The following is a 70426-nucleotide window of genomic DNA, read 5'->3' on the forward strand; positions in this document are numbered from 1 at the left end:
TCTGCTCTTCTAACATTTGGAGCTGAAGTCTGGCAGATTCCTGCTGCATCTGGTGAGCCTTCTCCTCAGCAGCTAGCCATTCTATATGCCTTAAATGAGCCTCTTTTGCCATCTTATCAATCCTTTCTTTAGCCTCCTTTTCCATATCAGCTATCTTTTGCTTCTCCAGTAAACAAAGATCCGTATGCTTCTGTTCAAATTCAAGTTGTTGTTTGTTTCTTATTGCAAGCATTCTCACTGGGTCTGCTTCCTGATCATTTGCCATTAGCAGAATTTTAGTTCTTGATCTGGGTTTTTTCCTTCAAAGACAACCCTCTCTGTAAGCACAAATCTTCAAGGCTTTTTCTATCAAGTTCTTCATATGATTGTTGCACACTCATTGTAGCTGATTTATAACCCTTAAACTCTCCAATATCAAAATTAATTTTTTGACAAGCATTTGGTTCTGATCCAAAAACCCAATTAACCTGTGGTAATGTGTATCCTGCCGACTATACTACTGTGACTGGGGTCCTAGTGGGGAGCCAGCTATGGTCACTCAATTAGGGTGAACTGCAAAGAATGGGGCAGCCAAACCCCAAAAAGCTGATGGATATTCCAATTCTTAGATTCACTAAACCAGCATAAAACAGCTTCTTTATTACCTTACTGGCTACTCAGAAATCCAAACAACACAGTTCCGTTAAAGTGATCCAGCCTCAGGCCTCCATCCAGGTACCCAAGTCAAATAAGATGAAAATTTCAGTAAATCTTTTTCCATCATATAAAAGAAAAGGTTCTACCAATCCCAAAGGATTGGACGCATTACCTCCCAGGTTAATGAATGTTTCAGGTCTTACCCAAATACACGCTTCAGCCAGTTCTTATTAACTAAACTAAAATTTATTAAAAAACGAAAGAGAGAGAGTATGGTTAAAAGATCAATATACATACAGAAATGAGTTCAATTCATTGAGGTGAAGATTCATAGCAGAGCTGGTGAACTTTGTAATTGCAAGGAGTTCTTTTAGAAATAGTTCATAGGTTATAGTCCAATGTCCAAATCTCATATTCAGGGCATACCAGCACAACTGGGACCTTAGTCTTGCGACTCAAACTTCCCCTGATGAAGCCTTAGCATATCTGAGATGACAGAATCAGGACTCAAGGATCTTTTATACAATTTCATGTCTTTTGACAAGTTGGAATTCCTCAGGGAACAAAAGGTAATTAGGATGACTTTGAAGGAGATCCATCACTGGTACTTAGCTAGACGAATTAACATAAGGCCATTTTCTTGTTCCTCCAAAGAGAGATGAATACTGAGATATCCCGTGTTTACAATTAATTTACATGATAGGATGTTCTTTTGACCTCTGAATTATCAGAATACAGCATAGACAGGGACTGTTGATTACATTGTCCACCCTCCCCCCATGTCTTCTGTGGGTTAATTATTTTGCAGGATGTTTAACCCTTTCTAGCCTGATTTGCTGTGGTGTCACTGAGACACAAGAACTGTGAATAGCAGTAAGGCTACAGAGATAGACTTTGGAGCAGAATCTTCACATTGAGGAGACAGGGAAATTTTGTTTCTCATAGATTTTTACACAATAATAGAATGCTAAACCCAGCCCTGAATCTGGATAGCTACACTGTTCCTAAGAAGCACTAACCTATCAACCTGCGCTTAGTTTTTTTAATGCTTTGAAATGGCTGCTGTTGATAAGGTTTTTACCAACTTTTGTCCTATTATCTAGATGTTTTTCATCACATTCTTTTGAATTATTATTTTGGTAGTTTGTTTCCATCTTAGGTATCTCACCTCATAATCACTAGCTTTAGAGCTAAATGTATAATGGTGTACTACAGTGGAGGGTGAAGGCCTAGTTTTCAAAGCTTTCAAATATGTAGGCTCCCAGAAACCCTAGGTTTGCATGCTGGCAATGTGCACTCAGCCATTCATCTTTCTGAGGTAGGCAAACAGCTCATGCAGTCACTACAGTGACAAATCCTAAAAAAGGGGGAAATGTCATCTGGTCTTGGTGGACACTAAAGATCCCTTGTTTCTCTTTGGTGACTTTGGCTAAAATTTGCTCTTCCCCTGACTTGTGCAGTGAAGCGTGTGCTCTGTGGCTGTTGGTGACTTCTGAAATCAAGTGGGCTAAACTGAAATGTAAAGATGTTCTCTGGGTCAGGTTACAGCAGCAGCCAAAAATCCTACTGTATCTGTATCCTACCATTTTGTAATGGTGAGTAATGTCTACCTACTGCTTACCCTGAGGAGCCTCCAATGCCTCTTTCATCTCAGAGACAGTTGCATTTCAGTAATGCTTTATGTAAATTCCAGTGTATAAAGTGCTTTGGGATCCTTTGGGGTGAGAGTTGGTAATAAAAATGTAAGGCACCCCTGTCCTGTTATTAAAACCCAATACTGACTTATGGAAACTAAAATGCTCTTTACAAATGGTCTTGGGGAAAGCTTCTTTCTCAGTCTCTATTTCAGTGTCATCTTGTTCCCACAAAAGAAATAAGATGTTCTGCAGAGTTATTTTCCTTCTGAAGTAGGGTAGCTAGAAGGAGGACAGACTTTAGTGTAACACTTGGAGACCTGATAGCTTTTGCTAGTGCTCCCTAGACTTGTATGGTTCGAGACTGCAGGTAGAACTTCCCCAGTGGAGGGTCCTCCGCTCCAGAACTCACTCCCCCCATTGACCTTCGGGTTATGGCGTAAGGCCCATATCTCATGCTTTTGCCTGAGTGATGTTAGTATTGAGTTAATTCTGTGGAATAGTCTTTGAGGACAGTCTATTATTAGTCCTGATTGTTCAATACAGTGTGTTGTGTACGAATTGTATGTGTACCCCGAGACTGTTTTGTGTTGATTACATTTTATAAAGTAGTTCACACATTTCATCAGCTAATCATATTTCAGAGAGAAATATTATATACAGCCATCTGTTGTCCACCTTGGGAAAATTTTGGTTCATCATGATTAACAATAAAATTCTTCTGGGCTGCAGGTACTTTCTCACAGAAAATGTGGCCCCTGGGTGTCTGCTCACTCCCCTGGGTGGTCTGTGTGCAGAAGAGAAAGGAACCAGCTCACTGTTTAGGTCTTCAACAAAGATCAGTTCTTGAGTAATTTTGAGATCACTGTATGAGTAAGAGACACCCATGCAGGCTTCTACCTGTCCTCCCTAGCATGAAGTTGTTACCCACCAGTTTGCGAGCTGTGTGCGGTAACAAGTTGAACAATGCTGGAATTCAGGCCTCAAGCCTTAATGCCCTACAGTGGAATATTAGACTCAAACTGCTGTTTATCTAAAGGGTGCATGTCTGGACTTGTGTTAACTAACAATAATGAGATAACACATTCTGTGAACTTACACCCACTGCTTTTCTTTATTCAGTGTCCTTATGAGCCTGTTTTTGTGATTGGCTTATAAATTATCTGTAAACGTTAATTCTGCACTAAAATGTGATTACAACTATATTGTGTAAGACATTTAGAAACCTGAAAACACATCTCTCTTGCCTCATTATCTACTTCAGTATTTTCCATTTGCAGCCATCAGTTTTCTCCCCATTCCATGCCTTTAAATGTATGTGTTAGTCCAATATTTATTGCATTTGGTATCTCTTGATCAAATATCAAACTTCACAATCAGCTGAGTTCAAGGGAGTTAGGTGCCCAACTTCCATTGAATTTCCACATAAGTTTCCTTTAGGCTTCTTTCAAAATTCCTGCCTATATATTTTAACACTTATAGTAACTGATTTTTCTATCTTTGAAGAACAAAAATTACATTGTGGGGGGTGGGAGGGGGGGAATCCATTACTTCCCATCTATTCTCCCCAGTGGTCGGTGCAGGATTGTTCCCTGAGTAAAGTTCCTGCTGCTTTGTCAGGTTCAAATACCTTTGAAGTGTCTTTACCTTCTTTGCCAGATAGAGTAAAACAATGTTGTAAAGATAAAAGAATTACCTGCTTGTTCCTTTTCCTCCGCGTGTGTGTGAGCATGACAGTTTGATCTGTACAAATGTACAGCAGTTAGTGATTAAGACTTCCCATCTTGTGACTCACACTTGGATTGTTGTCTGGGACAGCAGCAGGAAAGCTAAGGCATTGCTGCTCCTTTGTTGTTTTTTATATTGTCAGTGTGCAAAGACTGATTTTAATTTCCTCAGTCATCTAGAAAAAGGCAAGTTTTTCTATACAGAAAAGGATAGTACTTAAAAAAACCAGCTGTCCTCTCTGATTCAAATTCTATTAGCTGATATTTGTTTGTTTGATCAAAGCCTAAATAAGTGGCTGTATCATGGCCAAAAAAAATTAAAATTAGTGCCTAAAGTTAGTCTAAGCCTATATTCAGGCACCAAAATATAGGACCTAAATTTCAGAAGTGATGAGCACCTTGAAGCTTCAGTAGCTGTCATGCTTTTTGGGCAGAGGATGGGGGGGCTCATTCACAGCATCTCTTAACTATTAGGTCATTAATTTAGTTGCCTAAAATTAGATTTAGAAGCCTAACTTTAGGCAGCCACTTTGGATAATTTTGGCCCACATCTTTAGAGGGCACTCTAAGCCCAAAATATGGATTTTGTGTTAAAAAAACCCACAACTCTTATAAAGCCCAACATAAATTATTTCAAGACCTTTACAATAATGCATGGGCAAGAATATCTTGTCCTTTAAGGTGTCCAGCAGTTCAGTATCCCTACAATTATTTGCAGCGTTGATCCCAGGATATGAGAGAGACAAGGTGCGTGAGGAAATATCTTTTATTAAAGTCAGTCCAGTAAAAGATATTACCTCCCTCACCTTGTCTCTCTCATATCCCTGTACCTATTTGTGAAGAGAAACTTCATAGCACATACTGAACTCTCTGAAATCTTGAATATTAGAGCCTCTACTCCTCACCTCCTCCACTTACCACCTACAGAATGCCTGTCTCTTCCCTGATTCATATAATTTTGCAGCTGCTTGCCCTGAGTCACCAGATGGGTGTTTTTCTACCATAGTGAATTTTATGGAATCAGCACTGCAATCCTGTTGAACTTTCACTGCTCTGCATTTCCCTGAGGGCAGGTGTTGCGCCAGCTCAATGTTTAACTACTGTCTCACAAGCAGGATAAGGGAAGGGAAAGGCAGGACAGGAAAGAGACGTCACAGAGGAGGAAGGTCCTGGAGAAATCAGTCTTCTTTAAAAACCTTGCGCGGAGGGACAGTTGGCAACTGCTTCAACGCTTTGCAGTACACGCTCAACCTTCTTTACTTGGCAGCCAGGATGCAGGATGTGAGTGGAATATTGAAGGAGGGATTCCTTGTTAAAAGGGTAAGAGCTCAAGACAGGAATTGGCTTTCTTTTGAAACTGACATATTTAGACTGCCTTAACTCTTATAACTGACTGTTGCATCTGAAGTGAGGGTCTGCTGGAGCCAGGCCTAGTGCAAGTGTTTGAAAGTAGTTATGGGTTCTACTGCTATTCCCCATTCTTCAAAGAGAATTTCTTTCAAATATGTAAAAAGAACAGGAGTACTTGTGGCACCTTAGAGACTAACAAATTTATAATGACACGGCTACTACTTTGAAACCTCTCAAATATGTAAAATCTTTCAAATTGGTGGATGCATTTTAAGTGCAACCACAGAACTTCTGTCTAAGGTGCATGTATTTATAGAGTTAACCTCCCCGGCTCTGGTTCCCTGTACCAATGTTTTCATAGAAGATGAAAGAGCCATTGGTTATCAAAAAAACAACATTATACACTCACCAGAACATTCCTCAGCAAATTGCAGGTAGAGGAACCTAGCAGAAGGCTGGTGGTAGAAGCGGGATAGAGGTGAGGAGTGAAGCTTTCGGTCTCTGCTCTTGGAAGAGGCTTAGAGCCCCTTCTCTCTGGGGCTAACTAGATTGGCATATTGCGTTCCATAACCACGGTGAAAGCAACTGAAAGAAGATCTGTGTTGCAGGTCTTCCCTCCCACTTGCAGGGCTGGATCACAACCAGAAGCGGAGAGGGGAACTTATTTCTGGGCAGCAGCAGCAGCAGAAGCTTGTTGTTATTATGGGTCTGTCTTACTTGTTAATCGCTTTTATTTTAATACAGAAAGGGCAATGCTGACCAGGGGCTTGTGAGGTTTAAGCCACCTTGGGAAATGCTTCTGTGCACGACACAGCAGCATCACTGGTGCTAATGTGAAGGGTGTGTACCAAGCAGGGCTCCCAAGGCAGCTCAGGTAGTAAGAGCTCCCCACTGTCTGCCAGCCAGCCATTCTCATTCAGGGAAGATGATGACTGCTGCTCCTCACCGAGAACACCCAGGAGCAGAGCTTTTGCTGCTTTTTTCCTTCCCTTTCTGTTGGAAAATTTTAAATTAAATATTTCATTTAGGGTGGGTTTGACCTGAACTGGAATATTTTGGATTGTAAAATGGCCCCAAAACCTTTTGTTTTGAGTCATTTCAACATAAAAATGAATTTCCTGAGTATGGTGCATTGCCTGATAGGAGTTGTACTTCAGACCCCCATTCTCTCCTATGAGCTGGGGTCCCTGGCCAGTCTACCTCTCTCCTCAGGCACTGAAGTCTTCCCTCTGAGCCGTATGGTGTTTCATGGGAGTGATGTGACTGCTGGTGCATAATGGGGTTTGTCCAGCCAGGGAGCCTTGCCCAGAGGGGAGGATGGAGGTCTCAGGTGAACTGAACAACAACTCCCAATGTGCCATGATAGGGAAATACATTTGAAAGCTGAACTGGTCAGTTCAAGAAACTGAAGCTAAACACTTTGATTTTGGGACTGTTGAAAAGTTTTGTTTCAATTGAAAAGGCTGAAGTGAAATGTTTTGTTTCCTAATCACATTTTTTTTTAACTTTTCATTCTGCAAAAAAACTTGATATTTCACCTTTTTGTCCTATGTGGGACAAAAACATTGAAATAGCAGAATTTCCCCTTGAATGGAAATTCCAATTCTCACTCAGCTCTACCCAGGAGGCATAAATGCACTAGAGCAGCTGTGAGGTTGCCCTGGTCGCAGTGCTTAATTTGTGCCGGGGCTTGCCAGGGCCGAACCCCAGCACCCCTAGGCTTGGCAGTTCATAGCCCTGGCATCTCTGGGCTTGCTACATCAGTTATGAGTGTAAAAAAATTACTTGAACCCCCGTCACCTTATTGCTTGACCACCAGCACCTCTTTCATTGTAAATTAAGCACTGCCTGGATGGGTGCAGCAGTGATTTTGGTCTTAGCAGGAGAGTGGATGGAGACCCTCTTGGTCCAACTGTAGCAGTGGAAGTGAGGGGGGCAGGAAGATCTAAGGGCACCAGCTGGAGAGGTGGCAGGAAGGGGTGAAAAGGAGGAAGGAATACAGAGTAGGAGAGAGAGGAACGGAGAGAAGAGATTGAGGAATTGAGTGAGAGAAATGGAGTGGAAAGAAGAGGTAGAGGTTCATTAAGGTGAAGAGAGGAAAACCAGAGTGAAGGACTACAAATAAACACAAGGCAAGGCCATGTAAAAGATGGGGAAAAATAAATGAAGGAGAGAGACTGACTCACTAAAGGGGGAAAAAAGAAAACAGCTAAAACAGACAATGTTAACGGGAAGAAAAGTAGCTGAGGGAATTCACAGGCACTGGAAAAAGACAGAGAGAAGGAAAGAAAAAATGGAGTGAAGGAAGAGAAGGAACAAAACCAAAGGCTGATCCAGCCAGTTAACTTTTGCTTAGCAAGGGCAAGATGTCTTCAGACTTAGTCAGGTTTGAGAGAACCACATTACACCAGTTTTCATAGAAATCGTTAATGTTCCCTCCCAATCCCAAACACATTAATGATCCACGATTCCTGCAGTGACTGGACCTTGCACGTTCCCCAGTCTCTGCCTTACCCACCTTTTTTAACATGATGAAGCCTCCACTACCTTGGTGCCTCACTGACTGACTGTAAAGCTCCATCTCCTGTGAAATATGTAAAGTCAGCTCGACTGCACCATAAAGCCAGAACTGCCGCCAAAAGACAGGACCAGGCATGTCTGTGCCACTCCCCTGGGCAAGCTCTTCTTTAAAACCAGCCTTAGAGCTCCAGTTAATCACACTACTGGATCACAGAGGTTTTCGCTTGTATCCCAGCGCTATAGCACAAGAGGCATGTGGCGGTTTAGCAGCCTTCACTTGGTTGGGATGAAAGGAACGCACAGGAAACGGCAGCATAGTGAAGCAGTTTAGTCACAGGAGATGGGCAGCAGGTCTGATATGACTAAGCACCAATTCGCATTAGGGGAATGTAAGAAAAAACCCAGCTGCTCAGTCAAGAGTTTTCAAGGCTGCCTGGAACCATGGAACCTACCAACGTGCAAAACTGATATAGAATTAAACTGAAATTTATTCATCAAACAGCAGCCATGCTACTGCTGTCAGCAGGCTGGATCCTTGGAGGTGCTGAGCACTCTGAACTCCCACTGACTCCAACTCAGAGTTACAATACAGTAAATCCTGTGCAAAACCCAGCTCCCTGTTCTCAGTGTTTGCAGATTGGTATTTCCTCTGAGTCACTCATCTGCTTTGAGCTTTTGCCAGAAAAATTCTTGCCATCAGAGATGAGGCCCATGTTTGGGAAAGAATAAAAATTGCATCTTCTTTGTCCAATGATTTTATAAAGACAGATGAGATATATTAACAGAGGAAACTTGCCATGTTGAAGCTCAACTTGTGAGTTTCCAGTGGTGGTAAATTGATAAATTTGCAGTTTCTTTCCTCTTGGTGGGAGAAAGAGCTGCACACAAGGCAAACAATGAATCTGACAAAAAGGGATAGGGGGAGCCCTCTTGATTTGAGATCACTTTGGGATTTATACTTTCTTAGTCCACGGGGAAACTACCCCAGCTGCCACTAGCAATCCTTTCCAGACTTGTCTTTTAATCAGAACAATCTAACTCATAAGAAATATGACCTTGCACGTTCTCAAAAGATATCAGCAAGAGTCAGTCTAGAAATCAATGTTCCAGCATGCATCAAGGTCTCCTTAGCATGACTTTGGTTAAATAATTTTGGGCATTTATCAAAATTCCAGGGTAATGGTCCACATGAAGGAAGTCCATTGCAGTCTCTCTCCAGATTTGTTGGTTGTATTATCACAATATACATAACAACCATTCCAATGAGACTTCTAAAAATAGGTCTGCATATAAGGATAATTAGAGTGTTACCATGTCACCTACCCAAAAGAAAGGTAGGTGGAAAGAGAAATACTCCTCTAAGCTTGTCTTTAAAGTAACCAAGGAAATTTCTTTTGGCATAGGGACATATTGTCCATAACTGGAAAGCAAGATGGTTTGTTCTGCTGCAGGACAAGCTGCTGTATTATAAACTTGACGGAGGCAGGAAGGAGCCTTCTCCTAAGGGCAGGATCATTTTGGATGGTTGCACTATCACTTGTCCGTGCCTGGACTATGAGAACAGACCGGTATGTCTTGAAACATTATCACCATTCTTTTCTTTGCAATGACTTTTTTATTCTCTGGTTTCTCCCCTTCATTCCCTTGACTTCCTCAATTTCTTCCTCTATTGCCCCTGCATGCCTCTCTAGAACTGGGAGCAGTTGATGCTGATCAGCCTTTCAGCAGAGAAGGCCAGATCAAGGTGTTACTCCTGGATTTCCTTATCCTGTCTCTGAGGATTTCTACTCTGGTTGTTTTTCTCTGAACACTCCAGCTCGGAGATGCAATCATATACTAAAAAAAAAAAGGCTGTGGAGGGGAGAATTGGATATAGATGAAAATTCATCTGCCCTGCAGTCACACCGAGAAGGACATGAACAGCATAGTAAATAGGGAGGGTGAGAAAGAGGAAGGAATATGTTTTCCTCATCTTCCCCAATGGTGCACCTATGCTTGAGTTGTATTCTTTGCCTTCCCTGAACTGTGCATCTGGGCTAGCAGCCAGCTCAGCGAGAATTTGCTGCTGTTGAAAGTTTCTGGAGTGTGAAGTCCTCTCTATGTCTAGCCACAGGTGAGCGGCAGCAATGCAACCTTCCCCTGACTGGTACGAATCCGTGTAACTATATATTGCTGAGTCTGTATTTCAGCAAATCTGTTGTTAGAATGAGTATAGCAATGTCTTTCAGCTGTTACCAATGTAGGGCAGATTTGAACCATTAATGTAGATGTGAAAGCTCCATTTCCAAGTTGTAGATCCCTGTGTTATCCGGATAATCTCTGGCCAATCCGCTTTCTTGAGTATACTGGGCTCTGGGCATACAGCTATTACTTGGAGCTAATTGACCCCCAGACTTGAGCTGTGACTGGTGTCCTTCTGGCAATGAACTGATCAGGATTCCCTGCAGTGGTTGACGGAGCTTCTGTTGCGTGAGACAGGGCATCAGGGGAGCATTCCATGCGTGTTAGATAAATGCTTTTATTGCTTTTGTACTTTTCTGTCCATAGCTGGTCATTAAGCTGAAGACAAAAACCAACACAGAATATTTCCTTGAATCTTGCTCCAGAGAAGAGCGGGACTCTTGGGCTTTGGACATTACTGGAGCCATTCATGCTGGCCACCCAGTGCAGGTTCAGCAGCTTCACAGAATGAAAAATTCCTTCAAACTGCCCTCAAACATCAGCCTCAAGTAAGTGTAAACATTTCCCACCCAGTCCTAGGATACTTTGAAATGGAAGGTATTCAGTGACACATCTAGTCTATTGCTCTGCATCTTGGGACCTCAGGTGGGATGATTAGTCCATTTCCCCTACACGCTGTTTAGCAGGAAATTTCAGTAGGTGTCTGTTGCCCTGCATTGTGGCACAACTCATTTACTTATCCTTAAAACAGCTCTGATCAATTGTGGCTTTAGGTCATATAACATTCCCTGCTTGTCTGTCTGTCCATCCATATAACACTGCTCTCTTTTGCTCTTTTACAGCCACATAGTGGACAAAATGCATGATAACAGTAATGGAATTAAACTGACTCACAACATGGAACAAGGCAATACATACAAAGAAAGCTTTACAGGTACATAAGCTCTGGATAACCAGCCTCCCAATGCCTGATACTTTGCTGCAAAGAAAAGGGAGCCACTGTGGAGTTTTTATACAAGAACAGATTATTTTTATACAAGAAGAGATTATGGCAAACAGAATGTACTGGCCCATTTATGCCCTGCCTCAAAAAGTTTCTCAATTATAAATTTATCCCCTCTCTTTAGAAATATAGAAGCAAATGTAGAACCCAGTGCCTTTGGCAAATCTTGCCTATGCTTGACATTAATATGTCATTGCCATTATGATAAAGCTGGGATAGGCCAGCTGGCAGGGATTGTCTGTCTGTGTGTCTCTGTGATGAGCAAGCGTTTTGTGTCTCTGTCTGAGAGCTGCCTTTCTCTTTGTAGGTTCTGCACTGGTGGACTGGCTGATCTCCAGTAATTTTGTTGCCTCTCGATTTGAGGCTGTGACATTGGCCTCCATGCTGATGGAAGAAAACTTCACCAAGCCTGTTGGAGTCCGGAGCACTGAAGCCATGCGCAATGGTGATCTGGCTGAGCAGTTTCTAGATGACTCCACAGCACTGTACATGTTTGTAAGTAATGTGGCTTCTAGCAGTAGGATCTCCCCATCCCTCCTGACTCAGATTTGCTTTTAGCTAGTAAAGAGGTTGTGGAGGTGAGGGGAACACACTGCATGTACCAAATGGCAAAATATATAAAAGGCGAAAAAAATATGAAGGACAAATTAAAAATGAGAAGCTTTGGGCTTTTTAATACTTTCCAAGGCTTTTACTTCCCTCAGAAGTGAATGACTAAATTTCGGTTATGGAGGCACCTACAAATAGGAGAGTTACGCATCTAACTGGTTACAGCTGTAGTCCCTAGAGCTAGCTCTGTTTGCATTAGTGGTGGTCAGGCTGAAGCTCTGCTAAAAATCAGGGCTATTGTAAGTGTGTGTGTGTTGTTTTGTGGTTATTCATTTGTCCATTGCACTCTGACAACTGAGGAGATATGCAATAGGCATATGGAATTGGATATATATCTTTGGGAAAAAATAATGTGTTAATGACAGGTTTGTGGAAGACTATGAGGTCAGTACAAAGCTATTCTGTATATTTTTTAATTAGCATTCATCAGATTAACCAAAACTTTTCCAGTTACCATTTTTTTCCATTTGCAGGCTGAAAGCTACAAGAGGAAACTCAGCTCCAGGGAAGAACTGCATCTCCACATCCTTGAATTAAGTGGAACAATTGTAAAACAAGGATATTTAGTAAAACAGGTAAATATGACATTTGAACATCTCCTCTCATTAAGAATTGAGAAAACCAACTCTAGTTGTTCTCTGAGCTGTATGGAGGGTAAAGCTGAATGCCAAGAGCAAGGCTGGATAATTACATTCACTTTCAGGGAGGCACTATTCTTCCTCATTACCTGTCCTAACCTGTCAGGTGGTCAGCAGAATTAGCTTTCATGTTAGCAATACTGCAGAGTAAACAGCAAGGTTGGAAATGAGAAGAGAGTCTATTTGTTGATATAAATAAGTGAGTGGTTGAACTCACTGCTGAGGGATGTTACTGAGGATTATAAAATAATTTCCAGAAGAGCACAGGGGTCCTGCCCAAAATCCAAATTCTATCCTGAGTATCTACATTCACTTTCAAGGGGATGCACTATTCTTCCTCATTACCTACCCTAACCTGTCATGTGGTGCTGTTAAGGAGCGGTTGTGTCCCCTCACTGAGATACTTTACTCAGCATTGAAATGCATCTAACTCATGTATGAGTAGAACCTACTTGTGCAAGCAGTTATTCATGCCATATAGTTGCTCCCATTGATTTCAAATGTGAGTAATTATGTGTGAATGAATAACTGTTTGCAGGCTCATGTCCTTAGTTTGTAAAACATAGTTTATGATACTTGCTAGGAACAAGTTTGCTGTTAATCCTCAGGTTTGATGACATAAACTGATTACTCATTGGCTTGGGTGCAGGGAATCCCACTACATGTGTTCCTGTTAGATGTCTTTCTGGAGTTGTATGTGAAGCGTTGGCCAGTGTGGGTGATGGGGTACTAGATGCACCTTCCTTTCTCCAGGGTTGAAGTGTTTTTACTGACACTGTAAAAGACGGGGTGAAGCAATCCAAAAGGGCCTGGGATCCCGTGAATTCTCAGAGCACTCAGAGTGAATAGATATGTTTGAGGGCTCCAAGATAAGGGAGAGGAGTCAAGTAATTTCACCTAGATTCTTCCCTTCTTTTCCTTTAAAATTATTCTGTAGTAGTGTCGACCCTGACAGAAAAAGAAATCTGTGCATATCCCTATAGGTGTAAAATTGCTAAATACAGGTGGATGTGTGCTGTGTGTACTGCCCCAGGGAAGGAAGTTCATACTGTGGTTCAACAGAGAGGCAAGATTTCAGGGAAGATCTCTATCCTAGGTCTGTTACCACCATTGTCTTTGACTGTACTTGAAAGCCACAGCTTAGGCTCTTCATGGGAAGTGTCATAGTTACACGGGGAGGTGCCTCCAATACAGGGCAACCACACTGACAATGAGAGAGTTGATTGTTCGTCTCTCTCACTTCTCAGGGACACAAGAGGAAAAACTGGAAGGTGAGGCGCTTTGTTCTGAGGGCTGATCCTGCTTTCCTGCACTACTACGACCCAACAAAGGTAAGTGAGCAGTGAACTGCTGACCTCAGACACTACATCTATGTACATATCTCTTACAAACTGTAATAGTAATACAGTCAATTACACAGGAAATTGGGCTCTAGGACTGCCCTCTCCACTTCTTCTCCAGGGCCAGGTGCCCCCTGAATTCCTCCACTCTTTCCCCTTGGGACCGCTTGGGGATTTCCTGGGGCCACATCCCTTGTGTGGTTTTTTGTTTTTTTTTCACTCCCACATTCTCCCTCATGCCTTAGCTCTTTTGGGATTCCTCTGTCTGCCCCTAGAGCCATCTCCCATCTGGGATTCCTCTCTCTCACACACCCCACTCTGGGGGTATGCCTCTTCTGGGATTCTTTTTGCTCTGGGGCTGTGTCCTCTCTGGGCTGACTCTTTCCCATCCTGAGGCTGCATCACCTCTGTGATTTTTCTGCTCTCTTGTCCTCCTTATTGTAACCTTGAATGGGGCCTGATCACAGAGTGCTAATGGGAATTTCTGCTACTCAGTTCTAAATGTGTATAATGAATAGCAGAGCTTATGTATGTGGATATACAATGCTGCCACTGAGTTACGATGCAGTGAAGCCCAGTACAATACAAAATGGCATGTGGCTAGAAATGTTTTAGTGACATTTAAAGAGACCAGACAATGAACTTTATTTTACTGAAATCTTCCCCACAAGTGCTGTAAACCCAAATTGCACAGCCCTGGGATAACACAAGAGAGCCTGGAAGCAAAACTGATCAAGTCTCACTGTCCTGGCTGAGTGAAGAGTATAAAGTGAACAAATAGCATCAACAGGGGAAAGTTAAATGGATTTTTAAAAGTTGTCGGATGTTGTTGGTAAAACAGAGAATAGGTTTTAAATATGATTGTTATCCTAGCGCTGTCCCTTTAAATAACTAACCTCCCACAACTTATTATGGAAAACAGCTCTGGCTGAGAAAGTGATGCAATTGAATCAATGTGCTGGGAGGGATTTCCCGAGACATGGACGCACTTGTTTTAGATCCAGAATGTTCAGTGTGATCTCGTGTCCTCACCGCTATCCAGTATGTCTGCCTCAGGGAAGGGTTCTAATTCTTACCTCTTCCAACTGGGCCCCATTTTCCTTTCTCACTGCAGGAAGAAAACAGACCAGTTGGTGGGTTTTCTCTCCGTGGCTGCCTTGTCTCAGCTCTGGAGGATAATGGAGTCCCAACTGGTAAGCATGAAACTTTAGGCTGCCTGCTTTGGTTACCGAGGGCTGGTCTACTCCCAAATTTGCCGTGAAATAATTGAATCAGTTTAATTCACGCCTTTGTTATTGTGGTGCAAATCTGTGGGTAGACCAGTCCTGAGTCTCCTGTGAGAAAAGAGGTAGGGGACTGAAGATGACATACCTGCCCCAATACCATTGAGCTGGGTCAGGGGGACTGTTTAGATCTACTTTTGGATACACCAAGAGTTGCCTCTTTCCCCTTTGCTTTTTGCTTGGGCTTGTCAGTCAGGTCTCCACATGAATCACGGGAAGGGAATAGAGCATTGGCTGATACTCCGGAAAATTAATAGTAAAGGGGGCAATTCCTTTTTGCTGGGATACAGTTAAGCTCTTTATTCAGAGGCATCCCTCACCCCGCATCCCCTCTTTTCCATGCTCCCTACTGACACCATCTTTTTCCTCTGTACCTGCCATATGTGAGTGGACACTAAATCTAGTGGACACTAAATATAACAGTGGAAGAAGCTGTAATTGAAGGGTGAATTTGTTTAGCTTAAACAACATTGTCTGGAATCTCAGCTTTGTGATTCAATGTTCCTGCTGTCAAAATAATTTATAGTATGAAAGCAAATGAGCACAAGATTAGTGTGGGACAGCAAATGTGGGTCTCAAATGGGGAGACCCTTCCTGATGAGACACACTTGAGAGGTTCCTTCCCTCCCTCCTTTCCCCATCCTGAATAATAAGTAAGACTAAATTTTAGTCATGGGTATTTTTAGTAAAAGTCATGGACAGGTCACGGGCAATAAACAAAAATTCATGGCTGTGACCTGTCCAAGACCTTTACAATAAATATCCCTGACTAAATCTTAGCTCCCCCCGCCTCCCTGGGGCCAGCCACTGCTGTGGGGGGCTCCCCGAAGCCAACCGCACCAGCCACTGCTCAGGCAGTCTCCAGGGCCAGCTGCTTGGGCAGCCCTGGGATCAACCACACTGGCTGCTGCAGAAGTCACAGAGGTTGCAGAAGGTCATGGAATCCATGACTTCAGCAACCTTAATGGCAGACACGCGGCCTTAATAATAAGTAATGCAATGAGAAAGCCTTTAAAAGAAAACTGTGAGGGTGGGAATGGGGAATATAACCCCATGTAAAGGAAGCTTGATGATGGCCAGGAGCAGACAGGAGATTAAATCTAATTTATTGTAGGGTTTTCTAAGAAACCCACCACCATAGTATCTAAAACCAATAATAATAATATTCACTATTTAGATAGTGCTTTTTGTCTTCACAGTGTGTAACATTGCCTGGTTATTCCACAAAACACCCCTGTGAGGTAGATTTGTATTATTATTCCCAAGAGAAACTGAGGCACAGAAGAATTAAAGGACTTGTCTGGAATCACACAGCAAGATCTACTACTAACTTTAGTTATGCTAAACTCAAATTCCACCCTCATTGAGACATACATCTGCCACAAACCAGTTCTCTACATGCTCCACTAACCTATTGCACTCTTCCTCTGCAGGGGTGAAGGGGAATGTACAAGGCAACCTCTTCAAAATCATCACTAAAAACGACATTCATTACTACATCCAGGCCAGCTCCAAGGCAGAGCGAGCACAGTGGATTGAGGCCATCAAGCGGCTGACATGAGCAAAATGGACTCTGTACCCAAATCAGGGATCAGGGTGAATAACTGACATTCATGAGCAAGCTTGCTGCTGTCTTTGCTGGGTGTATTATCTCTGGGATGGCTGATTATGAGATGGAAGAGCAAATCTATACATCCAGGTGTCCAATCTACCTCTGACAGATCCATATCATGCTTCACCCTTTAGCAGAAAAGCCTTACTGGTCCCCCTTTGCTATGAGACTCGTACATTCCAGTAGCCCATGTCTACTGCAGTCACAGTGACTGAACCAAGGACTGTGGGTTGGGCCAGCATAAGCACCGGTTTCTGAGGCCACCTCCCTTGACATAACACCACAGAGTCTTTTGCTTAGTTGCACTCTGATTGCCTCAGGGAATACCACACTGAGACAAAACAGCGGTCTGTCCATCCACCTACTCCAGGATCCAGCCTCCTGCTATGCTGGAAAAACCCATGGTACTGTAGGAACACAGGATTTGTCATACCTGATCATACCCATGGCCCATCTACTCCAGTATCTGATCTCTGACAGTGGCCAATGCTGTATATATCAGAAGAAGAAGAGAACCCCACAATCCACCTGGGCAGCTGTGTAACAATACATGGTAAGGGGGAGCTTTTCTCCATGAACCCAGCTGGAGCTCAGTTTGAGTTGCACCAAAGGACTGATAACTAATCATTTAATCCTAGTTACTGTTGTTTCTACTTCAAACCAATAAATTTTGCACTTTTCTAGTAAACTTGACCCCCTAATCATATTAAATCTAGTAATGGGGTACTTGAAACAGATTTACCCTTTTCACGTGATCTTTCCCAGAGGTCAGATCGAGAGGTGAGGAAATAATGGTACTTCACCCAAGGAACAAATTAAAATTTTACCCAAATTTCACCCACAATCCCAAACATCTCCCACTGTGCCAGAATAGCATTGTTATGGAATAATTTTCACAACATAATTCACAAAAGCCTTCACATGGAAAGATTCAGTTAAAGTAAAAAAGCTGGCTTGTTGATTTACAGGGAGGTTTTCAAAGGCACAAATAGAAAATAGGCTTCTGCGTCCTAATGACAAGTGCCCAACAGCCATTTTGTGCCTTCTGAACATTTCCCCCTCAGGGCATACCAGCACCTCATTTTCCCTACTGGGACCACCCCATCACCCAGGTGCTGAGAACCCCAAATTTAGGAGCATGCTTAATACTTGAAGCGTATTTTCAAAGAACATAGACTGCTCACATTATTTTAGAAAATTCTCCTTGTTTTCTGAACACCAGTAACTGGCAGCCATATTTTCTGCAGTGCCCAAAAGAAGCCCTTTGAAAATACTGTAGTATATGCCTTCCACTAACTCTCAGAGGAAGTGTGATGGCAGAGCCAGAAATGGAGCCCATGTCTCTTAAGTTTCATTGCAGTACTTTACCCACAGGCCCATCCCTCCTTGAGTTGAAGTTTTCTGTCCACCAAGCTATATACTGAAAAAACGCTCTCTCTTCAGAGAGGATTTCCCCTTTTCCCTCTGTTACAACCATTAGTGGCCCTAGCCATTTTGCAGGGAGAAAAATGGTTTTTGTCCCGTCCCCGTCCCCCCACCACCACCTCTAACCCCATGTGCCCAAGTGTGTGGGGAGTGTGGAAAGCTGGCCAATCAGGGGCAGAGAGAGAGGGGAGAAAACAAACAAAAACCGAGCAGCACAGCAGTTTGCAATCCCTGAAAGTTGGGGCGTAGGGCAACTGCCTTGCTTACCCACACCTAGAACCAGCCCCGATTACAGCCATTCATAAATTACCTGAACTTTATATAGATGCACATTTTGGGACTGCAGTACACAACAGGGCCCGCAGAGAGGCGCAGGCCTTGGTTGGTAATGTGCATGAGGATGTGTGGATGGAATGGGAACAGGAGCCAGGGAAGAAGACCCAAGGCAGGAGCAGCGTCAGCACCATCACCACCAATCGTGTGCTGAGGTGTCTTGTGTCCTGCTACTTGTGTCTTTGGGCCACTAGCTTTAGGAGTTACTCCAGATTCAAACCACGGTAATTCAGATCAGAATCTGACCCATTGTCTTTAAGGGAGAGTTTCACAGGAAAAGGACGGAAGCCTGAGACATGTAGATTGAAACTCATTGGAAAGGAATGTATTTTTTTCACTGTTTGCAAAACATCAAGTACACAGTATAGTGTATATATGTTTAATAATAACAACCGCTTCTCTAAACCTACCAGGGCAAATGATCAGCACAACATTAAGATGGATCAAATGTTTATTTCTTAAAGCAGGTAAAGAGGTTTGCTGGTAAATGGGCAGATATGGCTGGATATAGGAACAGATGATGCAGATTTAGGTACAGATGTTGCTGCACAGGGCCAGTTAAGACAAGACTGCCAAACCTGCAGCTCTACAGAGCTTCCAGTTCTTGAGGGCTCCACCCACTACAGACAGTTGGAAATGCTAGTGGGCCATTCACTGCTTCACGGTGTGAAGCACGAAGTGCTTTGTGCTGACTGCTGAGCATTGTGATCATAGCTTGGGGTAATAGGGTGTCTCGTCCTCTAACATGGACCTTGCTGGGGTACACCACAGGTTTCCTCACCTATTTAACAGATTGCCTTCCACTACATGCTAAATCCCACTCTCTACTTCTAGATATGTGACCTAATAACCCCACCCATCCTCAGGTGACTGAGCCCCTTCAGGTGGCATGGCAGAACATTTTAGAGCCAATGAGGGTAGAGAAGGCTGCACACTGTCTGAATCACAGGCTTTGCAGTCTGGAAGGCCCAACAGAATGGCTTTGCAAAGAGCCTCATGTGCTTGAACCAACCCTGTCATTGCAGCTCTTCAGGCTGTGTGAGAAAAAGCAGACATTTCAAACTTGTTAGCAAACAAACCCAAACAAAGTCCACATTTAAAATCTCAAGAAGTACCAAGAAGGAAAAAGAAAACACTTTTATGTACATGGGAAAGTACATTTGCCTTAGTTCATTGGTGATGTGGGGTCCATTTTTCAAGCCACCTTGGTAAGTCTGATGTCCCCTGAGATTTGTAAAGCTGTTACCAAGTGCAGGGGCTGAACGCGGTGAGTGAAATAACAGAGCTGCCGTCCATCGAGCAGGACACGAATCTGCTGGTGCTCACAGAAGAGCTCCATCTGCAAAGAAGCAAGGGCAAAGGGGGAATTAGAGGCCAGCACCACGGGCTGTCTATTTCACTAGCCTGGACTTTGGAACCCCAAATGCTCTATGAAGTGGAGTGTAAGGTCTGTCTAGATTCTCTACGTCTCCTGTAAGTAACATCTTATCTCTGCTGAAAAACTCTTACAGCAAATTATCTTCAATGAATGGGAAAAAGAATTTGCACATAGAGATGGTTCCTCCACGTCAGGAGGTGTTGAGGGAAGCTTGCACTGCCGCTCCCCATGCTGTATTAGTTTGATGGCAAAATAAGACTTAACTCTTCAGGACTGTCAATCTGGCATCTTTCAACTGTATAAAATCCACTGTGTTGTACTCAGCTGGTCCCTTGCTCTACTGTCTCCCCCCTACACCCATGATAACTAACAAGAATACCTTAAACGTGTCCCCTGCTGTGAATGGGAAGTAGGGAATGTTCTTCTCCTCTCTTCCCCATTTTCCAGCAATCTGTGCATTCCGGGTGATGGATTTCTCACTGAAGTTGACTGTAAGTAACAGCCCAATATCCTTGCTTGCATCCATGGGGTCACAGAGCAGAGTCACTGCAAAGCTGTAAGGACCAAGTCAGTGATCATGAACAGGACTTTCAGCAAACTACCAGAACATGGTTGGAGTGACAGATGCACATAAGGACATAGAGCATCCATCCCAAACCACTTAGTGTGGCATATGGCCATGTTTTAATGGTCTGGTGGTTGTAATATCCTGAAATGGTGGTTGAAATACCCCATATTCATCAGCAGTTCTTTGGAATAACTAAAGCAGACCCGCCCTGAAAGAATCCATTTTAGGTTTTTCATTTTGGGAGTGCTTAGCCAGTTTTATGCAGACCTTAAGCCAATCTAGACACATTCAGCAATGCTGGTTACTGTGGTTGTTTACCTTAACACTGAGTCGTAAGGTATTAACTAGTGACTTGTCTTAGGATATGACAGTGATACTGCAGTTATGTCCAATGTAATGGCACCCTATAAATACTTCTACTATGTGATCAATGGAGATTGTTTTTCTGTTTTATTTTGATTTGAGAAGGGAAGAAAGGAGTGAGCTCTTTAGTGTCAGATTGGTACCAGGATCCCTTTCCTTTACATGGATTGCAAATCATATAACAACAAAAGGAATAACTGGAGTGTCTGTACTAGGTAGTTTGTCACAGTTTCAGAGTTAACTGCACCTGTATCCCCCCTAGGTGCTTCCTGGAGGGCACCAACTTAAGGTTTCAGGCTTCCAGCTATTATCTCTCTTGGGATACCCCCATCCCTCTCCCTCCTGCCTGGGGTTTTAAAGCTGCACAGCTCCCTCTCATACACTGTGAAATCCCCAGCAAATCCATCCAATGGCTAGCTCCTGTGCAATGCTTTCTCGCCCAGGGCTATGAACATTACCAGTGGTTACAAGTTACCACACAGCTCAAGCACATTTATTCTTAAGTATTACAGAGAAAACATTTAAAGAAAAGTTTCTACACACATTCACCCATTAGTCTAAGGGGGCCCTAGTAGGCTAAAGTCTTTCTAACCCTTCCACAATGTTTGGACCCCACTCTTAGACAGAAGGACGTGTCCATTTACTGACCTAGAGTCAGTTTAAACCCAGCCTTTTCATATCAAAAGCCCTTTCTTTGTCTGTTGGCCTCTGGAAAACCCAGTTTGAATCAGAATATACAAACCTCCCCAGCGGTTTTGTTAGTCTCTAACAAAACCTAGTCTCTAAGGTGTCACAAGTACTCCTTGTTCTTTTTGCTGATACAGACTAACATGGCTACCACTCTGAAACCTGAAAAATCTATGAATCTGGAGCAGCGGGGAGGGAGGGGGGGGGAAACAGGGCTGTGGCTCCAGGAGGAGGGAGAGGGAGCAAGTTGTTTCATACTTCCCCTTGCCCTGTTCCCAGCTGCGTCCTAGCAGCCCTCAGGATTTTGCTGAATATTTCCCCTCAGCTGGTGGCTGTGGCTGAGCAGACATCTACTGCTAACTCTGTTCAAGGACATACCCCATGGATAAAGCTAAGATTTAGTCATGGGTATTTTTAGTAAAAGTCAAGGACAAGTCATGGCAATAAACAAAAATTCACAGCCCATGACTTTTACTATAAATACCCATTACTATATCTCATCTCCTGAGCCCTGCAGCTTTGGGGGGGGGGCCCTGCTTCAGCGTTGGAGTTTGACTGCCCCTGGTGGCCCGCTGCTCCGGTGGCCCCCGGGACCGCTACTGCTTGGGCAGTCCCCGGTGCCAGCTGCACTGGCCACTATTTTGGGCAGTCCCTGGGCTATATCAGGATCCATAGCTGTAAATGACTATAGCTGCCATCTAAACTGCACACAGCTACAGACCAGAGCTTTTTATGCTTGAAACTACTGGATTCTACCACTTGCGCAAAATTAGATGATGATGCTGTCTTTGTAGGCCTCCAACCACTAGTGGGCATTATAATCCCAGATCCTGGATTGGGTCTGATGCTGTCCAACAGAGGGAAAGACTACACATACACACCAGGTAGTTTATATCACAGAAACAAGAAGAAGAAGGTTTGTTGCTTGCACAATCACTTTACCACATTTTTAGAAAGACTGGGCTATCAGTTGTCTCCCCCACTTCAATCTCACTGCAAAAAGAAAGAGATTAGGTTGTGGCCCATGATTATGAGTCTGTACAGCTTCCCTTCCAAACTCAAAAGAATGCAGGCCCTCAAGGAACCTCTTGTGTTTATGGCCAGCCTAAATGGCAGATACTCTGGTACGTGAAATAACCAACTGAACAACAGCTCCCCACTCTACCTCTTGGGGTTGGAACATATGACCCCAATAATAGTGATTTTCATGGCTGGTTTCAGTCCTCCTTTAATTTCACCAATATATCGCTCCACCTAGTGGGGAAAAAAAACTGTTATTGATCTCTAGATTTGCAGCCTGCATGGTAAACTGCAGAACCATGTGATAAACTGCATTTATTACACACTTCTGTCATCTCACCGGCCTTCTGTTCACTAATCAATTTCCCCTGGGACTTATTCTAACAATGCAAGCCACTAAGTACCTTTAAACCACTGCCATTTTTTAAAAATAACTATAAAAATTCTTTCTTTATCCTGTCTACAAATATACTTGAAAATGAATTAGCTGCAAAACAATTCTACCTTTACTAAACCCAAACAGCTCCCTGATCTGTTTTAGTGGTTAGTGACAATTTTAATAGAATAAGTGGCTAATGCAGAGGATTAGAATTGGGATAGTACTTCTCTATCTCACAGGGATGTTTTGCGAGTTAATGGTTATAAAATATTTTGAAAATATAAAGTGCTATAAATACATAAGTAATATATAGTTGTACTCATTTACCTGTGTAAAAATTTTTGAGAAACCTCAGATAGAAGATGCGATAAAAGAGCTAAGTGTTATGTTATTAGCAATTTTCATCATTTGCTTTATTTTTCAAGCTCAGTGCACAGGTAAAACTAACGACAGAGTCAAAGGACTAAATCTTGCAAGCCTTATCAGTCAAAACTGCAATTAAAGTCACCAGGAGCTCTGCACAAATAAGCATTTAGGATTTAGCAGGCTTTAGTCCAAGGAGAGAGGGCTGAAAAGAGCTAAGGGAGTTGATAATAAAATATAAGAACATAAGAACTGCCATACTGGGTCAGACCAATGTTCTAGCCCAGTATCCTGTCTTCTGACAGTAGTCAGTGCCAGATGCTTCAGAGGGAATGAACAGAACAGGGCAATTAACAAGTGATTCATCCCCTGTTGTCCAGTCCCAGCTTCTGGCAATCAGAGATTTAGGGACACCCAGAGCATGGGATTGTGTCAATCCTTGATCATCCAGGTTAGTAGTAATTGATGGACCTATCTTTCATGAATTTATCAAATTCTTTTTTGAACCCAGTTATTCTTTTGGCCTTCACAACATCCCCTGGCAATGAGTTCTACAGGTTCTAATATTACTGACTTGGTATCTCTACTGACATAGGACTAAGCTTAATAAAAATCAGACCTTTGTGGCAGTTTGCATGATCTTTTGTTCATAATGAAGCAGCTTCCATTCAAATGTAATTTGCTACAGTTGAACTTTAGAGTTATGAACAGCTCAGGAACGGAGGTTGTTTGTAACTCTGAAATGTTCGTAACTCTGAACACAACATTATGGTTGTTCTTTCAAAAGTTTATAACTGAACATTGACTTAATACAGCTTTGAAATTTTACTGTGCAGAAGAAAAATGCTGCTTTCCCTTTATTTTTTTTAGTTTTTGTTTAACACAGTAGTGTACTGTATTTCCTTTTTTTTTCTTTTTGTCTCTGCTGGTGCCTGATTGTGAACTTCACTTTCTGAATGAGGTGTATGCTGATTGGGCAATTTGAAACGCTGGTGTTCATAACTCTGAGATTCTACTGTATATCACATGATTTTTTAAATAGATCTGTTTGGATTTTTTTTTAATAGATCTGGTTGATCTGAAAAATTAGATCTGTTTGATGATTAAACCTTAAAAAAAGAGCAAATCTGCAATTCACCAAATGTTTGCTGATTTTCATGAGCATACAAACTAGAGATAACAGATTTCTCTCACACAGCAATACTCAGACAGAGGATTGTGAGCCACAAGTGGTTCTTTAATGTGTATCCTGCAGTTCTTTGTAGGACATGATATTAAAACACTGTGTGATTTAATTATTAATCTAAGTTGTTAACCAATCAGGATGCTTTTACTATGTTTTTAACCTATTGTAGTTGATATAATAATAATAATACTTGGTCAGTCATTTTGCTGTGAGAATAATCTAGTAAATGAAACAATGAATTCACACTACTGTGGTTCTTTTGGGCAATGCTGAGGTCTGAGTATCACTACTCTAGCACATTCCTGTGGGGCTAGTGGAGGACTGTTGAGAGGAAGGATGGCTCAATGATTAGGATGCTGGCTTAGAATGGGAAAGAGCTGGGTTCAACACTCTGCTATGCCACAGGCTTCTTATGTGTCCTTGGGCAAGTTGCTTAGTTTTTCTGTACCTCATTTGTCCATGTGTAAAAATAGGAATAACAGTACTTCCCTACCTCACAAGGTGGTGGTAAGCCTAAATACATTAAAGATTGTGAGGCACTATGGTGTTGGGGGCGGGATTACTATAAGTACAAAAAAAATTGTTTACTATTACTCCAACGCTTTTTCTAGGTTACTTTGGTTTAAAATGTCCCAAACGACAGCATGTGGACCATTCCCTATGAGTCCCATCCGAAGACTATTCCAGATGCTAATAGATATCATGGTTAGAAAATTTCTCCTAATATTCTGCCTACATTTTCCTTCTTCATTTCAATGTATGTAATTTCCTGTCCTTCTTTCAGTTTCAATATAACAACTAGTTAGATCCCCCCTAAGAGTGGCATTTACAACCAAATACTTTCTAATCCCACAGACAATTATAGAACCCTGCTTATTTTTTTAATAATTTTAAAAAATAGAGAGAAACGACTAGAGAACCTAACACTTTTAGAAAATGTACAATTATTCCTTGGGGGAACGCAACAGAACCCCAAGCAGGAAAATTTAGGATACTCACCAGAGGAAAAATGTCAAAGGGTGAGATGTATTAGACTGTGGAGTACCCCAAGGGAAGTGGCAGACTCCCTTGAGATATTTAAAATTAGACTAGACAAACTAGTGGAGAATATGTCTCCTCCTCCTCACCAACACTCATTGCTTTCTTAAGTGAGAGACAGTAAAATGAAATAATAACACTTTACAATCTGAAAGGTGGGCTGTGAAGATTAACTACTTAATTTTGGAAAGCTCCATACCGTAAATACTATTATATGTATGTATGATACCACATAAAGAATAAATGTAAGTGTACCCCTGGCTTCCATGCGGTTTTTGTACTTACAAATTCTTCCATGGTACCCTGAATACAGGCTGAGGTCTGATCATTCACAGGTGATTCCCTAGCTGAGACGGAACACATGATATGCCTGAAACCTACTCAGGGATCCAGCATGAGGTAGCAGGAAGAGATCCTGAATGGGTCTTAATTTGGTTACAGGAAGACCCATGCACCTCTAGCAGTTGTATCTTTTTAATACATTTATGTATATAAAAACATATTTTCTACTAAAAAAAAAACCCTACCAGTGGAGTTATTCACTTACATTTGTGCCCCTGTCATTTTCTGTCATCTCTCTGCAGCAGCCTCGCAGCAAAGTTTTCTTTTTTCTTTTCTTTTCTTTGTGTGTGTGTGTGTGTAGAAAAAATATACAAAAACCCCGGAATAAAGGGAGGATGTAAGGGGGAGCATTATCTCAGTCAAACACTGGTAAGACACCACCCTCTCAAATAGCTGAGTCACAAGAGCCTACTCTTCATCTTCCATCACACAGTGGCAAAAGGCAATAGAGAAACAGTGAGGAACTTGATAGCTCATAGGTATAAAAACAGCTGGGAACTAGTAATTGTTCTAGTACTAGTCTAGGCCATGATAATGCAATTAACTCCAGGCAAGTGAACCCTGGCACTTATGTGGACCCCATTGACTTTGGTGGGGTTCCATGCAGACACAAGAGTCTACCCATGCAGAACCCAGTGCAGAATCAACCCTAAACTGGCAGTGACTGAAAATCATGATCTAATGGTGGCTAGGTAGCCTAAGGGAAAGGTATTGGTGGTCCCAGTCCAGTTCCTCTTTGGACAAGCGTCCATATCACAAAAATACCATCAAAGATGGCCCTAGCTGGACTCCTTGTTGTAGAAGAAACAAGACCAGATGCCTGTGGACACTAAGGCAATGGAGCCTAAATACCTTTGTGGAACTTGGCCTACACCTCTCACTCTTGTATGCTAAGTGGTCCCTACAGAGCAAAGTTGAGGGGCAGCATGAACTGTCACTGCCCATGCTGTACCTTTTCATAGAATCATAGAATATCAGGGTTGGAAGGGACCTCAGGAGGTCATCTAGTCCAACCCCCTGCTCAAAGCAGGACCAATCCCCAATTTTTGCCCCAGATCTCTAAATGGCCCTGTCATAAATATAAAGGGAAGGGTAAACCCCTTTGAAATCCCTCCTGGCCAGGGGAAAGCTCCTCTCACCTGTAAAGGGTTAAGAAGCTAAAGGTAACCTCGCTGGCACCTGACCAAAATGACCAATGAGGAGACAAGATACTTTCAAAAGCTGGGAGGAGGGAGAGAAACAAAGGGTCTGTGTCTGTCTGTAGTCGTCTTGGCCAGGGACAGAACAGGAATGGAGTCTTAGAACTTTTAGTAAGTAATCTAGCTAGGTATGTGTTAGATTATGATTTCTTTAATTGGCTGAGAAAAGAATTGTGCTGAATAGAATAACTATTTCTGTCTGTGTATCTTTTTTGTAACTTAAGGTTTTGCCTAGAGGGGTTCTCTATGTTTTTGAATCTAATTACCCTGTAAGATATCTACCATCCTGATTTTACAGGGGGGATTTCTTTATTTCTATTTACTTCTATTGTTTATTAAAAGTCTTCTTGTAAAACACTGAATGCTTTTTCATTGTTCTCAGATCCAAGGGTTTGGGTCTGTGGTCACCTATGCAAATTGGTGAGGCTTTTTATCCAACACTTCCCAGGAAAGGGGGGGTGCAAGTGTTGGGAGGATTGTTCATTGTTCTTGAGATCCAAGGGTCTGGGTCTGTAGTCACCTAGGCAAATTGGTGAGGCTTTTTACCAAACCTTGTCCAGGAAGTGGGGTGCAAGGTTTTGGGAAGTATTTTGGGGGGAAGGACGCGTCCAAACAGCTCTTCCCCAGTAACCAGTATTAGTTTGGTGGTGGTAGCGGCCAGTCCAAGGATAACGGGTGTAATATTTTGTACCTTGGGGAAGTTTTGACCTAAGCTGGTAAAGATAAGCTTAGGAGGTTTTTCATGCAGGTCCCCACATCTGTACCCTAGAGTTCAGAGTCGGGGAGGAACCGTGACAGGCCCCCTCAAGGATTGAACTCAAAACCCTGGGTTTAGCAGGCCAATGCTCAAACCACTGAGCTATCCCTCAATATGCAAAAGATTTAATTCCCCAGGGCTTTCAATATAATGCCTCTGACAAAGCACTGAATTAACATATTTTTAAAAACTGTAAGACCAGCTATATTGGGTCAAACTAATGGTCCATGTAGCCCAACATCCTGTCTTGCTGCAGTGGCCAATGCCAGGTGCTTCAGAAGCAATGAACAGAACAGGCAATCACAGAGTGAACGATCTCATCGTCCACTCCCAGCTTCTGGCAATCAGAGGCTAGGGACACCCAAAGCAAAGGATTTAGGGTGACCAGATAAGTGTGAAAAATCGGGACGGGGGTGGGGGGTAATAGGAGCCCATATAAAAAAAAGCCCCAAATATTGGGACTGTCCCTATGAAATCAGGACATCTGGTCACCCTAATGGGGTTGCATCCCAGACTATCGTGGCTAATGACCATTGATGGACCTACCCTCCTTGAATTTACCTAATTTTTTTGTAACCCTGCTATAGTTTTGGCCTTCACAACATCCCCTGGCAATGAGTTCCACAGGTTGACTGTGCGTTGTGTGAAGAAATACTTGCTTTTGTTTGTTTTAAACCTGCTGTCTATTACTTTCATTGGGTGACCCTGGTGTTTGTATTATGTGAAGCAGTAAATAACACTTCTTTATTCACTTTCTCAACACCATTCACAATTCTATAGATCTCTATCATATACCCTCTCTCAGTCGTCTCTTTTCGAAGCTGGAAAGTCCCAGTCTTTTTAATTTTTCCTCATACGGAATCTGTTCCATACCCTTAATCATTTTTGTTGCCCTTCTATTTACTTTTTCCAATTCTACTATATCTTTTTTGCGATCGGGTGACCAAAACTGCATGCAGTATTCAACGTGTGGGCATACCATGGATTTATATCATAGCATTATGATCTTTTCTGTCTTATCTATCCCTTTCCTAATGGTTCCTGACATTCTGTTAGCTTTTTTTGGCTGCTGCTGCTCATTCAGTGGATGTTTTCAGAGAACTATCCACAATGACTCCAAGTTCTCTTTCTAGTATGGTAACAACTAATTTAGACTCCATCATTTTGTATGTATAGTTAGGATTATGTTTTCCAACCTGCATTGCTTTGCATTTATCAATATTGAATTTCATCTGCCATTTTGTTGCCCAGTCACCCAGTTTTGTGAGATCCCTTTGTAACTCTTTGGATTTTGCTTTGGACTCAACTATTTCAAATAATTTTGTATCATCTGCAAATTTTGCCACCTCACTGCTCCCCTTTTTTCAGATCATTTATGAATATGGTGAACAGCACTGGTCCCAGTACAGATCCCTAGGAGACACCACTATTTACCTCTCTCCATTCTGAAAACTGACCATTTATTCCTACCCTTTGTTTCCTGTCTTTTAACCAGTTATTGATCCATGAAACGACCTTCACTCTTATCCCATGACTGCTTACTTTGGTTAAGAGCCTTTGGTGAGGGACCTTTTAAAAGGCTTTCTGAAAGTCCAAGTACATTATATCCACTGGATCATCCTAGTCCTTCGCTGACGCCCGCCCCCTCCAAGAATTCTGTTTGATGAGGCATGATTTGCCTTTACAAAAGCCATGTTGACTCTTCCCCAACAAATCGTTTTCATCTATGTATCTGATAAATTCTGTTCTTTACTATAGTTTCAGCCAATTTCCCTGGGGTTGAAGTCAGGTTTACCAGCCTCTAATTGCCAGGATTGCCTCTGGAGCCTTTTTTAAAAATTGGTCACATTAGCTATCCTCGTCTAGTCATCTGGTACAGAAGCTGACTGAAGTGATAGCTTACATACTGTAGTAAGTTGAGGCCCTGAAACATAAACCTTTTGGTATCAGAGGCCTGGTATGAGACCTAAGGCCTGAACTAAAGTAATGGTCAAGACTTTGCTAACATAAAGCAAAGTTAAGCTGCGAGCCAGAGGCAGGCCCTGCTCACAGAAGCTGGCAAGGAAAGGGCTGATGTTGCATAAAGATATGCTGTTGCATAAACATATATCTAAAGTGTATTAGATACCAGAGCCATACACAAATGGTACAAGAACATTCTTATACCATCCACATAGATAACAAGGACGGGGCAAAAGGCCAGTATGATGGATAGAGTTGTTTTGTTCGAACCAACATGTACAAGGTGAAAGGCAGCACCTGACTGCGTAGAAGGGTGGTGCATTGTTACGTAAAGGGGTTGCACCTCAATACGTCAAGAGTGTTATGTAACTTGTTTGTACCTGTGTTTAAGAATGCATCCCTGAGTGGATGTCTTTTTCCAGCCTAGGGGGCAGTGGAAAGTCCCGCCACTGACTGAGCTGAGTCCATTGCCAGGGAGCACATAGCGACTAGCAACAAACCGTATATAGGTTATATAAGTTATATGAACTGCGGGGCTAGAGATTGTGTTTCTCTTCGACAATAAACCTGGCCAACGTGCTTTCGTACCTTACTAGAGTTTGTGGTCATTGGGGGTTCTCTCAGGGTCTGCTGTGTTAGCTATCTGCGCAGAGCTGGGACAGCACACAGAGGGAACATGCATGCAGCCGACTGTTATCATCGAACAAGAGCAGAGCACCACACCGGTAGCTACTGACAACACATACCACAGGTAATAGTTCTGCAATTTCATATTTGAGTTCCTTCAAAACACTTGGGTGAATACCATCTGGTCCTGGCGACTTATAACTGTTTATCAATTTGTTCCAAAACCTCCTTTATTGACACTTCAATATGAGCCAGTTCCTCAGATTTGTCACCTAAAAAGAATGGCTTAGGTGTGGGAATCTCCCTTACATCTTCTGCAGTGAAGAGCAATGCAAAGAATTCATTTAGTTTCTCACAATAGCCTTATCCTCAAGTGCTTCTTTAGCTCCTTGATTGTCCAGTGACCCCACTGATTGTTTGGCAGGCTTACTGCTTCTGATGTACTTTTTTGTGGGGTGGCTATTAGTTTTTGAGTCTTTGGGTAGTTGCTTTTCAAATTCTTTTTTAGCCTTCCTATGTAACCCACACACCACCTGGGTGTGGTGTACTGTTCCATCTAGTACTGATAGCACTTAGAGAGAGATTAATGAGTCTATTCTACAGACTTAGCTAAAGGGCACATGATGTTTAGCTCATGCAGTAAAAGCTCATGCATTTAACTCCAGAAGTCCCAGGTTTGATCCTGCCTGCCAATGGCCAGGGTCTGTAGGTGTTACACCTAATTATACTTTTACATTTTTTTAAACTTGCCAGAGTTCATGCTCCTTTCTATTTTCCTCAGTAGGATTTAAATTCCAATTTTTAAGATACCTTTCTGCCTCTCGCCACTTATAGTGCCTGATAGCCACTTACAGCTTCCCGCAGCTCCCATTGGCCAGGAATGGCGAACCACGGTCACTGGGAGCTGCGGGAGATCATGCCTGCAGATGGTCAAGGTAAACAAAATGTCTCACAGCCCGCCAGCTGATTACCCTGATGGGCTTTGTGCCAAAGGTTGCTGGATCCCTGTATTATGTTTTATAATATGGAGAATACATTTAATTTGAGCCTCTATTATGGTGTTTTTTAAAAGTTTCCATGCAGCTTGCAAGGTGTTGTGACTGTACCCTTTAATTTGTTTAACTAACTTCCCCCTGTTTGTGTAGTTCCCCTTCCTGAAGTTAAATGCTACTGTGGTAGGTGTCTTTTATGTTTTCCCTCCCACAGGTATGTTCCATTATATTATGGTTGCTATTACCAAGCTGTTTAGCTACAAGTTAAGACAACTACAATGTTAATAAAATAAATTATCAAACAAGCAAGCCCTCTCATATGTCCCAGCTTGTGTTTGGTTATGATGGAAGAAGCACACAACCGTGTCCTGGAGGAATGGCTGCAGATTGGTGCCCAAACAGAAGCCAGAAAAGAGCCAGATCAGTGAGGCTGAGCCAGAGGGAAGTCTTGCTGAGTCTCCACTGCACCCTACGTGGTCATTTACAACCTTGGCTGCAAAAGGCTACCAAATGGCAATTTTTCAGTCATGTATTTTTCATCCATTCTGCCCTCTTGTGAGCGGGCCACGGCGGGGCTCAGCCAGCGGGCCGGCTCCAGAGCAAGCTACGGGTAAAGCCCCATGCTGGGTGGTGGGGCCTTAGGAGCCCCCAGGCCCGGCAAGGTCTGAGGGGAATAGCTCGGCGCACAGCGGCCCTCCCATGGGGAACTGCGGTACCGGGTCACTGGGAAGCGGAGGGAGGGAGCACGCGCCGGCCTCGCCTCAAGCCTGTTGCCCCAGGCCAGGGCGGCTCCTGCGAGTAACAGTCAGCAGCACGTGACGCGATTCCCGCCTCTCCAGCCACAGGCTGAGCGGCTCAGTGGGCCGGAGAACGAGGGGCGGGGCTCAGGGGGCGGGTCGGTTGGTTCAGGAGAGGCTAGTTCTGGGGCACCCGGGGCGGGGCTACGTTGGCCGCTGGGTGGAGCCTGCGGGGAGTCCGGCTCGGGGACGGTGGGAGGAGCGGTCCCTGCGTGGGGTTAGCTCTATGGCATTGACATGTGGTTTCTTTGCCCACGTCAGTCATGGCGCCTGTGAGGCTTCAGTGCCTCTAAAAGAAAGAAGGCACATTATTTACATATTCATCCTGTTTGACCAATAAGCGCTCGCCGTTTTGGGTGTGCCGGCTGTTGGGAAAGTCACCTGATTCGTCTTTCAAGATGGCCGCGGCACTAGGCTGCTCAGCTTGGGGAATGCAATCAGTGCGGACCGTCCCATAGCCCCTGAGTGCGCAGGGGGAGCCGGACCGATCCACCACCCCTGGGTCTTCCCTAAGAGCTGTGTGTCTAGTGCAGGGCAGGGCAGCCTGGCCCATCCCATCCGACGCGGATCTCCTGGTCTCCACTCATCCCAGGCAGGTGACCAGGCGGGCACTGGGACGGGGCACGAGAGGCAGCCGGCTAGCGGGGGGATTTCTGGATGTGGGCGGAGGGCTGATGACCCAGGTCCTTGGTTCAGGGGTAGGACAGCAGAGGATGGGGAGCGCGGTGGGGAAATCCAGTGATGGGAGGGCTGACACGGTGTGTGAGGTGGGGGAAGGTAGCCTTGCGAAAGTGTTTGGTGAATCTCTGACCACGTCCTAATGTCTGTGTCATAAATATAAAGGACCATGTTGGGGGGTTTCTTGTACCTTTCTCTAAGCAGCTGCTGTTAAGTCTGGATTCTAGATTAGATGCACCCCTGGTCTGATCTGGTATGGCAATTCTTGTGCTACTTGTCATTTGTATTTTGAATGACTAGACGATGGAGACTAAACTCTCGTCTCCCTTAAAATGATCTCTCTAGATCATGACTGACTGAGACACCTTGGCAGGTTAATATATAGGGGTGAGAAGGTCCCAGTGTGGAGAAAGCTTGAGATGGAACTGCTCATGCTGTAGCTGCTCTGTTCACTACGGTTGTCAAGATACCACATTTTACCTTCCCTACTGAAGTCAGAGTTCTTTGTTAGCGCTATGCTCTCAATAAACAAACAAATTGATCCTTCCTGTTTCCTGAGAGTATTGACTCTAAGCAAGTATCAGTGCATGTTTCACAGGGATAATGTTTAAATCACCTACTTGAACAAATGCTGTGGTATTGATTTTATCACTGGCTGGAAGTGCATTCCAAACTTTAAAACACTTAAATAGCTGCAGCTTGGTTTCTGATTGTAGATCTGTTCTGTTCCAGGAGCACTGAGGGAAGATTTGCTGTGACTTACCTCTGGATGGTTTTTCTTTTCTTCCTTTTTTTTTTTTTCCTTCCTGTCCCCAGGAGTCCAGTCACAGTGGGATGATGCATCCATTTGGTAATGAGGAAGCAGCCTCTCTGGAACATCTTTTCTGTTTTTTTTGTAAATGTGTACAGCGGGGAGACTGGGAGCTAGCACAGGCCTGTATTCCTCAGTTACATCTGTGGCAGGGGGATGGCTCTGAGAAAGTTACAGCTATTCTGCGGTCTCTAATAGCTTGTCCATCTCAGTTAAGGTAAGTGCTGTGTGGGATTTTTGTCTAACTGGTGGAAGTAGAACTGTGTTAAACAGGATGTATGTGATGCAATTGTCAGAAATTGAGGCTGATTCTTTATTCTTAACTATAATGGACCCCTAGAATCAGGGCCAGATTAATGCAGGGGCTTTAGGGGCTGCAGCCCTGGGCTAATGGGGGGCTCCGGCTCAGCAGGGCTCCGGCAGGCTGCCTGCACGCTGTGGCTTCATGCCACTCCCAGAAGCGACCAGCTGCTTGCATGTCTCTGCGGCCCCTGGTGGGAACCAGCCAATGGGAGCTGTGGGGGTGACGCTTACTGGCCTAGGCAGCGCACGGAGACAAGCTGTTCCCCTCTCCCCAGAGACGTGCCAGCAGCCAGCCACTTCCGTGAGTAGCGTGGGGCTATGGTAGGCAGGCAGGCAGCCTGCTTGAGCCGTGTTGCGCAACCGGCCAGGAGCTGCCTGTGGTAAGCGCTTCCCAGCCGGAGCCTGAACTTCACACCCGCTACTGCACCCCAACCCTCTTCTCCAGGTCAGAATCCCCACCTGCACCCAACTCCCTCCCAGACCTCGCATCCCCTCCTGCACCAAACTCCCTCCCAGAACCTGCACCCTTCACCCTCTCCTGCACCCCAACACTCTGCCCCAGCCTGGAGCTCACTCCCGCACCCAAACTCCTTACCAGGCCCTGCACCCCTTCCTGCACCCCTTTCCAAGCCTGGAGCCCCCTCTTGCCTCTGGAGCCCTCCCAGAGCCCTCACCCTCTCCTGCATCCCAACACTCGGCCCCAGCCTGGAGTCCCTTCCTGCACCCAACTCCCTCTCAGAAAGAAACTAATATCTCAGCTGTTCTAAGGTAAGAAGTAGGCTATTTTGAATTAACTAAACTATATTCTACATGTTTTAAGACTGAAATGTAAGTACAGAATGGCTTTATGTAAATTAAAAGGCAAGTTTAGTATAGCATTAATAGCCTCGATGCCACAATTGTGATGATTTTGTTTTAAATTAGGAAAAAGACTTGTATACAGGGACCCCACAAAATATAATAGGCCCGGGCCTACAGGAGAGTTAATCCGGCCCTGCTTAGAATCCTTGAAGCAGAACATGCTTCCTTGCCAGTGTTTTTTCCTTCATGCATTCCATTATTATAGTTAACATTTGAGTGCTGACCTGCTCAGAGTTGCACTAATATATGTAGGGGACCCAGCCTCAGTAAGCTTACAACCATGTTCATATATGCAATAGAGAAAATGATGGTATAAGCACAAGATCATGCAGAAATCTAGCAAAGGTCAATTTTGAAAGACTTCACTGAAATAATGTGAGTTGGAGGAGAGGGAGTCTGTTTTAGAATTGTAATGGTGCTGACACTGAGTGCTTTTTGTTTAGAAGATGATCAACCTATTTATTTAAAATGTTGGCTTACTACTAAATACCTGAGATGATTAAAACTGAAAATGTTTAAAAATCTTATTTCTCACCACTTAAATTGTCTACTTTTCACATTTCTCAGTTTGAATAGTGAAACAACCTTTAGTTTCACTTGTTTTTTCTCTTGACTTCTCAAGCACTTGCATGAGGCTATTAAGGTTGGGTTTCTGACACTTCAGGGGAACTTAAAAAATTTCAACTTTTTTTACTTTTGAAAAAAGTATCAAATATTTCTTTTTAAGTTTTGTATAACTTTTTGGTAATAATTTTTGAGTATCAACTACACAGACAGCATTCTGGGAATCATTTTTGTTTGGAGGAAAAAACACAATTAAATTGGTGTTGCCAACAGACATGAGAAAAATAAATATATTATACTTGGTACTGGCAACACGGCATACACTGGCTCTGTGGGGCAACTTTTCCTACTGTGAAGTGGGTAGAGATTTGTTTTGGTGCCTAGATGTTTGAAACTGATGGTATATGCTATTACCTCTGCAGGTGTGGACAGAATTACAGCCCTCAGAGACTTGCTTGGCTTTGGCTCCTTGTTCTCAAGAAATGGCTGGTGTGGGATCAGGTAAAGAAGTTTGTTCTAGTTGATCTCCAAATGGAAAATAATGTTTGTAAACAGAAAAATAATAAATTTTGTAGTTGCCTATTAAAATTTGAGACTTACTGCTATTAATAATGTCAACTGGTTCCTTAGACCATTTTCCATTAAACTTAGCAAGAAATTAAAATAAGTGTTTTGGGATTATTTTTTGAGGCCATGTGAGTTAGCTTTTTAATGTGCATACTCAGTGTGAGATGTTCTTATGAATAGACAGCATGAGTTAGTAACTTACATTTCTATAGCCCCTTTTATCCCCAAAAGATGAAATAAACCAAGGATTGCACAATGCTTTACAAATGGCATACTTTCAGGGTATGTAGTTTACATATACAAAACTATGGGGAGGAGAGTGGTAGGCAGCTAGCACACTGCATGAGGGAGAAAGAAACAAGGCCTTCAAAAAGGGGAAGATTGGTCATGTGTTTCTTTCCTCATTTTTTTCATTCCTCTGACCCCATTGCCTAGGTTCATGAATTTTCATGATCTTTGAGGAAAGGTGACCCTATCCCAAAGGGGTTATGGGGAAGTGATAGTTGCTAGCTAAGTTGTTGGAAATAAAGAATGGAATCTGTTGGTGCAGGAACAGCCCCTAGATATCTTAGGATGGGAGAAAGGACTTTTAATCCCCAATAAAATAAATATCTCTGAAGATGTCTGCCCTAAAATAACAATTAAATAAGGTTTTGGGTTTTTTACCTGTAAACCTAAGATAGTGGCTCACATCTGCCCTATTCTTTTATCTTTTTTTCTTTTCCTGATAACTTCAGAAAATAATTCCAGCTGTTCTCCAGAGAGAAACTGAATTCTTACTCCTCTTAGAAGAACTGCAAAAGGATGTCTCAGATGAAGTCCTAAAGGTGAGCTGAGTGCCTGATATATTGATCATTCTTAGGATGAAACTTAATGCTATGAGTTAACTTGACTGACCTTGTGTTTGAGACATTAATGTACGTTTGGTCTTCTCTGCATAAAATAAAGACAGTTGAATGTGAGGGCAGTTCAAGTTTACTCACTTTAGGTCAAGGATCTCAAACTGAAATCACCATGAGGGCCACATTACTGACACCCTTTCATATAAAGATTCAAAAGCACACCCCTCCTGCTCCTGGCCCCGCCCCCACTCCACCCCTTCCCCAAAGTTCCCACCCCAACTCTGCCCCCTCCCAGTCCCTATTCCAACCCCTTCCCCAAATCCCCACCCCTGCTCCGCCTCTTCTCCACCTCCTCCCCTGAGCGTGCAGCTCCCCACTCCCTCCTGAAAAGTGCAAAGCACCTGGAGGTAGGCAGAGGAGCAGGGACGTGGCACACTGGGGGGGGCAGCGGGTGAGGGGAGCTTGGCGGCCGTAGGAAATAACTCAGGGGAGGAGGGGTGGGAGGAGCTTGGCGGGCATGTGGCTTGCAGGCCACGTGTTTGAGACCCCTGCTCTAGGTAGTGAATTTGGCATATATAATGGTGATTCTGGCTATAGAGGGGATAATGTAGGCAGGTGCTGAGCAAGCTTCTTTCCATAGCCTTGCTAACAATCCTGACTCCTGACCTCCAGCTGCCTCTGCTGTTACGGTCATACATCCCCATATGCAACTGTCTGTGCACCTCAGTCCTCATGTCACTTCCTGCTACATCAGCCTTGGGGCTTCCCTGGACAGAGACTACTATTTGTATGGTAGCTTTCTGACTTGCAGAAATGGGCACTAGCTTAGAAGCATCACATCTTGACTTAATGTAGGATATGAATTTGGGCCTCAATAGAGGAAAGGCTAGTGTACGAACACAATGAATCACTGAACCTTCTTACTGGTAGGCTTTGAAATCCATAGTGACCAGAACTGCCCTTGTTTTTTAAATTGTTATTGTCCTCTACCATTCTGCTTTTTGTTCCAACTCAAAGTCAAGTTGAGGTTTGACTCCAGACAATGGAGCTGACACAGCTGTCTGGCCATGTTGGGGAAGGAGAGCTAATAATGGATGACATCAAGAAGGCTAAGGAGTTTAATACCTATTTTGCTTCATCTTCACTAAAAAAGTTAATGGTGACCAGATACGCAACACAATTAATAACAACAAGGAGGAAGGAATGCAAGCCAAGGCATGGATCAGGATAAAGAATATTTAGCTAAGTTAGATGTATTCAAGTCAGCAGGACCTGATGAAATTCATCCTAGGGTGCTTAAAGAACTAGCTGAAGCAATCTTGGAACCATTAGCAATTATCTTTGAAAATTGTTGGAGGAAAGGTGAGGTCCCAGAGGACTGGAGAAGAACAAATATAGTGCCTGTATTTAAAAAGAGGATCCAAGAGGACTTGTGGAATAATAGACCAGTCAGCCTAACTTTGATACCTAGAAAGATACTGGAGCAAATTATTAAATTTGTGGTTTTAAAAAGGTTGCTGCCAGAGTTGGGGGATCTCAGTGGTGTAGTTCAAGAGGCTGCAGCCAGCTGCACAGTGATTGTTGTGGAGAACCCCTTCAGTAGGGCTGATGGGGAGGAAAGCTGCATGCCAGTTCTACAAAGGATGTAGCTGGTATGGTTTCACCATGGGACTCTGTCCTCTTATTTACCTATTTTGTACCCCTTTCATCAGATCATAATGTCAGGCTGATAGTTTGAAATCACACTGAAATGATTTGTCTCTGCTCGCTCCATCTCAATTGGGATTTCGTGCGTTGAGGGGAGTTGTAAAGAGGTTAGGGTTTGTGAAAGCCCTTTAAATACAATAACAGTGGAATGTTGCAAACTTATCTCAAAGGCATTTGGGGAGTAGGAACTCTCTTCATAGTGTTCTTGGGGTCACAAATCCATACTTCCATTAGGTTTACTGACCCCAGCCTGAAAGAACTAATATGGTAGACCAGACTGGAGTAAAAGTGCCTTTACTAACAAGGTTTGACTGTAGGTTGCAATGGATACAAGGGCTCCTGTATCTTGGGAGATCATTTTGTATGAAGTACAGAAATACGTCCATTGGGCCCAGGACACTGTTACTGTCTGTAATAATTCTCCAGTGCTCTATCTAGCTCATTTTCAATATCCCACACAGTGCAGGTTTCCATGACTTTACTTGTTAGATTGTTCCACAGTGTTCTAGATCTCAGACAGGAGGTTTCTTCTAATAATCAGCCTTTGCTCAGCTTCATCTCATTATCTCTAACTTTATCTCCTTACATCAGCCTAAACAATACTTCTTCCTTATTGGTATTAACCAGCTGCAAGTATTTGCTGAATGTAATTGTCTGGTCTATACTTCTGCTTTTCTCTTTGCACCATGCTAATTCTTTTGGTTTTGAAATTATGGAAGGTGGGGGAGGAAACCAATAGACACTTTGAAAGATGAATGAAGGAAAACCTGGATCTGGCTGCCAAAGTAACAAAATCAGTGGGACACTTTAATAAAAACTTGGGTTTTGTGAAGTACTTTTTTCATACAGTAGGAAGGTTTCCGTAATTAAAAACAAAAAATTCCAGTGTCTATACTTAAAAAAAAAAAAAAAAAAATTCAAACAGCACCAGTGGTGGAAAGTAAAATAGGTTTTAAAAACTCTTTTGTTTTTAATAAACCAAATATTTGGATGGGGATTTGCCTTTCAAAGATTTTTAATTGTTGGCTGAATGTTTACTTTTGTAAGATTTTTAAAAAAGACTAGTTGCTAATGGTTAATAGGATCTGCAATGATTCTAGTTAGGATGAAAATCATAAGGACTCTGTATCCTCATTTCATAAGCGGACCACCAGAAGGGGAACGGTAAGAAACTCCCTCAATAATGCAGTATTGTAGTTAGGAGCATTATGGGAGTTTTATACTTTAAACATCCAGATTTGATCACTATTATAGACAGGACTCTGGACTAGGTGAGCCAGTATGCAGCATCTGAGCTTCTTGGGAGTCATAACCATTGGTGGCGTGTGTTCGCAAAAAGTGCATTATTTTGGGATTGAAACTGAATGCCTGTAGTTCTGAATTCCTGTAGCAGAGTTGGTTGCCAAGGTAAATTAATGGTTCCAAGTGGATGTCTATTGAATCTTTAAATTTGTTGTATATCTGGTTATATTTTTTTAATGTGTGTGTGTGAAAACCAAGTGGCATTCAGGCCCCCGATCGTATCTGTCTGTTTCCTCCCAGGAGCTGTTCGAAGCATTTGAATGTGTCCAGAGCAAGCATGAATCGGACAGAAAGAAAAGAGATGGCCGCACTTACAGATTCAGTGTGGAAGCAACCTCTGCTCTCCGGAAGCTTTTGTTGAGGGCTCCCCGGCGGGCACAAGCCCTGCTGGAGTTCCTGCAGGGAGAACCTGGCACACCCAGCTCTGCACTCCAGCACAGCTGCTGGCTGCAGAATATCTACGTTGACTTTCTCCGTGACTCCTTAAAATCTCTGCAGAGGCTTCAGCAGTATCCCAAATCCTCAGGAGAATTGGATCAGAGTGAGACAGTAGATGCTATTTACAGTGCCCTTAGCGTGTTGCATTTTGAAGTGGAGCATCAGACTGGCGAGCTCCGACACTTGTGCAGGGAGCTGTTGGATGCTTGCTGGGCTGAAGGAAGCCCACTGAAGGAAGAGAGGTTACTGGGCTGCATACTGAGGAAGCAGAGCCATGCCTTGCTCAGTCTGTACAGCAACGTCTTCACAGAGAGGACAAGAGAGAAACTGCTGGGGCCAAAGTTGCCAGGAAAAGGTTTGTTTTGTTTTCTCATTAAAAGCTGGACCATTGAGACTTTGCAGGCAAGAAAGGTTGGCGGGAGGAAGGGATGGGAGTTTGGCCACATAGGGATTTTTTGTTATGGAGACTTAGTTATGGAGTCTGAATGTGGCTTTTGCTTAGTGATTCCCTAACTGTTCTACTGCTGTAAACCTTGCCCAGGGCCTGCTTTCTTCAGAGGTAGCTCTCTGTGTTTGAAAGTAATCCCATTTATGTGTCTCTCAGGTTCATCTGAGCAGTTGGAAACAGAGCGGGTAATGCTGGCTTTGTTCTCAGAGCCTGAAGAGGTTTATTCTTGGAAGACTGCCTATTTCTACTGCCTGAGCAGCAGCAAGCACTTTCTGGAGCAGATTCTGGTATGGCAATAAATATGATAGGGAGGGGAAAACCCAGTAGTGGATCAAGTTTGCACCAGGATTCCAGCATTAGAACATTTTACATTTGATTAGAGGTCTTCAGGTGTCCTGACTTTTGGTACCAAGAGATTAGCTAACTAGCAGTGGGTTTTTATTATCTGTTGACCCATCTGCAGTGTTTCATCTCTATGATTTAAGATATTGGCATGGAGGTGTCTGGAAGATTTAAACCAGTGTGGTCTGATGGATAGAACAGAGAACGTGGGAGATGGGACTCCTGTATTCTACTCCCAGCCATGCCAGGGATTCCCACTGATTCACTGAGTAACCTTGGCAGCAACATAACCTCTCTGTGATTCAAGTACCCCATATGTAAAATGGGGATAATGATGCTTCACAAAAGGGTTGTGGAGTTAAATGGATACTTGTGAAGCACTTGAGAGCCTGGGGTGAAAGGTGCTATTGGAGATAAAAGTGCACAAATAAAGACGTGTATTGAGGGCACAGGAATCCAGACAGATGAGCCAAGATTTATTCTGTTACTGGCTCAAAAACTCCACTAGTTTCTGCATAAAACCTATTTAAAATATGCAGAATTGGAGAGGGGGTGGATTGATTCTCTGGCTTCCACTTAGAGTGACTCCTTTTCTTTGTAGCCCAAATAAAGCCTGTAAAATCTGGGTTTGAGGAAGTTAAACTACTTTCTGAAACTACTATTGTGACAGTCCACCACCACCCTAGCAGGATTCTGCATTTTTAGAATAACAGATGCTTTCTTCCTTTTTGTTCTCTAGGTGATTGCATTAACACTATTAAAAAGGGAAGACTTCTCAGGCTTGAGCAGCTTACTGAGTCGAGAATTCAACCCCCTCAGCCGTCTTCTAGTATTGCTAGGGTGGACTCACTGTCACAGCTTAGAATCAGCAAAAAACTTGTTGTATGCTCTTCACAAAACTCAGGCAAGTACGTGAGTGGAGAGCAGGTTGAAATGGCTGAATGCTATGACTGACCGTTCAATTTGATTCCAGTTATTTTAAATTAGTTGCTTGGATTGTTAGAACAAGTCTCATTTTAGAGACTTCAGATTTGATTAACTGCATAAACTGAGATTCTGGACTTTTAAATGTCTTTCCAAATGGAAGATGTAAGGGTGAATCCTCTGGTTAGGATTTTCAACCTCTTTTTAAAAGGTTTTATAAAAACAAACTTTTCCTTAAAACAAATAGTGTACAGGCAGCAGCATTGCAAGTTCGTCTTCACTACATCTTCATCAGTGTGCCTCAACTATGACCTGAATGGGGTCCTCGAGGCCATTCTCTAGGGCCCATTCAGTCCTTGACCTCAGAAACTCAAGGCCAAATAGTGCCAGTGGTTTTGACTTTGTATTGTGGGTACTTATGCCCAGGAACTGCATTGAGACAACTTAGTCCATTTCACATGTGCCACTGAACTTGTAGACACTATTGATCTGAGTTGAGCGGTGCCATCTACTTAATCCTGAATGCCCAAAATAAAATCCACAGTAGCCTAAATGTTAGAGCTGAGACTAGAGGGTCCACTTTATTTTGGAATCTTCTTCCTTTTCTGGGTATGCAGAGCTTTTAAACACTAAGCCTGTAGTTCCAATCCGAGCAGTATTGGTGAGTGGTTGCCTTGGACAACTGATAATGGGATACTGAGCCTTTCTCTTCTAGATCATTGATTGAACTCCATCCCAGGTCAATAATGTCTTAAGGGAGTTACCGTCTGATGCCTGGTCGGTGACCTGTATAAGATAGCACAGTCTCAGATCAGTGTTTAGTGAGCAGGCATCCATAGCAGAACATAGGCATATTGGAGGTGAGTCTGTAGGCAGCGTGCACTTCTAACCCATACAGTATCCATTCTGGGTATATAACTAGAGTGACAGCTTTGGAGATATAAGTCCTGTAGTATCTTTCAGAAGCACTAGATTCTCTTTACAAATAAAATGTTAAAAGCTACAGGGATGAGCTTACAGACTGGAAAAAATGACTGTCCAGTTTAGATTGCTTAACCTTAACAGGGCCCCTTCAAAACAAAATGCAGCTATCTATCCTCTATTTTGTTGCTTTAATGTGTAAATAAAGTAAAGGTGCAGAAATCTGCCCATCTAAATATGTTAAGATTCCTTTAGCCATTAAACATCACACATGTGAACCAAACTCTGATTTTGTGCTATTCTTGGTAAGGTAGAGGGATCTGGTGTAAATGTGATCTCTTCATTTTATGTTAGCTGAGGCTAATTTGCTCTGTCTCTCTCTAACAGGGTCTGTGCAATGACTCAGTATTAAAAGAGTTCTGTGATGGGCTGTGGGCTCAAGTGGAGGTTCTTGAATGGTGCACACAGCAAAACAGGTGAAACAGCCAGAAGCACTCTTTTTACAAACCATGTGTTTTGACAAAGGCTCCCCACGTAGTCAGAATTACATATGTAGATGTTTAATATACAAATGCCAAGTATACAATATCTATGCCATGTCTCCATTAGTGGCCATAAGCTATAGAGACTTGATGCTTGTCTATGTTTTTAATTAATTTTTTTAAATTCGCAAGTTGAGTCAGTGTTAATACTGGAAGATCCTTGGTGGAGACAAGGTTCAGGTGGTGGACGCATTTTCACCATTTTGATTAGTCTTGCTTTTTCTTGTAGTATTACTATCCCAAAGAAGATTCTTTTGCAACACTTGTACAGTCTGGATTGCCACTCTGCACTCTACTCTCTTCATCACCTCACCAACCTTCTGGCCCTGAATGAAGAGGATGTCATTGAGCTTCTTCAGAAGGTTCCAGCCAGAGACCAGCAGACAAAGGGTAAATGAGTAGGAATGTCATTTAAAGGTAGCCTTCTGCAGAGTCCACTCAGCATATACCTTTAAATTTCTCATCATGCTGATAGTACTCCCGTCTGGAAGGATCAGTGCATACAACTTGCAATTTGCAAATCATAAACATATCACTTAGCAGAACTTAAACCCAACTCCATAGGGTGTAGGAAAGTGATTCTCACCAATTTCCATTTTAAAGGAGAACTGTCTCCTATGAGAAGGTTATGGAACCCAGTTAGCTTGGTTTTTGTTTTTCCCCTGCATGCGGGAGCTGTGTGTGTCTGTGTATGGAATGGGTAATTTCAAGTTGAGTTGTTTAAATGAACCAACAATTTTCAATGAAAGAATTTGCAGTAATGCTGAATCTTTCTGATTTCTTTTGCTCTCTAAAAGGAAGCCAGTTCTTTATCTCCTACCACAAAGTGTCAAGATGGTGGCATCCTATTTTTTAACTTTGTGTGTGTGTGTGTGGGCTTATGACAGGGAGTTGGAGATCAATTAGTGCCCCTAATGAACAGAGGTTTATCTCTCTCTCCCCTTCCGGCTCCCTGGGCCTGTTCAAATAAATGTCTGTGAAACAGAGCAGAGGTAAATGTTGGGCTGCAGTTGGTCATGAGATAGGCCTAGGAGGAAACCCAACCTGGGGCATTCTTCTGGGGTCGGTCCCCCCCCCCCCCCGCTTTTCTTTTTTCTTCTTTCAATTCTGTTGTAATTATCATACTCAGTCAGCAAGATCTTTTTTTTTTTCTTTCCCCCAAGGCCTGTTATTGAGACTTACTTTGCTGCTGTGCCATTACATTAACTTAGTGCATTACTCCTCTCTGAGTTAGATGTTTATTAGCATCTCTGTTATAATATAGGACTCCACCTTTAAATGTCTGCTGATGAAATACTAACAGAGACCTCTTTGGGGTGGGAAGACTCAGGCCACTTAGATCTGCCTGAGTCATGCAGCTGCACAGAAGGATAATTCTAGCCCTGGTTTCACTTCTCTAAGATCACTTTAATTTACAGAACTAGTTAATGAAAATTAAGCCTTCCCTTTTCTTCCAGTTCAGGGGTGAATTAAGAGACTTGCATTTAAAAGGGGTGCTGTGACTGTGAATTCTTTTACAATTCAGCTTCCTGACAGGTAAATTTAGATAGCGTATCCTGAAATTGAAAGAGTGGGGGGACGGGAAGTCTAAAAAAACTGAGTTTATTCTACTCTGATGATGATGATTAGAAGGGTAATTTGGGTGGGCCCAAAAATAGCAGCACATACCAGGAAAAGGCTTCCACCCACCTCGCTTCCTTCCTGTGCATGCACCTGTCTGCTGCTGGCTTAGTTTAATTTTGCTGCTGCTGTTACTGGTTAACACCCTCCTGGGGAAGAGCATGCTTCTGAGCTTCCCTCTCAGATCAGTGTATCAGGGTAATGTCTTTTTTAGTGCATGAGACAGTATAATTGACCATGAACAAAACAATGAAACTGACCAGACACAAAGTGCTGTCAAATGCACAGACTGGAGTAAGGGTTATATGATACCTGGCTAAAACACCAGCAGCCACCTTTCCTAAACTATCATTCCTGCAGTTGTTACCACCTACAGAACTACAATGGTGGGAAGTTTCAGGAAAAAAAGACTAGTCTAAACATAGCCCTATTAGCAGCTGTTGCACTTCTGCTTCCAATGTGGAAAGGGCCCAAATAAAATGTTTCAGTTATAACGGTGTTCAGAGACACAGTGAGATGATGATTTATGTTCGAATAGTCTGGATGAAGACTTTTTCTGGAAACCCATGTGAGTCAAACTCTGCTCTAGTCTGTGTGGTTGTGTCTGCACTTACGCATTTCTGAAAATCTCCCACCATTATTTTAGCAAGAGAGGATGTATCACTACAGACTGGAGACTGGTGTTTTCAACATTGCAATTAGGCCAGCAGCGGGTGTTTGTGTCTACTGACTCAGGCTTATGCGGCTTGGGCTATGGGGGCGCTGTCTAATTGGGGTGTAGACACTCAGGCTGGAGCCCAGGTTCTGGGACTCTTTTCCCCCATTGTGGGGTTCTAGAGCCTGGGCTCCAGCCCAAGCTCGAACATCTACACCACAATTAGACAGCCCTACAGCCTGGGACCCATGAGCCCGAGTCAACAGACACAGGCCAACGGCGGGTATTTAGTTGCAGTGTAGACATACCCTTAGAGGACAGGATGGTAAAAACACCCGAGTACTGTCTACGCTCCACCATTACTACCACCAGTAGAACTGCAATGATGGATCTTAGGGTGTGCTTACACTGGCAGATTTATTTTCTGTAAAACTCCTTAGTTTTATGGCATCATTCTCAGAAAAATCTGTGCTCTTGGTTTTCATGGAAACAATGATTGAGCACTTTAATTAACATAGTTCAAACACTGTTCTAGCTATTGCAGTTCAGCTCCCAGTGTTTGGACAGGACCATAGGCATTATGTGACTCCAGTATATTGGTTTTGAATAGTTCATGAATACGCACGCTGCACTACCATAAAAAAGTACTACTATAAAAAAGTACTACTCTGTTGTACAGTAGTGGTCCCAAACACTACTGTAACATTGTTTTAAATGGTAGTGTTTGAGGACCACTACTGTACAATAATACACTATCTATTAGAAACCAGTACATTTATCTACATAGGGAGCATAAGTTGTACTGAAAGCAGAAATGCCATAATATGCTACTACCTGTGTGTTTTGTTCCCTGATGAGCTGGGGGTGACTTGTACACTGTATTCAGCTCTGCTGTTTTAATGTGATAAGAAGGGACTAACACCTTTTCTGCCTGCAAAACAAGCTGGGAAGGGTGGGGGAGACCTTTCAAGCTACTGGTATCTGTCATAAAGAAACCAAAAGGGTATAATTCCCTTACTTACTTCAAATCCTTTACTGGTCACCTTTAATCATGCTTAATAGTCATGCTTAAGTGTTGTTCAAGTGAGGTAGCACCCAAACTAGTTTTTAAAAGTTTGATCAGCCAGTTTGGTTATAATACAGCTAGGTTAATACAAATCCTTTAAAGCAGTTCATAAACTAGTTTGGCCACAATTGTGGCCAGTCTGCCCAAGGAAAATCTACCATATTGCAGGACATGTTATAACATGCTAGCATTCAATCTGGTTAAAATAAGGTTTGGTCTTGCATTGTAAATGCATCAACACAACTCAGTCCTGTCTACACTGCAAGGCCAAACCATATATTGAATGTGTTTAACTCTTCCGTGTTGTAACCACATCCAGCAACACAGACCTTTAGGCAATGTTTATACTAGGATAGATTTGCTTAAATTTCCCACTGTTGCCAAGTATGGATGTTGTTCTCTGTTCTTTGTCCCATATATTGTTAAATCATAATCTCATGGAGGAAGGCTGGGTGGAGGTCAGCCGTGGAAGGCCACCTGTATAAGAAGTGACTGGAGGAGACTGACTGTGGGGTGCGCAGGGTCAAGGATGATGATCAGGTATAGGAAATGGCAAGAAGAAAGGGCAGAGCCACTCATGGGAGAAAGAAACTAAGACAGCATCAAGATGACTTGAATTATCAGAATGTAAGGAAGTGGCAGAAGATGAAATGGGAACCAAGCTATGCCAGGGTCTTGAAGACGTGTGATATATAGATGTGAGAGAGAGGAAAAAAAATCAATACAGAGTTTCAAAGAAAGCAGACAACGTAGCTGGCATAGTAAACAAGGAAGATGATTTTGATAGCTGTATTTTGGAGGATATTGAGGGTTGTGATGCGGAACCTGGAGAAAACCAAGAGGAAGAGACTGCAGTAAGTGAAGCTTAAAAAACCAAGGGTTTAGAAATAGAATTGGAGAGTAAGAGGCAGATTTGAGATGTAGAGAATTTAACAATAGTCAGGGTGGAATAGAGTGTAAAGCAGGTAGAGGAATCTTAAAACACAAAGATTGGGAACCTGCATGACAGGAATTATGGTGGAATCGTCTATGGAATTGTCTAGTAAATAACTCTGATTTGAGGTATTTAATTCCGTGGAAGCATGTCTACAACTTGAAATATAAGAATTAAAGGGCACCTATCAATTTGAAAATCTTACTTCTGTCAGAACACTTTGACCCTACTGTAGTCACGAGTACCCCATAAGGAGACTATACCCAAGACAAGTCAATAGGGATGTGGGGCAAAATTACTTTTCCTTTTTTTTAAATTGTATTGACTTTTGTGCAGTTGTTTTCACTGCCTTCAGCAGGAGGGAAACTAACAAATTATACTGCGGAACACTTGCCCTCTTTATAAACATCTGTACAGGAAGGGCAGAAAAATCCCTACTTTCATTTTCTAAAAGGAATTCGGGATGGAGGGGAATTTGAAGACCTGTTAGAAACTAGAATTAGTCAGTGTCCCTCAAAATGTGTGAGAATTTACCCTCCTATGTTTCACTTTGCAGCAGTGCCGGTTCCCAGCCTCCTGAGTCAGCAACGCAACCTGGTGCTCTTCTGGGCATTTTGCGCCATGAAATATGCAATCTATGCACTGTGTGTGAATTCGCACCGTCATTCAAAGTGCAAGGACTGCATGCACAGCCTTCTCAGTGACCTCCCTGTGGACTCAACCCCTCTTAAAGACCCACCAGGAGATCGGCCTCCTTGCCTAGGTTTAGTAGCTTGTACATATCTGGTTGCTAGATTCTGTGGATTGTAATTTATTTTAATATTAAACTGTGAACATCTATACTTTCTTTATCCAAAGAGGTCAAAGCACTTACAAGCAAATAAACCTCACAGCATCTATGTGAGGTAGATAAGTGTTACGCATAATAGTAATAGATGTAGAAAGTAAGTTACTCACCTTTGTAAAGCACTCTAAAATCCTTAGATTAAAAACATTCTGTAAGGGGAAAACATTAGCATTAATGGGATATTTTAGTTGGGATTTTTTTTAAAAGAGCTTGATATTTTTGTAGCTAACGTTGTGGTTACATAGTCTCTCTTAGTGGCCACAAGCTATAGAAATGTGCTAAAATGGAAGAAATCTGAGTTTGGGCATCAGGGCATAAGATGGTCACTGTTGGGGTCAGGGAGGACTAATTCCCTGCTCCCTCGTTGCACGTTTAGATGCTTTATCAGGAGAGAAATGTTCACCTCTGAACTGTTAGCATTGGCCATAGCTGGAGGCAGCATATTGAGCTAGATGGACCAGTGCTCTGAACTGATATGGCAAAGATTCTTATAAAAGTCCATTGCCATCTTGTTCACTAATGGCTGTCTTGGTTCCCATTCTTGTAACTTTGAGCACCATTGTGGAATCAGAAATGGGGTCGGGGAGGAGGAAACAATTCCTGGAAAATATTTTAAGTGTGTTTTTTATTTCTTTTTTTTATAACACATACAGATTGTCCAGCTATTTTTCCTCAGTATCTTGCCAAGTGCCAGCAGTTCTTACGGCGTGTCCCTGCTCCTCTGCATCTGGAGCTTCTGGAGAACATCTTCTCCCTGCTTTTTGTCTCCTATAGTGACCTCTACACAGAGACTCCCCTGCTCGAGGACTATGCAGAAGAGGACGATATTGTGAAAAAGAGCTGTGGTGCTGGGAACTTGGATGGTAGTGCCAGCCGAGAGTCTTCCACCTCAGAAAGTCCACAGCACACAACAGAGCCTGAAAAGAAGGCAGAGAGACATCCTCAGGCCCCCCGGACAGTCTACCATGATACTCTGCTTGGCTCAGAATTGAGTGGTGAGACCTGTGAATCCTCCAGGCTGAGCTATCTAGATCTGAAACATTTTGCCAGTGGTGTCAGTGGATTTTTAGTGGATGACCTGGCAGTGGATGCCTTCCTCAAGATGCTCCTCAACCACCTGGAAGAAATTCAAAGTTCTCTTCCATGGGATTCGAGTAACGTGCCCCATGAGGAGCTGGAGTTGGTGGAGTGCTTGAATTTCTCTGTGAATAGAGATGTCTTTGGGAGCAGAGTGCTGCAGTTCTCCAAATACCTCTCTGAAGCTCAATGGAGATACAAAGTAGTGATGAGTAATAGAAACACAGGTAAGATCCACTGGGATCTCAGTAGTGCCAGCTTGGTGATCCTTGAATTGAAAGATCTACAGCATGTGTGGGAGAGGAGCTCATTAATCTGTTGGGCTCGTGTACTGGTCTTTAGTGTAGCTTGCAATGACTGTTTTCTCCATTTCTTCTTTTGTCTGCTTCACAAAGCTGCTACATGATGTGGGATGGCTGGAAGATTCTCCTCTAGAGAGGCCCAGGGCTGGGAAAACAGTAGGTAGTGCAGGTCAGTTTTGAGGTGTAGTGCTAATGTCTTCTGGAGCTTGTGTGGGCTCAGACTTAGCAGAACATTCATGGAGCTGAAGTGTTGTGACCTTTTCTCCAACAAACCTGACTCCAGAGGGTGTATTAAATATTAGTTACTTTGAGCAGAGCCCAGGGGCAGTAGCATACTGATAGGAATCCCAGAACCTTCCTTGACATCTGTGGACAGATGAGTCTGAACTTCTCACTAGGGCATTGCCCTGGACCACGCTGTTGCGTGTTCATCTTTATTTGTACTAGGTGCCCAGTTTCTTGCTATATATCTGGTCATTTTTTTTGTCATGACCAGTTGCCAGCCAGTGCATTTGTATGTGTATAATGACGACTCCTAAAGAAATCACTAACACTGCTACTCTTTCAGAAAATCAGCTTGCAGCCTCCAAGAGACACTACTCCTTAACCAGACGCTCCAGCTTGAGGAAGCGCCGTCAAACTCAAAGATGGAGGATGGGTGAGTTAAGAAATTGCCGTGGAGGCTGCATTGCAAGTGCATGTCATGTCACCCGGATAGGAAACTAATTGGTGGTGTCTTAAGATGTGTGGCTCACAGGACTGGAGATTGGCCTAGTACTCTATCTCCTCTAGCTCTCTAGTCAGTATCCTCAATAAATACAATTGGTGTTCTGTGTGAAGTGTGGCTGGTCCCAGTCCAGTACCCATTGGTTAGATGTCATTATCCCAAAATCCACCTCATAATTAAAAGGCAACACATTTAAAACTGATGCATGAAAATAATTCTTTCTATACATATGATAACTCTGTGGAACTTGCAAGATACTGTGGGGGTTTTTGTTTTGTTTTTAAAAAAGCCTCACCCCACCCCACCCCACCCCACACCCCCACCCACCAAAAAAATCTGTTTATGACCATGGATGAGCATAGCATCTGCAGTGATAGAAAGTGGGTTAAAAATTACAGTAGCCTTTGAGTCTCCTGCCTCAAGACTTAAACTGATCACCTTGTGGGGAAGAAAATCTGACATCCTTTTCAGCTCTCAAACAACACTGTAGAACTAGGGTTATTCTTGGAATGGGAGTGGTTACATTTTCCTTTGAAGCATCTGACATTCTCCACTAGCAGGAGACCAGACTGGATGGCCCACTCTTCTGTTCCAGAGTGAGTGTCTTCTTTAAGTGATGGCTCATGTCAAGACCACGTCAGTGGTATCTTGCATTTGCCTAATAATCTGTGTTATCCCCACTGAGCTCTTTTGCCCAGAAGAGGAGCTTTGATTGCCCTGTCTGGGTCCGATATATTTCTCGTGCTGTTTTTATTTTCTACTTCAGATTGTAAAGAGGGCACTTCAAGTCAATCACTGGAGAGTACAAGCAGTGAATTGAGCACCAGCACATCAGGTACTAAATCTCATTGAAAGGATATATTTGTTTTGTCGTTACACAATGATATAATGCAGTACTGAAATTAACTGATTGGTTTGTGCACATCACTGCTCTGTGCAGGATGGAGTCATTAGACTTTCAGACTTTCTCCTGCTAACAGAGAATGCCATGGACCTGTTCTTTTTGGGACGGGAAGATCAGCACTCTCTTCCTGCTTCTGTGATTTTGCAAATGGCTGTGTTATGCAGCGTAGTGACAATTGTGAACCTCTAGGAGGCCACAGACTTGTTAAATATAAAATATTTAAATTCATAAAAAGGCTTACAGAAGTGCAACTGCCCTCTCCCAAACACTGGGACACCAGGGCCCTGAATTGTCTTCTCTCTCATTATTACAATATAAATATATATTGTGTACGTTTAGGAGCTAATGCATTAATACAGAACACGTATGTGCTTGGATGGAGTAATGGTTGTGGTAGGAGCTAGAACTGTGACTCTCACTGTTGTGCCTTTAAAATATCACTGATAAAGTCACACTAATCCAGAGCCTGAGGTGACCCCGCATACCTTTCGAAGGCATCTGGCATTGTGGTATCTAAGTGCCATGCTGATTTCATTGGAGGCTGTGTGGGTTCATCACCTCTCAAGACCATGGCTTTTTTGCTTGACTCATGTCTGTTGACAGTTGTTCTGGAATGCTTTGTCTGAATTATGCTATATAAAAACTGTCTCTTTCTGTGGAATACAGAGTCTATTGGACCTGAAGTTGCCTTTCAGCTTCTTTGTCCAATCAGCAGTCACAGTTGCTACTTGACTGAGTACCTGTCACCTCAGGCTGTGATCTTGGCTAATCTCACAAGCTAAATAGGAATAGACCTGGTCAGCACTTGATTAGAAAACCACCAATGAACACCTAGAGTTCTATATCAACATCGTCGTCTGATTCAGTACCTGAGACTCATACCTCTGTTACTAGTGGGCCAGTGCCCCTGCTGATGCTTGGAGATGGTGGGCTGCTGGGGGGTGCTGTCCTTCAGGTGAATTGTAAAACTGAGGTCCAGATCAGTAATAGTTACTGAAGATCCCATGAAAAATATAACAGTAGGATTGTTAACTGAAAATGTTCTTCACTTTCTGGCCTAAATAGTTGTGTGATGCTGCAGTGTTTATTAAACAGGGTCTGCCACAGAGGCAGGTGATGGGTGAACTGATCTCTGTAAAGTGCTTTGGATTCTTTGCAGTGGGAGGCATTATATATGATCGTGATCAGCTGGATGTTGGTCACTTAAAGCAGACAATACAACCCCTTACAACTGTTTTGTAAACCCTGCTTCAAATTCCCCATCTCCATATTAAAGCTGAGAAGCATTGGTACTTGATAAGTTTTATTTCAATTATAACCCAGCATGTTGTTTCCCTCTTTGCTCTTGTAGAGGGAAGTACCAGTACTGTGTCTGGCTGGAGTGACCTGGAATGTAGGCTGAAGCCTCAGCAGCAGAACCTCCTCATCCCTATGATGCTCTCCCCACCTGAGTCGCTCCTAGTCTCCTGTATCCTGAGGGGGAACTTTATAGAAGCCCATCAGGTAAGTGTGTGTGTGATCATTACTACATAAAACTTGGAAGTTGGTTCTGTATGGAAGCTGCGCTGGTGATGGTTGAGGAGATCTGTATTGAATTTCTACTGTGCTAGCCGGCTGGGTTTTGAAGAACACAAATCCAGGTGTCAGAGGGAATCCAGGAGCAGGAGGGAAACCAGCATCTAAGCCACTACCCTCAAGGAAGTTTTCTTTCTCTTTTTAAAAATACCCTCTTTTCAGCTGGGTATTCAAAGTTTGCAAAGGCTTTACCAGGCCTGGGCCTAACTTAGGGTATGTCTACACTACGAAATTAGGTCGATTTTATAGAAGTCAATTTTTAGAAACCGATTTTATACAATCGATTGCGTCCACACTAAGTGCATTAAGTCAGCAGAGTGCATCCTCACTACCATGGCTAGCATCGACTTACAGAGCGGTGCACTGTGGGTAGCTATCCCACAGTTCCCGCAGTCTTCGATGCCCATTGGATTTCTGGGTTAAGCTCCCCATGCCTGATGGGGCAAAAACATTGTCGCAGGTGATTTTGGGTACATGTCGTCAGGCCCCCCTCCCTCCTTCCACCCCTCGCTCCGTGAAAGCAACGGAAGACAATTGTTTCGTGCCTTTTTTTCCTGGGTTACCCATGCAGATGCCGTACCACGGCAAGCATGGGGCCTGCTCAGCTCACTGTCACCGTACCTCTCCTGGGTGCTGCTGGCAGATGTGGTACTGCATTGCTACACAGCAGCAGCTCCTTGCCTTCATGGCAGACGGTGCAGTAGGACTGATAGCCGTCGTATGTCTCCTGGGTGCTCCTGGTAGACCTCAGTGAGGTTGATCTGGGGCGCCTAGACAGACATGGCTATTCTACTCTTAGGGCACCGAATGGGAGCCAGAGACTCCAGGTCATTCTCTTCTTTAAGTTTCGTCTCATGGAGATTCAGTCCCGCCTGGAATATCATGCGAGCTGGAGGCTTCTGCCTCAGGCTGCTCTCTCAGCTGGCAGTACTGCGTGGTTGTACCTACCTCAGCCTACCCCTTGCTCCCATGGCTTATGAAGCCTGGACACTAGTAAGGAGCAGTTCAACTATAGGCTGAGCAAGTGCAGAACAGTGGTAGAATGTGCCTTTGGACGTTTAAAAGCTTGCTGGCGTTGTTTGCTGACTAGGCCAGACCTCAGCGCAATCAACATTCCCATTGTTGTTGCTGCTTGCTGTGTGCTCCATAATATCTGTGAGACAAAGGGGGTGACATTTATGGCAGGGTTGGAGGTTGAGGCAAATCACCTGGCGTCCGATTTTGAGCAGCCAGATACCAGGGCGATTAGAAGAGCACAGCAAGGCAGGTTGCGCATCAGAGAGGCTTTGCAAACCAGTTGCGTGACTGGCCAGGCTTCGGTGTGACAGTGGTGTGTGTTTCTCCTTGATGCAAACCTGCCCCCTTTGTTGATTTTAATTCCCTGTAAGCCAACCACCCTCCCCCCTTCAAAATAAAGTAACTATTGTTTTGAAACCATGCATTCTTTCTTTATTAATTGGAAAGAAAAAAAAAAAAGAGATAACGGACAAGGTAGCCTGGGTGGGTTGGAGTGTGGGAGGAGGGAAGGACAAGGCCACATTGCTTATTGTAGCCACACTAAAAATCAAACTGTTTGAATGACAGCCTTCTGTTGCTTGGGCCATCCTCTGGTGTGGAGTGGAGTGGCTGGGTGCCCGGAGCCTCCTCCCGCCCCGCAGCGTTCTTGGGTGTCTGGGTGAGGAGGCTGTGGAACATGGGGAGGAGGGTAGGTGGTTATACAGTGGATGCAGCAGGGGTCTGTGCTCTTGTTGGCTTTCCTGCAGCTCCAACAGACGCTTCGTGTCCGTTTGCTCCCCCATTAGCCTCAGCATCGCATCCTGCCTCTACTCTTCGCGCTCACTTAATTCTTTCCTGGCCTCTGTGCATTAAGCCGTGCCCTATCAGTGTGGGAGGACTGCATGAGCTCAGAAAACATGTCATCACGAGTTTTTTTCGCCTTCTAATCTGTGATAACCTCAGGGACGGAGATGATAGGGGGAGCGTAGAAACATTCTATGCTCTACAATTCTGGGGGGACTGCATCGTCACCTGTGCTGCTGAGTTCGCCGTGCTGACCAAACAGGAAGTGACATTCAGAAATTCCCGGGGGTTTTCCTGTGTACCTGGCTAGTGCATCGGAGTTCAAAGTGCTGTCCAGAGCAGTCACAATGGAGCACTCTGGGATAGCTCCTGGAAGCCAATACTGTCGATTTGCGTCCGCACTACCCCAAGTTCGACCCAGCAAGGGCAATTTTAGCGCTGCTCCCCTTGTCAGGGAGGTGTACAAAAGTCTATTTTAAGAGCCCTTTAGGTCGATGGAATGGGGTTGGTTGTGTGGATGCAGTCATTTTTAAATTAACATAACGCGGCTAAGTTTGACCTAACCCCGTAGTGTAGACCAGGTCTTAGTGTTCCAGTTGGGTGAGGGAGAAGGTGAGGAGCCCATGTGTGAAACACCACTCTTGAATGAGAGGCAGTATTTAAGCTATTTTTTGGTCACTGATCCAAAGAACATGACTCCACCACATTCATGCCCAGTTGTAGTATGTAAACGCACGCTGTAGTCCCCTAGCTATTGGCTTGGACTGGTATGTATGGCACACTTGCTTTATGGGTAGGTGAAGGAGGTGTGTTTTGTGGCTAGGCTGTCAGAACAGGAGGCCCAAGGTCTGTGTGCAGAAGTGTCTGCCATTGACTCCTAGCCCCCTCATTTACATGTGCAGTTAACCAACGTGTGCATGCAATTGTTCCTCTATATTGCAACACTCAGTTACAATTGCATGTGCATTTTTGTATGTAGCTTTCAGGCTGTCTTTCTGAAAAACTGACCTGAAGTATTTTGGCAGTTGAATCCTCAAGAAAGTGCAGTGGCTTGGCTAAGATTGAGAGGGCCATTGTCAAGTGCTTTTGCATAGTTACCCGTGTGTCGGCAGTAGGTAAATGTCAAGCCCTTAAACAATTCCAGTTAGCAAACATGGTATTTTTATTTTCGTCTCCTGGGACTAACAGATCTGTTTTCTTTGCTACTTTGTGTCTCTACAACACTGATGTTAACAGGACTTGGAACAGGGTTTAACTGGTGAACCCCCGGTGTTCCACACAGCAAGGGTTGTGCGGGTTGCTAATATAACTTTAGAATGTTCTAGAGGGTATTCCCTGGCTGATAAGAACTAATTTACACTGTGGGACTAGCTACTTCATCTTTTTAATGTACAATATATTGGAGTCTTGTAACATCTTTAAAAGTGAGTTGTTAAAGTGAATCCAAATCCAGTGTTATGGCACCTGCAAGCAGAGCTATAGAGCTATAATTGCAAAAATGCTTCCATTATAAATCCCTGTTTTCAGGCATCTATAACTTTCTGAATAAAATTGCCATGTGGGCTGAAATTACTCAAGTTGAGGCTTTTTTGTAAGTTTAGTAAAATGTTATGTAGCCTTTCAGACAGTATTTTGAAATATGGTATTACTTGCATTCATTATTACCTGTGACAGGTGGCTTTGATGTTTAATCTGGAGTCTTCGGCTTGCTATGGTGAGCTGGTTTTCATGGAACGCTATCAAGAGGTGGTGCGGGAGCTCGCAAAAGTGGAGCATAAAATTGTGTATCAGTCAGCTGATGGTATTGGAGGAATCAGGAGATCTGGCAGTGGCCGCTCAACGCTTCAGGCTATTGGGAGTGCAGCAGCGGCAGGTAAGGATTGAATCCTACAAATTAGAGATGAGGAATCTGGCTAAGAGGTGGAAGACAAATAAGGAAGAACAAGAACTCAGATGATACAGCGGTGACTATGATATGATTGCTTAGAGGAATAAACTGGCCTTTCTATATTAATGGCCTAGAAAATGAGAACAGGGAGCTGACAATCTATGGGTAATAGTTATTTAGGCTTTTAAAAACTGGAGATGACTGAGGAACTTCAGAATAACCTTACAAAGTTGTAAATCTGGGCAACATGATAGATGATAGTCAATGTTGATGAGTACAAGGTGGTGCATGTTGTCAGAACATAATAAACTATTCAGACTGTCTTGTTGCTGGGTTCTAAATTAGCTGTAACCACTCAGGGAAATTAACCAGGCATCTTTGTGAATAGCTCAGTGTGAACCTCTGTTCCATGTGCAGCAGTGGTCCAAAAAGCAGACCAGATGCTGAATTGCATTAGTAAAGGACCAAAGAATTATCCATTATGGGACATAGAATATTTGTTCAGTTTAACCAGTAACTGCATGTTTTGCTGGATTGTTTAGGTATGGTATTTTATTCCATCTCGGATGTTACTGATAAGTTGCTTGCCACCTCTGGAAGCCTTGTCCCTACTCTCCAAGAAAACTTTTGGACTAGCAGCATCCAGCTGGAGCATACAGATCCTATGAGTGAAGTTGTGGCAGATCTCAGCCCTTCAGCAATGGCAGCATTTGACTTAGCTTGTACTCAGTGCCACCAGTGGAAAACCTGCAAACAGCTGTTGGAAACAGCAGAGAGACGATTACATAATAGCTTTGAAACAAGGGGTAGGTTTTCCCTTTCTCTATTCAGCTGTGTGGGATTGGGGAAAAATGCTTGTATGCTCTATCTAGTTTTAAAATAACTATAATTCATAGTAACGATGGAGTTCTAAAGAAAGAACATGATTTATGTAAGCTTATCACTCTGTCATGTATGTTTTCCATCCTCAACCCCTGCTTTCCCTCCCTTGTCCAATGTTGCTTTTAGGCCGCAGACTTGACTTCATTCTACTTCACTCTGATGGCATAAGGGGTTTCCCAGCAGTTCTTCAACAAATAAATAAAATTCTCAACTATCCTTGTATGTCGCAAGGACAATCCAAATCAGGTAAGTGTTTTCCCTTCTGCGTGTTTTGAGGTTTTGGTTTTTGTTGTATTGGTTGCTAGTTTTTCCGGGGCTAGGGAGTACATGTGCAGATTTTATGCTGCTTCTGAAATTTCTTTTGTATGCTAAATTGGTATCTATTCCCTTTGTATTGTGGCAGAGTATCTGTTTAATGTATCAACAACTTTTTTGGGTGTACTGAAAATCCATAAACTGGGTTTGGCCTTTACCACAATGGATAAGTAAATATAGCTAAGTAGTTGCTCATTAAACAGAGTCTTCCAAAGATTTCCATAAAGCACCATGGAAAAATATAGCTTGCCATAGAATAGCTTGAGATGCGGAAGCCATTGGGAACTGCTTCTAAAAGAGCTTAATATAAATGATTAAATTTGATGTTTGATTTTTAAAACTTGAAATGACAAAATTTATCAAATCTTCTCATGTTTTTCTCTTTGGCACAGGCATGCACTAAAACTTTCAGAAGCACATACATGCATCTCTCTGCAAATTAGGTTGACTGTTGCATGAGTAGTTTTGGGTGCACATATACATACATACATCGATCTTTTTGAAAATCTAGTCCAGCATACAAGATGTGAAAAACTGACTTGAGCTGGGCATGTGGCTAGGGAAGAGAGGGCTGGAAGCAGCAGGCTCCTTCCCCAGAGAGGGAACCAGAGAGCACCAGCTTTTCAGGAGGGAAGGCAGAGCTGAAGACTAGAACAGCTTCTTTCATTGAAGGGTAATGGGAACCAGAGAGCAGAAGGGCTGGAGTTTGATTGGAGGGGATGGGGAGCCAGGAAGCAAGGGGGATTGAGTTTCTACTCCCCTTCCTAAGGGTATGTCTACAAAGCTGAGTAAGCCCAGGGTTTGAACTTGGGCTCAAGCCTCTAACCTCCTTTCTGTCTGCACACAAATCACACTAATCCAGGGCTTGGATCAGGGGCCCCACAAGGGTGGAGGGCTCAATCCAAGGAGTCTGCCAAAAGTATTCCACAATCTCATGTCCTCTGGACAATCAAGTTTGTCCTCTGGACAATCAAGTTTGGTGTGCAGTCAAGTGTTTCCACACTGCACCATGAACAAAGGGCTAGAGTGGCCACATTTTGGAGGGTGCTAGGAAATCTGGGATATGGGTGCTTGGACTCGGGCCCACATAATGCATGTGCTGGAGCCCAAGGCTGGGACAACAATTCCTAACCTGGGGTTACAAATGAGTGTAGACGCTCAAACCCTATGTTAACAAACCCGGGATCTGTTAACTCATATTCTACTAGCCTGGGGCTTACATTGCAGTATAGACATACCCTAAAAGGGCAGATGGGAGCAGAATGAATAGTCTGTGGGATGGTCATTGGGGAGGCAGAGAGACATTAAACATGGAAAAGAAGTTTAAGAACACAATGCAGAGAAATAAAGATTTGGGTGCAGGGAGGAGGAGAGAAGAAATACAGGCAACAGACATGCAAATAATATCTTGGGGATAGGGAGAGAAGAATGCACTCTAGCAGGAGAGGAATTAAGCCAAGGATGGAAAGTTGACTGACGATACAATTAAATACAATACAGAATTGTCAACCCTTTAAACTACAGTGCCTCTGGCTTTGGGAGGGCATGATAGCACAGGTATTTTTATCTTGGCTTTTTACACTTCCCTCTCTGGCCTCTTAATTCCCACTAGAAAATTTAGCTCTGCCAGCTACATCATCTCTATGGCTTACCCAAGTGTGCTGATTTTGAATTGGTTAACTAGAAGTGTAAAGCTTCTCCTCTTTCTGTGGGTCTTTTAATTCCACAAGACTTAGTGGCCACTATTAACTATCATTATTGTTGATCTTTGTTTCTCAACAGAGGTCTCAGATGAAAAAATAAGTAATCAGTTTCGATGCAATATTGTGGACCTTCTGCAGATGTGCTACCCAACTCTGACTGAGGACTGTATTGCTAATCACATTGCTTTATCGCAGCACCTAGATCAAGTCCTGCAAACACTGACGGATGTTGAAGATTCTCCAGGTGAATTTCATGGGTTCTCTTAGCATTAAAGACTCATGCAACCATCTTTGTGCTTGTTTAAAAAAACATACAAACAAATCTCTCTAAAACAGATGTAAAGAGATACAGCCTAGTAGTTTAGTTCCTGAATTTAGACAATATAAAAATAAGTTTTTAAAAACCTAGTATTGGTAGCAATGCTGTCGTGAATTTTCTTACATAGATTCATAGATATTAAGGTCAGAAGGGACCATTATGATCATGTAGTCTGACCTCCTGCACAACGCAGGCCACAGAATCTCACCCCCACCCACTCCTGCAATAAACCTCTCACCTATGTCTGAGCTATTGAAATCCTCAAATGTACATGTAAATGCAAACACTCTTTTGGGGATTTAAACTCCCCTCCCTCTCCCCCCCCCCCCAAGCATTTGTAATACAAACCTTGCAACAGTTAGCTGTTGCACCAAAATGAGAAGCTCACCAGTAGCAAAAGTTAAACTGATTAGGCTCTATTTGCTCAAGCAGAGAGAGAAGCAAAATGTCAATGATGAAAAGTAAATTCATTTTTTTAAATGTTCAGTTTTAATAAGCTGAGATAAAAATACAAAAAGAAATTTTGTTTTAAAAACAGATATGACTTTTAATCTCCCAGTGTCTGTTTAGATGAAAACAAAACACTTGGGTGTTAAATGATAGTTAAACAAATGGTAGTTCTGCTTCTCCTGTTTTTTCCCGTTGTATTTGGTTGTTGCTGCCCAGTAAGGTGAGAGTAAACAAGAGTATCCATCAGGAAAACTTTGGTGTCAGTGGTTCATTGGTCAAACTATGTATCAGCTGATCGTTGTTCCTAGGAATAACTGATCCAGTGTTGGAACAATTGCTGCCTAGTCTCCAAGTTCTTAATTTGTAGCCATGACATTTTTCACCCATCAGACTTCTAAAGAGCTTTAGTAAAAGGGTTGGAAATCTGTATGCCATCTTGATTCACAGAAAGCTAGGAGAACTGTAAGTGCTCTTTGAATGTCATGCTTCAGGGCTTAAGAGTTGGCCACCAGCTGAGTTTAGGAAGAAATCTATATCCTTTCCCACCACTAATGCAGTATTGCACAATAGATGCATTTTGTGGGGTTTACGCTTTCCTCTGCTGCTCAGTCAAGATGCCAGAGTAGATGGGGCTGTTGGCCTGTTCCAGTATAGTAATTCCTGTTAACTTCCATTGAAAGTAATCTCTAAATTGAGGGACGCACTTGCTAGGGTAGAAGAAGTCCCAGCACACCTGTATTTTTAAGCATTTCAGTTCTAATCAAATTTTGTTTTTACTAGACTCCAAAGGGAGCCTGATCACCAGCTTGGTAGAACAGGCATCTCTGAAGCCTACAGAGTTGGAGGCACATCCGGTTCGTAATCAAATCCAACTTCTGCTGAAAACCCTGGACCAACACATTCAGACCATGCCAGTGAGCAGCGTGCAGACGGACTGTGTGAAGAGCTTCTTTGATTATATTAACACACTGGCTGCTGTTGTGCTACGGAGCCTGAATACAGAGCTAGGTGACGTGTCTATTGAGAAGCCTGTCACAAGGAGGGTGACGTTATCTAACTCTTAGAGTATGATTCCATTCTGGAAAACAACTATATGGGAGTCTTTCCGTTTTCTTTGGTGGGTAGCAAGGGCATTGAAGATAATGGGGCTGTGTAGATGTAACTGGGCAGAACGTTCTCATAGAATCACTTAGTGGTAGTGCCCCGTGAGCCAGAAGAGCCCTAGCCTGAGTATATTGTGCTGGCGGTTAGGAGAAAAAAACAAGCCAGTTTAATCTGGAGTCACTGGGCTGCTCTAATGTGGAACTCCACAAATCTGGTTTAAGAGTTGCTTCCCAATAAACTGCCTTCTAAAGTTACATCCCTCGGTGAGGTAGAGGAAAAAGGAAGATGACAGAACCTTTTTCAGACTTTCACTTTATCAGGACCTGTCACTGTCACAGTTGCCAACTTTCACGTGGTAAATAAGCATCCTGACTTTCACAATAAGCCAATAATCAAGCTAATCCCATTTCAAAACAAGCCAATCCCTAAGAACCCCAACACTCTGTGATTAGAACCCCCTGGCATGCAGTATGGGACTGTGATGGGCCCGCTGTGCACCCCTGACTCTCTCCCTCCCTTGCCCCTGCTTGCCGGGAGCCGATCAAAAAAAAAAAAAAAAAAAAAAAGCTACAAGCCAAATAAGCAACAAGCTAGAATCCAAAAACTAGCCAACAAGCAACTCATAAGCCAATCAAGCCAAAAACAAGTCCAATTTCTGCGTGGTTTTTTTTTTTTTTTTTTCATGGGTTTGGCATGTCTGGTTACTGTATGTGTGGAAGGTACTTGTGCCCCACTGTAACACAACCTCTCATTGACTTCCAGTTTCCATAACTGGAGAAATGTGAGGTAATAGTCCAGTGGTGCTCCATGTTTTCCTGCTGCTTTAGGAGGTGGAAGAATAGTTTAGAAGGGGTGTATCTGGGTACCTCTGCACTACAGAGCCTATACTGGCATAGCCCCCTAGTGTTGACTCAGCCATAGGTGTGCACCAACAGTTCTTTTTGTCAGTATAGGAACACCATCTCCCTGAACCACATTGTCTATGTTGCCAGAAGCTCTCTTCTATCGGTAAAGTTGTGTCTGCACTGGGGTTTTTTGTTGGTGTAGTTATGTTTGTTAAGGGTGTTTTTTTTTTTTCACATTGCTGGCCAATGAAACTCTGCTGACATAATTAAAAAAATTCCCCAACAGCATTACTACTAATGCTAGGTTTTAAGTTGTGGGACGAGTACAAGTAAGAAGCTTTACACAGCTACCCTCTGCGTTTCAATGAAATTATCCCAAGAGCACCAGAAATTCTTACTTCAAGGCAAGCAAAACAAAAAATAGGCTGAGAAAATAAATTTAACCTGTGTCTAGAGAATTCTAATAAAGCAGATCACTATAGTAGTGCATGTGTTGTGACTCTGACAATCTCCTGCTGCAACTTGATTTATGCTGGAAATGGCCCACCTTGATTATCATGCACATTGTAGGGAGAGTGATCACTTTGGATAAGCTATTACCAGCAGGAGAGTGGGGTGGGAGGAGGTATTGTTTCATGGTCTCTGTGTATATAATGTCTTCTGCAGTTTCCACAGTATGCATCCGATGAAGTGAGCTGTAGCTCACGAAAGCTTATGCTCAAATAAATTGGTTAGTCTCTAAGGTGCCACAAGTACTCCTTTTCTTTTTCCCTGTAGTGTTTTTCATGCTGAAGCAGATTTGCTCTGCCATTTGCAGCCAGGTCTTACTCAGATGTCAGAAGCTCTCCATCAGGCACTACGCTGGTTCTTGCAATGCCTCCTCCAAATTGTGCAAAAGATTGTGGGGCACATCAGTCAGAGCAATTAGGTCTTTGGGTTCCCAACTTGCTTCATTGCTGGCCCTCGTGCCTTGGTGATTATGAGTATCTGGGCTTCAGAGGCCTAGTGTACAGATTAGCTGACTAGAACTCAGTCTGTGTAATACATTAATTTAGTGTTTTGTTTTGTTTTTTAAATGTGTCTCTCTTATGTTTGTAGATCAAACTGCAGAGGTGAAGGTGGGGAACCCTTTCATACTGCTACAGCAGAGCCCATCTCACTTGCTCTCTCTGCTCTTGTTTGAGAGACAAGTTCCTCCTGACAGGTTGGTGTTTTTCATGAATACTTAACTGATGAATTTAGTGCTCGTGAACTGGGCAGCACTGTAAGTCCTCTATGACTAGAACGGCTGCAGAGCAGACTTCTGCTAGATCTGAGGAAAGCGTTAGTCCCTGGCTTCTCTAATGAGATGGCCAGAGAGGATCGCAATTTGTGAAACTTAACGATTTTGTGATCTAGACAACTACTGGCCATTTGGAAGTGAACTGAGAGCACCAGGGATTTGTGGTTTTTAAATCGAAACTGTCTGACTTCTGGGCACAGTGGTCACACATCTTATACATGTAACAAAATAAAATAGTTTCCCAAGATCACTTTTGAGAACTTCTGGGCATGGATCTTACACTGGCAGGCAAGTAGATTGGATTATCTAATGCACGTTTTCCATCTCTAAATTCTGTATTGGGCTGATACTGAAAGTGTGCGACTAGATAACTGAAGCAGGTGTTAAATGAGACAATATTTGATAATACTTTATAAGCTGTTCAGTGTCGCTATGTACTGAGGACCAAACTGAAGGGTCTTTCATGGTATTGCCCTGAGCCATGTATATCAGACAAGGGACTTATTGCATGAAATTTTAGGGTGAAGTTCTCTTAGCTGCTAGAGCCATGGCTAGTGCAGCTGTTGGAGCAGCAGGTGTTTACTGTATATTTTACATTTTTAACCATTTGGAGATATTTGCACAAAGGGTAATAAACTTAACAAAGTTGTATATTTATGTTTGGATTTTACTAAGTCTGTTTCAGAAGACAACCAATCCCAGAGCAGTCCACCAGTAATAGCTTATGGTAAATGGTCATTACATTTTTGAGTTCTATGCCACGCATCTTCCCAGAATCACTTGCCCACTTACATAAATTCCCACTGTTTCCTCCAAGAAACATCCTAAACACACAGCTGGTCCATGAAGCATTTAAGCTTTAAAACTCGCTCCTCCTCTGTTCATATTTTGTTATGTACTCTTTATCTTTGCTGCTATTTCCAAATTCTGTAACTCTACAGTGCAGGCATCTGTTATACCTTTGGCACTGCCCTGCTGCTGAGCAGTGCCCTGTACACTTTCACACTATTTAAGTGATTAAAGTGGCGGATTTAGAGTTAGTGGGGCCCTGTGCTCAGCTTAATTTTTGGGGCTCCTCCTTGGGACCCAGCCAAGAAAATGAATCTTCTCTCTTATCTCCCCCCTCCGCTCCCTCCCGTTTTTCATTCTTTTTTTTTCTTCCATCTCCTCCTATAAGTAATAGGAAGTAAATAAAAATAAAGTGAGGTACCTTGATTGTTTTTGTAGTCTAACTTATTTTTTCACAGACCACTTGAAAATAGCTGAGGATCTCAGCAGACCACTTAATGATTTTTCCAAATATTGTTTGTACCGTTATCCAAAGCGCTTTACAACAGTTAGCTAAGAGTGCTTTGTAAAAAACCATTGGGCTGTGGGGTCTGGCTGGGATTTAGGGTGTGAGTGGGGGCTTAGGGCTGGGGGTGCAGGTCTGGGAGGAAGTTAGCATACAGCAGCAGGCTGCGGGGTTGGGATGCAGGGTCTGCATCTGCGCTGCCCCGATTCCGCCCTCTTCCCCAAGTTCCCGGCCCCGCCTCTTCTCCGCCTCCTCCTATGAGCATGCTGCAGCCTCGCTCTTCCCCCTCCCTCCCGGAGCGACCTGAGCACCAGCAAACAGCTGTTTGGTGGCGGGGGAAGCACTGGGAGGGAGGGGCGGGAACGTGGCATGCTTGGGGGAAGAGGTGGGGAAGAGTTGGGGGAGTGGGGAGCTTGGCTGTCGGTGGGTGCGGGTGGAGCCTGCAGCAGGAGCCGGCAGGACCAAGCTTCTGCCCCCACAGCTGCCTGGCCCTGGGGCCCCCTGTTGCTGGGGGGCACCCTGTGTTTTACTGTAAATCTGCCTCTGAGTGATTACTAAGAATTGGAGTGAATCATATTACCAGAAAGCCCTCTTGTTGTAGGCCCTACGTTGGGCCTTTATCAAAGAGAGTTGATATTCTGTGCTTAGCAAGTTTCTGTAGTCTGGCTAAATTACATATTCCATCCCATTCGTTTCCTGGCAGACCCCATTAATTGAGCTGTAATGAGATCGCAGTACATTTGTTCTAGGTAGGTAGTCACTGGGTCCTGACCTCCGCAGACTGGCCAGGATGGCAGTGCTGCAGCTGCTAGAGCTGGGAACTTCGCTTTGTTCTCAAATTCCTCCTCTCTCCCCTTCCCCCTCCCCTTGGAATGGAATCCACTAGCTCCAGAAAGGCTGTGCCCAGCACTTTGGTGTGGGGGAGGCTGATATGACTCTGTCAGCAGGATCCTAGGGGATCCTTCTCAGTCTCCCTCCAAAAACAGAGGAATAAATGCAGGGTTTAGTTACAGGGTGGGATGGATTGTCAGGCTATTCATTTTAATGGCTTTATCTGCAGGAAACTTACAGTTCACAGAAATATAGGCAATGGAAAGGAGCTGAGGAAATGGATAGTATGGGCCCACCTGCTTCTTAATTATACTCCCTGTTTGATGTCCTAGAGAGAGGTGGAAAACACCCCAGCGTCTCCATTGTCACCCTTTACTGGGGGACGTTCCTTCCTTACTCCAAATTTGGAGCGAAATATACTGTTATAAGGTTATACATAGGATTAGGTGCATAATCCTGGTGATTCTCATTCACACGCAGCTGTTGCAAAGGATATTAAGCCTGACTTGGGAGTGCCTTTTTTTTTTTTAATTAATAAGGTAGATGCTCACTTTCAGGCCATGTTGCCTATTGGTAAGAGCAGAGAAATAGCTGCTGGGACTCTTCAGAGCTCTGCTGCTTGAATCTAAGTGATGTTCGGCAATACACAACCTCTGTGTGTCATTTTCCCCTGTTAAAGAGGATAGTACATACCTCGGAGGACTGTTAATGTTTGTAATACTTCTTGAGATCCTGTGTAAGTGCAAGATAATATACACGTGCACCTGCTAAATTGGTGCTGTTTTCACTCCTCCAGGCTCTCTTCACTGTTGGCAAAGGAAGAGTTGAACTTAAATGTGCAGCAAGTTATCATTAACTGTTGTTGTGAGCCACTGTCCTTGTGCAGTGCCAGGCAAAGCAGCCAGACCAGGTCTCTTTTGACTAACATCAGCAGCCTAGCACATCTTCATGCCTACCATTGTTTGCCAGATGTTGAGATACCTATCCACAATCCAGCTATGGACTCTGAGGAGGATTCTACTCAGCCGTCTTCCTCCCTGGCTGACTTGAACCAGCACTCACTCACTGCCTCTTCCCTGGCCTTCCTGAAGTGTCAGTCAAAGCTAATGGCCACTGTGGCATGTCTCTGTGCATCCAAGATACAGAAGGTCCCCAAACCAAGCCTGTCATGGATGGAATTTCGGGGCAAGAGGGAGGTCCCCTTGGGCCTGGAGCAGATTTCCAAAGAATGTGAGACATTACTGAAGGAGTTCTTGATACTGGAGAATTTTCTTCTCACCATGTCTGAGCCACTTCAGGATCCCCAGGAGGAGGGTAGTGGTTTGGTTAGTGGCCTCTGTGGCAAACCGTACATGTCGCTTGTCCTCTTGGGCTTGCATTCTGCCATGGCTGTCGAGGTATTAATGGAAGTCTTTGAGCAAGCGCTCGCTGCAAAGGACTGGCCCAGAGCCCTGACGGTCTTGGACCTGTACAGTCAGGATATGGAGGAGCTGACCAGCGTGAGGGATGCTGTGCTGAGCTGTGCAACTGCTGACGGTAAAGGGAATAAGTTTTCTTTATAGTGTACGATCTCAGATAGGGATTGGAAATTGGGGACTGATCTGGTGATCTGTGGGCAGATTCAAAGAATGGAAATTCTTTTCTATCCTCTCCCTGTTTCCCCAAAGCATAGAAGCTGGGCTTCATGCTAGTAGCTTTTCTTTTCACAGATAAGGATGGTTGGCAGTATCTGTTCCCAGTGAAGGATGCAATGTTGAGAAGTAGATTGGCCCTGCACTGCGTGGACAGGTGGCCCCTTGAGGCTTGTCTGGAAATCCTAGCTTACTGCATCTGTGATCCTGGCATAACTGAAGAACTGAAGTCTGATCTGCAGAGCAAAACAGGAGAACTGCAGGTTTATCAAAAGGTACAAAAGCCATTTTATTAAGTAACTAGGTATGGAGTATATTTGCCTAAATACTTCTTTAACCCTTGGTTCTCTTTGGCACATAAAACATCCTCCCCAAGCCCTTATCCAAAATTTAAATCTCGTCCACATTCTGAAAGTGCTGAAATGTCAGGTTAACTCTCTCCTTCCCTCATCCATAATTTTTCCTTTCCAGTTGCCTCTGTACTTTTCTTCCAGAGAAGACTGGAGACAAAAGCGCAAAAAAATCCAAAGAACTTGAGTCCATTCTTTCAGGGTCTCTTTTTCCTCCAACCTGCACAGAGGCAGCAATCACTGGAAACTTTCCAAGAGAACTTATTCTTGTTTGAATTTTCAACCCCAGTTTTACAAGCCTAAGTAGTTGAGGAATCCAGATTCTTGCCTGCTTATCCAGTAGGTTTGGCCTATTCATAGCATAACTGGTGCTGCGTTGTCTCTTGGAACTCTATCAGCAATCTCTTCAGACAGATATATGTTAATGGGTTTAGGCCTCTGTGATAGAATCTTTTCATCTAGTCCTCTTGAAATTGAAGTGCATCACCTAGGATTCCCAGACCCTTTCTATTATGATAAATGTAGTTTCCTGGCTTGGGCTAACTCCTGATGCAACCAGTTCAGCTATCTGCCTGGGCCTGGTGATGGGTCTGAAGAAATATTGTTCAATACAATCATTCATAGAAACTAACATTTTATTTTATTAGATTTTGAATTTGCAAGATGTCCCAACGTGGAATGACTGGCAAGACCTGAAAGAAGCCTGCATTGATGATCCCCAGGCCATCATGAGTGTTATTCTGGAGGCAAAGGTATGGCATCTTACATGGCTTTTGTGTTTAAAAATTAGAAAATGGTGGCACTACTACATTTTGTTAAGCAATGTTTATAGATGCTTGTTTCAACAGAGTTCACAGGGCAAGAAAAAAACCTCTTAATAAATTGTGTATTGCAGAAGCTAATAGGAATCCTTGTTTAATGTCAGGATTTAAATGAAAACCAAGCACCCCCATAGTTTTGTCCTAATTTTATTCCCATACATAACCCATTTCTTCCATTCTACCTCAGTAATCCGACAAGGAGTGACTCTCTTAGGTGACCTGTATGTAACTAACATGCTGTCCTTACCAAAGAGAGGCAAAGCTAGGTGAGTTTTTCTAAATGCTTGGAAGAATAAGCAGCATGCAGTGAGTGTCCAACCCTGGAGTTGTAACTATTTCTTGCTGGTGGAAAGAGTACTGTAAGTCTACTGAGCTGACCTTGAAATGTTAATCAGAGCATGGGCAAGAATAGCCATAATGAAGGGAGTTGTTGTTTGCCTTCCTTCTCCTTAGGATTATGAGTTGTGTGAAGAATGGGGTCACTTATACCCTGTCCCAAAAGAACACTTGATCAGTCTTCACCAGGAGCACCTCCTGCACTTGCTGGAAATGGGAGACACTGAAAAGGCTTTGCAGGTAACCAGAGGGCTGTTTTTGCCTTGCTATCTTCAAAGGGTAGGTTGCTGGTAAACAAGGTTACCCAAATGCTGCTATTGCAGCCCTAAGTTAGGTTACTTGCTGGAAGCCTTGGCTGCATAAATGTAGATTGCAGCTGAACTCATTGTTACAAAGAGTCAACCTGTACAGACGACAGGTCTCAACACGCAATACTGCCAGGCCACTTTGATCAAAGTGGAATGTTGTCTGCAGAGACCTTTAGTCTTGTCCTCTACACTGAGGTTTAGACAACTTTCACACATTGTGGACCAACAGTATTGCCAAGCCCAAGCATTCGAAAAACATGACAGACCACAAACATTTTTAAACTAATCTCGTGAATCATGACACTTCAAAAGTAACACATTTTAGGTTCTTATTTGCTAGATAGTTAGGTTTCAAGTCTTTAGGGGTCACCTTTTCTGTCTCTTCTCTTTAACCACGAGGGCAACAATTTTTTTTTTCCTAAATGAAAGCTAAGATTCTGAAGTTTGGGCTTCAAGAAAAACACTAAATACCATAAGACTTGTCTACATGGGGCACATTTGGTCCCTATGCTGCATTTTGGCAACTCGTTTTAAAGAACACTTTTGATGGCCACTAGGGCTTGGCCTACACTACAGAGTTAGGTCCATGTAAGGCAGCTTATGTCAACCTACTTTATGTTCGAGTACGTGGGCAGAAGCAAGGCTGTAGTATGTAAGTGCCCTACTACACAGACATTAAAAACTCCACCTCCACGAGAGGCGTCAGTGTAGTCAGGGTGACAGTGTCTGTGTAGACACTGTTTAACTTGTATTGGCTGTTGGCTGTCATTCTTGACAATTTCACAGCTACAGTTTGGAGCTATGAAATTGACGAGGAAGCTGGGCAGTCATCCCAGGGCGGGTGTGGGGCTCCAGCTAGAGCCTGGTTGCCCCCCGGGTTTCCTGCTACCAGCCGAGCTGCATGTGCCCTGCTCCCCACTATAAGCTCGGAGCTGCTTGGACTCTGGGTGCGTAGCTCCCTGTTGGGAGCCCAGGGGACAAAGCCGGGCTTCCAGCGATGGGGAGCCAAGAGCCCAGGTTCTCAGCCGCCCCCCCCCCCCTTAATCTGTGGAAGCGCTCCTGGTAAGTATACACGCCACCAACAGAAGGAGGGTAGTGTGGACATGAAATGCTGCAGTGATTACTGCAGTGATTCTAAGTCGACTTAACATACATTGACTTAAGTTTCTAGTGCAGACATGCCCTAGGTCCTAGCAAAACCTTCTTCTTTTGCTAGTGTTCTGGTTCGTGTGTGTGTGTGTGTTAGTTAATAAAGCAAGCTTCTTTTAAAGGATACTATGAGGCCCAGATTTTAAGTTCTATGGGGAAAAAAGGATTTTGCAAAATCTTAATAACAAACGTTTTCATGGCTTTTTTTAATG

The 70426-nt window shown here is 43.4% G+C and overlaps 3 protein-coding genes across 6 annotated transcripts in view; 2 read left to right on the forward strand and 1 right to left on the reverse strand.

Moving 5' to 3' along the window:
• The first annotated feature begins 1103 nt into the window (after positions 1–1103).
• On the forward strand, positions 1104–17221 carry PLEK2 (pleckstrin 2). Of its 3 annotated transcripts, none has more exons than XM_084629777.1 (9): positions 1104–1205; positions 9271–9435; positions 10415–10596; positions 10891–10982; positions 11359–11546; positions 12134–12235; positions 13546–13629; positions 14753–14831; positions 16355–17221. In XM_084629777.1, exons 1-9 carry the CDS (start codon positions 1128–1130, stop codon positions 16480–16482), a joined length of 1098 nt encoding a protein of 365 aa, XP_084485903.1. In that variant the 5' UTR covers positions 1104–1127; the 3' UTR covers positions 16483–17221. The 3 variants fall into 3 exon arrangements, with proteins under 3 accessions (XP_084485903.1, XP_084485904.1, XP_084485905.1); XM_084629778.1 differs by lacking the exon at positions 1104–1205 and adding an exon at positions 5154–5317; XM_084629779.1 differs by lacking the exon at positions 1104–1205 and adding an exon at positions 5154–5317 and having other exon boundaries at positions 9319–9435.
• Positions 17222–18674: 1453 nt separating this feature from the next.
• LOC311521863 (galectin-related protein A-like) lies at positions 18675–25927 on the reverse strand. 2 transcript variants are annotated; one of them, XM_084630539.1, is made up of 5 exons: positions 25821–25927; positions 22453–22541; positions 20049–20223; positions 19456–19630; positions 18675–19325 (listed from the first exon to the last, which is right to left on the reverse strand). In XM_084630539.1, exons 1-4 carry the CDS (start codon positions 25845–25847, stop codon positions 19487–19489), a joined length of 435 nt encoding a protein of 144 aa, XP_084486665.1. In that variant the 5' UTR covers positions 25848–25927; the 3' UTR covers positions 18675–19325; positions 19456–19486. The 2 variants fall into 2 exon arrangements, with proteins under 2 accessions (XP_084486665.1, XP_084486664.1); XM_084630538.1 differs by lacking the exon at positions 18675–19325 and having other exon boundaries at positions 19414–19630.
• A 6660-nt stretch (positions 25928–32587) lies between these two features.
• ZFYVE26 (zinc finger FYVE-type containing 26) overlaps positions 32588–70426 on the forward strand; it is a 70226-nt gene continuing 32387 nt past the window's right edge. Inside the window, exons 1-24 of the mRNA XM_084630619.1 lie at positions 32588–32647; positions 33444–33655; positions 35589–35667; positions 36471–36560; positions 39825–40377; positions 40627–40757; positions 41552–41716; positions 43045–43133; positions 43429–43589; positions 48031–48237; positions 48975–49625; positions 50269–50358; positions 51194–51262; positions 52683–52834; positions 56381–56579; positions 57137–57400; positions 57603–57722; positions 59574–59738; positions 61044–61271; positions 63311–63416; positions 66416–67155; positions 67329–67525; positions 68248–68352; positions 68875–68997. Of these exons, the coding sequence (XP_084486745.1) occupies positions 32624–32647; positions 33444–33655; positions 35589–35667; positions 36471–36560; positions 39825–40377; positions 40627–40757; positions 41552–41716; positions 43045–43133; positions 43429–43589; positions 48031–48237; positions 48975–49625; positions 50269–50358; positions 51194–51262; positions 52683–52834; positions 56381–56579; positions 57137–57400; positions 57603–57722; positions 59574–59738; positions 61044–61271; positions 63311–63416; positions 66416–67155; positions 67329–67525; positions 68248–68352; positions 68875–68997 (4920 nt within the window). The 5' untranslated portion in view covers positions 32588–32623. The remainder of the gene's footprint in view (positions 32648–33443; positions 33656–35588; positions 35668–36470; positions 36561–39824; positions 40378–40626; positions 40758–41551; positions 41717–43044; positions 43134–43428; positions 43590–48030; positions 48238–48974; positions 49626–50268; positions 50359–51193; positions 51263–52682; positions 52835–56380; positions 56580–57136; positions 57401–57602; positions 57723–59573; positions 59739–61043; positions 61272–63310; positions 63417–66415; positions 67156–67328; positions 67526–68247; positions 68353–68874; positions 68998–70426) is intronic.

The sequence above is a fragment of the Lepidochelys olivacea genome (genome assembly GCF_965140295.1).
Source record: "Lepidochelys olivacea isolate rLepOli2 genome assembly, chromosome: 6".
Taxonomy (NCBI): domain Eukaryota; kingdom Metazoa; phylum Chordata; order Testudines; family Cheloniidae; genus Lepidochelys; species Lepidochelys olivacea.

Excerpts from the sequence above, each read along its gene's own strand:
- PLEK2 (XM_084629777.1), top strand. The coding sequence starts at position 1,128 with ATGACAGAATCAGGACTCAAGGATCTTTTATACAATTTCATGTCTTTT. Across the intron at positions 1,206-9,270 it reads AATTCCTCAGGGAACAAAAG|GGACATATTGTCCATAACTG; the intron begins GTAATTAGGATG and ends CTTTTGGCATAG. Across the intron at positions 10,597-10,890 it reads CCCTCAAACATCAGCCTCAA|CCACATAGTGGACAAAATGC; the intron begins GTAAGTGTAAAC and ends GCTCTTTTACAG.
- LOC311521863 (XM_084630539.1), bottom strand. The coding sequence starts at position 25,847 with ATGACAGAAAATGACAGGGGCACAAAT. Across the intron at positions 22,542-25,820 it reads AAAATGACAGGGGCACAAAT|GTGGAGCGATATATTGGTGA; the intron begins GTAAGTGAATAA and ends TTTCCCCACTAG. Across the intron at positions 20,224-22,452 it reads ATATGTTCCAACCCCAAGAG|CTTTGCAGTGACTCTGCTCT; the intron begins GTAGAGTGGGGA and ends TGGTCCTTACAG.